Here is a 52,788-nt window from a genome sequence, read left to right as displayed (position 1 = left end):
TGCAGATGTGATTTAATAGACTGAGAAAATATTCACAAAAAGCAACACAAAAAACAAGCAGACACACAAGGGAGCGAGATACAGTCACAACAGTTGAATGAAGACCTAAATGTGAGATGTAAGACAGGTCACAAAGAAAATTCAGGATTAGAACAAAGAGACCTGCTTCTCTCAAACAGTCAGCATTGAAAACCTTAAAAACTACAAATCCCAGGTCCAAGTGTACAATGCCAGGGTTACGTTCAATCTGAAGACAGTGTGCAACGGGTTTTGTGGCACGTTTCCTCTCATTTGGTGGGTGTGTCAGAGGTGTTAACCGCTCAGCAGCAACGTGGATGCAAATCCCATCGTATTAAAAAAAGCAGTGCGCACAATGGTATCAACTGAATGCCTTAACGAATGCAAGATGAGAATAAAAGGTTTTGTTAGTAGGTTTGTATTTAATGACACATTAGCACGTACATGTTCATGTGTGGGCTCGTGCCCATTGTTCCCCCTCCCCTGTTAAATGGTTGAGTCGTCGCTGCCAAATGTGAGGACCCTGCCTGATGTGAGTCCGCCGCTGCCTGATGTGAGTCCGCATGCGCAAACACAAACGGTTTACGGCAGAAAGCTCAGGAGCAAACTATCCAAGACGTGCATGCTCATACATGGTTTAATATCAACGTATCTGGCTTCTCTTAACGCATAATGTAGGTTTATTTAACGTAGTGTTTTATAATTTTGTCAACGGTTTCCAGCCTAAGGCTCAGTGTCAACATATGGGGCTATGTTGTATTACTGTTACTAGTAGGCTAATTAATGCACTGCTTAACTAATAATTCAATAAACATGAAGCTTAACATCATAAACCTTGGTGGATTTCAAACGTAAACAAATGCGCTTGTCATTCCACTTCATGCTGTAGCCTACACCACCAGCAACCTGGTTCGTTGTACTACAACAGTGTCGCAAAGTTTGCGCATGCGGACTCACATCAGGCAGGTCCTCACATTTGGCAGAGTCCATGAGTCCGGTTTGCTCCGTGGTTGCCCATCTCTTGCTACATTCCAGTGAAAGAAAGAAACGGTTTGAAACCATTTGAGAAGCTTAAAACAAACTTGAGACAAGCCTACTGTAGTTTGTAGGCTTGCAGCGATAAAAGAATCTATAGTACTGCTGAATCGTGAATCAAGAAAATGTGATGGGTGGTCATATGTGATAGACAGTTCCGTTGTAATTTCAATCGTTTATTTAATTGCTAGCTTGCAAAAGTCGGTAGCATACATTAGCTAGCTCGCTATACAGCTTGCTTGTGTTAGTTAACCTTGAAGTAACCACTGTTAGCTCAGCTAACCAACGTCTTACTAATGTCTTTAGTAGACAACAGTAAAGTGGACTGACCGAAAATGTTATTGCAGTTTTTTCCCAGTTTTTATTTTCATTACGTATCTTTAAGAAATCAGATTTTAGATACCACCAACCGTTCTCTCACAAAAAGCCTTTTTTTTTTGCTGTTTTTAAGGTACTCCGTCATGTAGCTTACAGTAACCTCAGTAACAGTAAAATGTGTGTTCTTTTGTCCACCCTATCTTTCGCTATGTAGTTAGTATAGCTTTGGTATGAATTATTTTGTATCTGATAACCTAATACATACAGAACAAGCCATTATAAATTAAATTGGCCATTTAGAAACGTATTTGTCATTATGAAGGGAAATATGTCATGAACGTTTTTCTGCTGAATCTGTTTTTATATGTTATATTTAAGTGTTTTAAGACAAATATTTGTTCTGGCTTATATGTAACAATATATAGACTCTTGGCAAGACATTGCTGTTATCTGTTTTGTATAAATTATCTGATTTGTATAAATAAATACATATAGACACCAGGCATGTCTGTGACATTAGAGTAGAAAAAAAAAACGCACTCAAGCTTTTCTCATTGCTATTTCATTTAGACCAGTTTATTCACAGACGCATTTTGGCCTAAGCCATCGTCAGTGTGACAAAATGCGTTTGTGAATAAACTGGTCTAAATGTAATAGCAATGAGAAAAGCTTGAGAGCGGTTTTTCTTGCACCCAAAATCGCCTTTATTTTGGAAGTAGAGGGGCGTGGCCACGTGGTGGCCAGGGGGGGCCGCGGCCACCATTGCTCAGAGAGTGGCCACCCTGGCCCCCCTGACCAACCTCAAAGCACGGCAAAAAAAAAAAACCCTCATGAACAGAAAAGGTATAAAGCTGAAATAAATGCATTAGTAGTCTTTTATCAAGTCGTCTTATATTGTCATTTGTCTCTTACGCTACAAGCCCCATATTCGCAACATGTTGGGCCACGCCCCCATCAACAGCGCAAGAAACAAACCAACGTGTTGTGCCTGCATTCTGACAGCGTTTCAATGGAGACTAGCAGCTAACCACTGTATACCACTGTAACTAACAGGTGAGTAAGTTGGTAATACTTGAAAGGATCATTGAAATGATAAGATCATAAAGTGATATTCACACTCAATTAAATGTGTACGAATGTGTCGACGTTGGGGAATTGTGGCAGAGCGAGTTGTGTTAGGCTGCTACTGTTATTTTTGAAACTTTTAAGATTATGTCTGGCTAGCGAGCTAGCGCTAGCTAGTTAGCTTCAGTCCATTCCCAGGTGTCACTTAGTCATAGATAACACACTGTCGCTAGTTTACACTTGAAATTGAAATAAATCAGTCTATAGTTAAAGGCACCCAGTGCAACTTTATGTAAACATTCAATGAAAAATAAACGTTCAATTTCTAGTCTTTTTTGCACGTAGTAAGTTTCAATAACTCCATACCATTACATATCGACATTCAAGGAGCAAAGATGAGACGTCGTTGCGTGGTGACAACTGATAGAAAATCGTAAACAACAACAATCGCCGGTGGGGAGAAGCCATTTTTCCATTGACTGGAACCTGCTTTATTTATTGTAGGTTACCAAAAAATAAAGAAAATGGCGGCGATTGTTGTTGTTGTCGATTTTCTATCAGTTCTCACCACACAACGACGTCTCATCTTTGCTGCTTGAATGTCGGTATGTAATGGTATGGAGTTATTGAAACTTACTACGTGTAAAAAAGACTAGAAATTGAATGTTTATTTTTAAGCCTCGAAAGTTGCACTGGGTGCCTTTAATGTTGTGTAAAACTTTTCTCTAAATTGACACAATGAAAAAGTGCCTCAGGGGAAGACAGGAAAAGCACGACAGAGAATATCGCAGAAATATTTGTAAGGGAAACAGAAGGAGCTAGTGGAAAAAAGCAGAACAGGTGCAGAAAGGGAAGAAGCCAGTGGCAGTGAATGTTCAGGAGACTAGTTGTCAGAGACAGAGCAGGAGGAGGAGAGCGATTCTGGGAGAGGAGAACTGAATGATAAACAAGTCTGAGGTCACCAGGTGAGTGGTTATCAGTAGCTGAATGGGACAGGGTTGTTTGGGATATGGCAAACTAAAATAATTTTAAGGCTGGCCATATAATTAACATATATTTATTCAATCTGTAAAATGTAAATTATTGCATGTTTAGTCTTAAAAAAGCAATAAAAGAACAACATGTATTTCGAAGTCCAGGGGTAAAGCTCCAGCACAACCTCAACTAAATTTCCCCAAGACTCTCCAGGGAGAACGGAACAGGAGCTTCAAGGGTGAGTGGTAGGCAGTCCACCCATGGTTAAGATACTTCACAAGTGAAGACCCAACCTCTTACAAACATAAAAGACAATTGTAAAATAATTGCCATGGATCTACACTCACTCACTCACTCACTCACTCACTCAGTCATTCACTCACTCACTCACTCACTCACTCACTCACTCACCCACTCCCTCACTCACTCACTCACTCACTCACTCAATCACACACACACACAAGCAAACAGAGAGTGCCCCTTCTAGACCTGGCTTGTCAGTGCTCTGTTTTCATTCAGCACCACAATCTGTTTGATATAGTAAGCTAGTGATATTGTTCACTGTTTGTAGTGATACTGTTCAATGTACTTTGTACATATTGTTGATAATTATTTTTCTTTGTGTATTATGGAACATGTGTGTGTCTGATGTTATGTTTTTGCTTTTCTTTCTCTTTATATATTATATATTATTGCAAATGAATGGAATATTGCACTTAAAATGCTTCAGTTTACCCTTAATAAATTATCGCCTAAAATGACAATTGATATCGTGTCTGTCACTTTCACTAAAAACATCCCCGTCTCGTGTTAAGGTCCCGAACCAACTCCCATAATCATGACAAATCGCACTTGCACATTATCAAAGCACCCTTTCCAATAACATGGGATTATCAATAAAGCATATTAAGTGTCCATAAGAAGGTTCAATCCATTGTTTATGGCTAGGTGAGCCGTTAGAAATCTGCTGCTCTGAGTGATGCAGTGTGTGAGTTGTAAAACCGTAGTTTTTTATCAAGTGCCACCCCAAATAACAGGTTGGCCAGAGCCGGCCCCCCCAAAAATAATGTTCTGGCTACGCCCCTGAGTAGAGCGCACCTATCCCTACAAAAAAAAAAATGCGAAAAAATGTGATATGCCACCCTTGAATTTAACTTGCCACCCTTCTGCCAATCCCATGTCAAACGGTGTGCGCTCAATGAAAATGTAGACTGATATCTGTTCTTCGCATAAAATGAGCCAAAGCTAATGAGTTTGAGTTTGAAAAAATGATTAGAAGTATTATTTTTGTTTTGATCAAAAATGAAAACAGGTCCCACAGACCGGAATACCATACAAGGGTTAAGAGGTTTGAATCATCAAATTGCCCCTCCCCTTGACTGTTAGGAGGAAATGTGTGGGTAGTTCCTCTCAACACAGACATTTTCTGTGAGGATACGAGACATGTCCTGAACCTCGTGGTCTACAACACTGGAAACTAAAGTAAGACAACAAACATTTCAATCTTTTTGTTGTAAAAAAATATGTACTTTATTGCAAGCATATACAAGTGGCAGTGGTATAACTTACAAGATATTTAAAAAAGTTGTCAAACCTGTCATGCAAATCTTACCTGTTAATATATTAATGTATCTCATTTGAGAATGTACATAGTTGTGAGGGGTCAAACACTGTAAGAATTTAAGCAGTACATGCATACAATGACATGCAGGGTAATTTTACGTATGCCCGAAAGGCAAAAGACAAACTGTTGTCGCATGAACAGCGAGGACTTCCTGTAAAAAGGGTCTGTGGTCAGGTTACCATGGCTACGGGGCCTATGTGTAAACTGCTGTACACATTGAGCTTGCACAGTAACATGCAAAAGCTGTGCTGGGCTATGCTAGTCAAATCATTATTAAAGTTTCTACTTATTATTATTACAAAGTAACAATCCTTTTTCAAGAGGACAGCTTTTACCTACCCGCCTCAGCATTGCATAAAATATTTACCATATTATCCATATTTACTCGTCAGAAATGTATAAATTGCCTTTCAAAGGAACTAGCAGAGTTAACCTTAATGGAGGGTTATTGTCTTAGTTTGGCTACTTGGCCCATTACAGTCAGCACCAAAATAATAGCGGTTTAATTTCACAACAGTGTGACAAACTTGGGGGCTTAGGGTACAGTGTGGTTATCTTGCTGTCACCAATGATGGCAAGTTAGGAAGATGTGGATGCTGCTATGCAGAGTGCTTTATCTGCATGTGGTAACTACAGTTGTAGTCAAGATAGATCGAAGGGGGAGGAGCAAGGGCCCATGCGGTCTTACAGAATTAGAACCCAAATGTAGTTGTTGGGCATAGTTACAGAACGCTTTTAATTGAAATTTGGTGCCATGAATAAAAAAAACCTTAAATATTTAATTCAGAATAGATTGCAAGAAAAATGCCCTGCAAAAAGGGCTCTCATCAAGTTAGTGTACATAAAGGCAGGTGCTTGAGGACCACCTATGTGCACTGCTGACTTATTTCACTCCAGGGTGAAGAGACAAAGCAACTGTCCAGAGTTTGCCTGCCAATACAAAATTTTGTCACAGCCGTCAGCATTTGTGAGCAAAGGTAACACTATAAGAGAGAGACAATATGGTTAGTGAACATCAATTTTAAGAACAGATAAAAAGAAAAAAATAGGTAAACAATTAAAAGCTGCATGGCAAGGTGTATGGTTCGTCCATGTCTAGTTTTGATGAGATATGTTTGGTTATGGTTGGCAGACAAGGTCATGCTTATTTTATTTATAGAAGGATAGCAAGGGTGGCAGGAAACTCAAAAGTGCACAACTGGCTGGCTGCAGCCACAACACGGGCCGCATTCTGTACCCGGGATCTTTAAGAGCACTCATACACAGTTCAACGTGTGCTGTCTGTAGCCCAGTTTTATTGATATTGGGGATTGTATGTGTTTAGTTGTGATGAGATATGTTTAGTTATGTTGGCTGGCTTGATGCATGGTGATTTTAGTTTTACAAGTATAGTAAGGTTGGCAGGATACAACAACAGCACACAAGTGGCTGGCGACAGCTGCAACTCCTAAATAATAATATATTGCACCAAAACAATAACATGTCTCTAGGCGCTTTACAGAGCCCAGGTCCTGAACCCCCCTATATACATGTCATGTAAGTCTTAGGAAGGGGAGGATTTTCATCTTGATTGCATCATTCTCCTCTAACTTGTCAAGCCAGTGCTTCCCCTGCTTCTTTCAACTAGTCTGTTAATGGGGTAGCAGAAGTCAACCCACAGATCTGATTGGTCGATGCAGCTGCTAAACGTAAGGGCTTCATGAGATTCAGATCAGATAGACCGCCAATCACACTGCTTAATGTCTGTCTTTGTTTCTCTCTTTGTATATATCGGTCTGTCTGCCTGCTTGCCTGTCTGTTTATTCTTATTCCAGTGCCCTGCTGTGTGTCTATAAAGAGTGACTGGTGTGTGTATGAGAGTGCATGTGTGTGAGTGCATGTGTATGCATTAAAAAGAGAGAGAAAATGAGTGAGTTTACAGACATACTAACCTTACTAACTATTAGTAAGAATTGCTAGCTTAATCTATTATTATGTCAGGTTATGGTGGAGTTCTGAACACCTAGGGAGCTTAAGTAGAAGTACGAAGGTAAATCATGTAGCTGTGTAACACATATCCAGCATTCAATGTTCCAAATCCCAACATGAATAGGATATTCTTTAATAGGCTACACAATTTCAGCCAATCTTCAGAAACACATGCACATAATGCATAGGGAAACATGTAGCCTTTTGTGACAAAAAAAGATGAAGAAAGAGTTGAAATCACATGATGCCAGGATCAGCATGTTTCACTTCAAGTCACATGCTTTCCCACAGCAAGTGGGTTTGCGGTAAAAAAAAAAAACAGAGGAGAAAACTCGACAATAATAAGTTGAAATGAGTTCATGTATATGTTCATGTGAATCCACTGGTATGTAGTTTTCATTGATAGACAGTAACTTCATTAGAAGTGTGTTTTTTTTTGTGACTGGTGGTGAAATAGGGTTACACATCAGAGGAGATTCATACGCAAGAGTGAGGAATACACAGTATGATATGTAACCAATGAGATCTTGAGTATTGAACCAAATTTTCAGCATCTATCATTTCTGCCATTAGGAAGAGTATGGTGTGTTATTAGTCTATTAACATCAACCTTCTGTCACTGTGATACTTTGCTCTGATGGTTGTTTACCTTGCCTGCTGTTATAACATTGGGCTGCAGACAGAATTTAACAGAAGCAGGAGAGAGAGAGAGAGAGAGAGAGAGAGAGAGAGAGAGAGTGAGAGAGAGAGAGAGAGAGAGAGAGAGAGAGAGAGATAGAAGAGACAAAGCATATGTACGGATATGGTGATGAGGAACAATGTTTCCACAGCCGTCAGAATTTGTGAGCAAAGGTCATGCTATAAGACAGATACAATATGGTAAGTGAACGTCAATTTAATGAACATATCAAGAGAAAACTAGAATGCGTTTCATGAACGAACTGCGAGAGTGTGCTTGCTCTGTTGTGGCCATCAATCACAAGCAACTGCAGTGGCCGAGTGCGCAAATGTTGTTGAGGGGCCTCACAGATTGATATCTGAGAACAAAATCTGTATAGTACTGTGTTTTCTGTGTTCAGTACAACGTTGAATGCAGCTTGTAGGATGAATCTGCCAGCCTTCCAGTGTAACCATCTGCAGTGACACTGAATACACCTTTTTGTTTTCAACAAATATATTTTAGCAAGCAACCAAGCTCAACCATTATATTTTGGCTCCACTGACGTTTAGACATATGAGGGTATACTTGTTGTTCTGTTTTTGTTGTTTGTTTGCTTGTTTAAGAAAGGGTCTAGTGTGTTACATTTAGCTTGGAGAAGTCTTAAAATAGGCTCCAAGTGACATTATATCTTATGGGGTGTAATTATTCCTCCAAAGGTCGTGTTAATCAATGATTCTAGATTTTGAAAATTCAAATTATGTGATGGCACAATACAACTACTATGCCTAGCTGGCCTTAGAGTTAAATTAACCACATATCCTCCATATGAAATGCTGTGAAATCTCATAACCAACAGATTTAGCTAGACGGATAGTTTTGACAGTTGAAAGTGGTGTCAATGATAATAACAATTGCCCAAATAGACAAGGCTATTCAAACCAGTCACATATTCATTTATTTTTTGCTTGATTAATGTTGTGCGTAGCCTGTCCTATAGTCCATACTGCAATGAGTTTACTAGCTAGGTATCGACGCTTCAAATTTGGTTACATTACTCAGACTGTTAATACTTTTCTTCCTCATCTGACACGTGAAATTACCACGACAAAAACAAAGGACAAGCTTAGATAATCATAAGTATCGTAACGGTATTAATTATTGGAAGGCATGTGTTAACGGGCAAACGTACGCGTTGTCATGTTAACCCGTTATTTAAACTGAGGATATCCATTGTTAATCCAGCTAGTTTAGCATAATTGATAACATCCAATGGTATCTAATGCTACCGAGCTAGGTATGCAAAATGTCGGTATCGTTAACTCCACAATGTTATGTCACTTGCATTAATCTGAGAATGGCATGTTAGTAGTACATTTAATATCAGTACAGTGTTTAATTACCCCTGATACTTACATTTACGGACTTCTGCCTCCGCTGTAGCCACCTCGTGTATCTCGAACAGAAATAAAGTATCTTGACCGCTCACAAAATTGAACTGTGTTTTTGCAAAGCATCTGCCCCAACTTTCTTTTCCCGACATTGACATTTATTTTGTACATAATCCATCCCCATAAACCGGAGATTTCAAGCGTACAGGAACTCTCCTGAGCAGGCAAGAGTGCCAATATTGGCTAATGAGTTGTAGCCAAGCCCTGGGTGAAGGCTAAATAGCTTGCTAGCTATTATCACTCTAGCTTGCTCAGTAAAGTGCTAAGACACAGCAACTATTCACGATTGTATCAATTGTATATCTAGGTTTTCTTTGGTGACTGTTGTCGCATTCAACAGCACAACATATCCCGGCCCTTTTGAACTGTCTGTGGGTTGTGAACGTAAACAACTAGCTAGCTATTACTGCTAGCACTGTAGCTTGCTCAAGGTAGTAGCTATATAGCTTTGATAATACACAGCCATTACTACAACTGTATCAACGTGCTGCATTTCACTTAACAGGTCAGTCATTCCCTAAATCTTTAGTAATTGTATATCTACGTTGTCAAATTCAACAGCACAACATATCCCTTAGCGTTTTGAACTTTTTTTTGAGTTGTGACCGTAGGTTATGACCGTAATGTGTTTGCATCAGACACAAATATGGCGGTGCTTAAAAGACAGTGACGTAAAATGATATCCATGAATTCTGAAGAGCTCAAAAGGCGCTGAAAGCTGCGTTTTTTCTAAAAAAAGAAATCTAGTGTGAACCCTGCTTTATACAGTTGAATGGAGAGGGACAGAGACAAGAGGAGCCTTGGAACCTTGGCGCAGGTGTCAGTGAGAGTTGTCAGTGAAGCACAGGTGCAAGCCAGTTTAATGACCCCATTATGATGTCATAATGGCACAGAGTTCTGCCATGCAAGTCTATGGGGAAAAAAGTGATGAAAAAGAGGAATAAAAAAGGAGTGGCAAGGAGTACCGCCACAAAAAGATATAGCAGGTTGCACCGGATCGGGCCGGACGTTTCAGTGTTTAAACGGCGTCTCTATCTCAATCGGGCGAGGAGTAGTTAGCTGCAAGAAAAACGGGCAGAATAAAGAAAACTTATGAAGAACAATAGTGTGCTTCCCTTCGGGCAAGCACACTAAAAATAGGTAAACAATTAACAGAAGGTAATATGGCCACATCATCAGTTTCAGTATTAGTATAATATGATATAGAAGGAAAGGGTGAGGCTGCCTGGAGAGGTGTATGGGAATTTTGTTAAGGTTTAGTTTTGATGAGAAATGTTTAGTTATGGTTGGCAGACATGGTGCATGCTAATTGTATTTATACAAGGATAGCAAGGGAGGCAGAATACACTTAAGAGCACAACTGGCTGGCTAAAGCCACAACACGGGCCGCATGCTGTACCCGGGATCCGTAAGAGCACTAACTTACAGTTCAACGTGCGCTGTCTGTAGCCCAGTTGTATTGATATTGGGAATTGTATGTGTTTAGTTTGATGAGATATGTTTAGCTATGTTGGCTGGCTTGGTGCATGGGGACATGGGGAGTTTTACAAGCATAGTAAGGGTGGCAGGATATAACAACAGCACACAAGTGGCTGGCGACAGCTGCAACTCCTAAAAAATAATATATTGCACCAAAACAATAACATGTCTCTAGGCACTTTACAGAGCCCAGGTCCTGAACCCACCTAGAGCAAGCACAACGGCGACAGGGGCTAGAAAAAACTCCCTGATAACAGAAATTTAATTCAACTTTATGAAGGTACTCCACACATAAGGGAGGGCCCATCTGCTTGTAGCCTGGTGGGGAGATTGAGAGGGGTATACAAATGTCAAAGCATGTCAAACTACCTCAAGGTGCCTGACAGGCCTCAGTCTCAGAGGGTTAAAACCCCTTTAAAAAATTATATCCCAGAACCTATGACTACATCTTACAGACAATTATGACACACAAGAAATAACATTAATATATTTAAGCTAATGAACATATGCGAGTGAAACTGATCACAGAATCGGAAACATCATCCGAGCTCAGACAGCAACCTCTACTCAGTTATTACAGTAAATCCCATTGGTTATGTGTGTTTGTGATGTGTTATGATAGTCCTTTAAGATATGTACAGCTAGCAATTACATTACACAACATTGCTTGAACACAAGAGTAATTTGGGTACTATTAATGTTGAAAAGCAGCATTAAGCTTGACACAACATTACATCTTTACTCATCGTCAAATAAAGGTCAACGAGTAAGGATGTAATGTTGTGCCACCATGATTAAACGTTAAAAGTAGGCTACCCAAATTACTACGATGTCGATTGGTTAATACCAGGACCTTTATTTGCCTGCAAACACACACGCATACACAAACTGTAGATGTAGTGTGAGCACTGGGCATGTTCCTCCTCCTTCTCCTCACACACACGCACATGCACACACACGCACGCACTTGTCCCTCCTCCATCTACTCACACACAAACACATCTACTCACACACAAACACACACACGCGCACACAAACACACACACGCGCACACACACACACACGCGCACACACACACACACGCGCACACACACACACACACACACACACACACACACACACACACACACACACACACACACACACACACACACACACACACACACACACACACACACACACACACACACACACACACACACACACACACACACACACACACACACACACACACACACACACACACACACACACACAAGGATGAGAGAGAGGGGTGGACAGGACGTCTCAGTGGCACAGGCCAATCCCCGAGAGAACATCTTAGCTCCAGCACCAAGGCAGGAGCACAACTAATGTGTGAGGCCTCTACATCGTGTTCGTGTTCAGTCAATACATTTCAGCATCTGGATAGATTGTATTGTTTTCCCATCACAAAGGAGAAGCAAATGGGGCAATGACAAACAAACACAATTTCAATGACAGTTTTGAATTCAAAAGGCAATTTGACCCCAGTTTAGGGGAAAGGGTCATGACTCCAATCTGGGAGAATGCATGTGTGCACATGTGCACTTTGGTATGGATGACTGTGTGTGTGTGTGTGTGTCCGCCCAGGTTTTGTTCCCTTTTATTGCCAGATGACATGCACCTGGCCAGGTGATCAATCAGAAGAAAAAGCCTCCAGTTTCCTGCAGCAGGAGAGCTTTTGTGTTGTGGTGTTGGCAGTTCACTTCACTTGGGTCTTGTGTGTTGTTGGTATAACAGCAATTTTGTAGGTGGTCTACTTGTTTTGACCCTTGTTGGTTTGTGACTGATGCACTCCACTTTGTGTCAGTCACCTGTGGTGCTGTGTGTGGTTGTTGGTAAATGCAGTAACTTATGTGTGTGTGAGAGTGAGTGTGAGAGTGAGAGAGTGAGAGAGTGAGAGAGTGAGAGAGTGAGATAGTGAGAGAGTGAAGAGAGTGAAGAGAGTGAAGAGAGTGAGAGTGAGAGTGAGAGTGAGAGAGTGTGTGTGCACATGTGGGGTGCGTGGCAGAGAGACTGTCTATTGTGTTTTCCATATGTTCCATAGTTTTCATTAATGTATCAGCATAAGTGTCATTATTTGCTTTTGATCAATAATGGTTGTGTGTTGAGGAAATGGCATACAGCAGATGGCGTACGTGATCATAGCAAAGCCACACAGTTTCCACCATCTTCCAACCAACTCAATGAAGAGAATAACTGCATTCAATTTAAATCGATACTTTTGTTTTATGTAATGTTTTTCTAATGTATACAAGTTACCTTGGGTCTCACCAATGATTAGCTGCAGGTGCTATATGCCTTTAAGAACTGGCCACACCCTTCTCGCACTCTCCTGGCAGTAGGACATGCAGCTTACACTCCACCTGCACATTTTCCTTTATATAAAAATACATATCATTCTAAATTATCTTTTGGGTTTGTGTTCTCATTGTGTTACTTCCCTACGAGGCATGTGTGTATATCAGAGACAGTTGTCCACTAAATCCAAATGCTTACCATATAAGGACATCCAGTTGTAGATATATTTATTATTACTGGAACGGAAAGCTTACAGATAATTTTATCTCACATTTGATGGTAACATCAAAGGAGAGATGCCCAGGCCTTACAGACAAAACGTTCTTTGTTTTCTCCTAAATAGCTCACATTAGCCCCATAGCGATCATGCAGCCAGACTTCACATTTTGCCGTCAATGTGTCAGAATTTGTGTTTGCTTCTCAATATTCCATCAAATCACAAAGTGGTTGCTATCAAAAGCAACTAATATATTTCCTATTCCTTTCCTGGGCATTTGAAGTCTATCCAAAGCATTCTCTGATTGAAATGGATGACATGGGGATGTGTACGGCAGCTGTCATGGCAAAAAGTGACCGGGCGCCATAAAGAGCCCAGGTGAAGTAATATTGGCTTTCAAACGACTCTTGAGTGACAGTTGCTATACAAACTCTAGCATGACGTCACACAGGCTCTTTTTGGAAGTCAGACTGGCACTGCATTAAATACCTCAATAACCGATTTACCCCAGAGCACTGATTTACCTCAGAGCATCTCGCATTATACTTCACTACCTGAGACCAGCTTGCCTATATTTTACCTACATTAAACCTACAGTAATGTTAAGGTGCCCCAGGCTATCCAGATAACCAACTAATGTTACTCCTCAAGGCTCCTCAAGGCTGCTTTTCTTCTCAAAAATGTTACTAACACGGTGGCAACAGTGTTTCCTGTGACAACCAATGACAACACGCCTATTACAGTTACAAGTAAACCAAAGAGTGGCAAAACAAAAGGGCTTCTCTTCCCTTCAGAGTGGAAAACAGAATTGCATGACCCTTGTAATGTTTTTAGATTAACACTGGATCAGCCACATCTTACCGTTTCTTGAAAGCAAGATATGTTGCAAATCAGGATATATTTTATTTCATTATTGAAAGCTGCCAAACATCACTTGATACGATTATGCGCAATTGCAATAGTTTTTTGCACTTTTTCATATCAGAATTTACAGTTTAAAACTCCAAAATCAAGTTTTGAATAACAATTGCATTAAGCATTTCTGTGTAACAGTTTGCTGTTTTCAAGAGCAAGGCATACTCTTTACGTCTTTGCATTGAAGACAATTCCACCTCCATAATCATGCTTTGTGTGCTATCACCTCTTATTTAACACGTACATAGACATACACACACACACACACACACACAGACACACACACACACACACACACACACACACACACACACACACACACACACACACACACACACACACACACACACACACACACACACACACACACACACACACACACACACATACACACACAAACATGCAGAGAGACACATACAGACACAAAAAGTCAGAGGGAGAGTAGAATGTCATTGTTAACATTAAATTGTGCTTTTAACAATTGCTCATGAAAATAAAAATTGTTTTGAACATGAAATATCCCACCAACTTCTGGCCTTTTTGAAAGCTGGCCCAGCCTGACCCCAAGCATCCAGTTCATAATGGACTAATATCCAGACCCCACAATGACCGCAACTCTGAGGGAAGTGCTGAGGAACACTCTGGACAACCTCACAGGGACCGAATTTAAGAGGTTTAAGCACTACCTTCAGGACCATGGCCAAATCATATCGGTAAAGCTGGAAAAGGCCGACACAGATGACACTGTGGACTTGATGGTGCAGGTGTACAGTACGGGAGCTGGGGACGTCATGTTGACCATCTTGAAGAAGATGAACAACAACCAGTTGGCCAAGGACTTGGAGATGCAGCTGGAAGAATGTACGTGTGTTACTCACAGCCTATGATGAGGCGGTTGTTTTTTCATGTAGGAAAAATCATGTACAGTGCTGCTTGAAATTATGTGAACCCCTTGAGCAGTTTAGAGTTTTCTGTTGTTGTACCACGGTTTTCCTATTTTACCAAAACCAGTTTTCCATGTATGAAATGACAAGTTTATGTTTATCAATTGCAAGTACTTGTTTAGAGGGAATTGTGTGAGTAGCCAAAAAACGACATGAAACATGGAATTCGTGTGCAAAAATAAGTGAACCCCCGGTTGCATTAGTAAAGTCAAGTAGGTAACATATAAACTGCTCAAGGGGTTCACATAATTTCAAGCAGCACTGTATATTCTTAATTTCTGTTTCTCCTAACACTATTTCTCTCTCTTGCTCTGTCTTTCAATTTCTCTCTGCAAACTTTCTCTCTGCCAACTTTCTCTGTGACTCTTTTTGTTTCATTTGAAATTTCTACTTCATTTCTGTCTGGTCTTTATCTATCATTCCCTCTTTCCATCTCTCCCATTGAGTTTTTTCAATGTATCTCTGCCTTTCCCTCTCTCTTTCTTTCATCCCACTCTCCCTTACCCCTATCTCTCTATCGGTCCATCTCTCACTCTACCTTTCCATTTCTTTATATGCTCTCTCTCCTTGTCCCTCTTTCCTTCACTTTCCATCTTTCTCTTTGATATGCACCCCATTCTCCCTCTATCTGTCTTTCTCTCTCTCTCTCTCTCTCTCTCTCTCTCTTTAAGTCGGAGGCCAGCAGTGCTCCCCAGGTCTGGCCGGAGTGGGTGCAGGGGTCAACATGAATGCCACTGCTCACTCTGAAGGGATGGTGAATGCCACAGCAGTGACTGGCTGCACCATCAGAGGTCCTGTCACCTTCAACTTTGGACAAAGCCCCATGCCACAGCAAAAAGGGGGTAATGACCCACTCAGACATTTGGATATATTGGCATGTTAACTGCAGTACACACACACACACACACACACGCACACACACACACACACACACACACACACACACACACACACACACACACATACACACACACACACACACACACACACACACACACACACACACACACACAACCATTACATATTTGTAAGGTGAAACTTGAGATCTGGAAGAATGTAAGTGTACAGCTCACGGTCTCATGTATTTAGGAAGAACCACATGTATTCCTTGTATCTGTTTTTCTCTAACTTTCCCTCTGTCTTTCTGTTTCATTTAATCTTTCTCTCCTTTCTTTCTCACCATTTTTTCTCTCATTAATTCACTCTTTCTTTCTCTTCCCTTTGTCTGACTGGGCATATATCTGTCTCTTTGTTGTCTTTCATCTCCCTCTCTCTGACCCCTGCTCCCTCTCTCTTCAACTCTCAGGTCTGGGTGTAGTGGATGGTGGTGTCCAATTGGACATTCCTGCTGACTCTGGAGGCCAAAAACAAGTAGGGGGTAAGGACCCACTGTCTATGATTTCAAATTTGGATCCAGTGCATATTACTGCAGCTGTAATACACACACACACACACACACACACACACACACACACACACACACACACACACACACACACACACACACACACACACACACACACACAAACACACACACACACAAACACATACACACACCAAAAAATATTACACAAACCTTGGTCTATTTAAGATCTTAGTAAATGAGATTTGGGGATTCATAAGTGCTGAACAGGAAAAAGAAGAGAGATTTTATTGAAAGTTGAAGTGCAAAAGACGTTAGAGAAGAGTTGGGTCTTCAGCTGCTTTGGAAATTATGCTGAAGAGTGTGTGGAGCTCATCCCACCACAGTGTCACCACTGACAGCATTTTGGCTGACTGGTGTAGGGAGAGACCACCAGACTCTATGCTTATTGGCAGCATATACTGGTGAAGATAGACTGTAGACCTAGGTGAGGGTGTTCAGATATGAAGATGTTGTTGAGGGGGTGGCGTTAAGTCAGTGAAGAGAGATAAACAGAGGTGTGATGTGTCCTTTGTTGCTAATAAAATGGTACATATACAGTATGGTGTGCCGTTCAGGAAATATGTCAGTACTGTTTTTTTTATACAAATGTATTGGTCCCTTTGTTCACTATACAGTTTGTTGGTATTCATATTGTTTTACTTACATTTTTCTCATATTAATTGGTCATTATTCACTTTTATTGAAGCTTGACTGAAACAGTTAGTTATGCGTTTAACATATGAAAGAATGTGAACCTTGGTATATGTATTTGTGATCATTGGGGATTGATACAGACATGTAAAGTTAAGTATAGGAATACATAAAGAAGAGAAAGTGTATCCATGCATCATGTTTAAAACAATGTTATTATACGGCTCTTCAGAACGTTCCAAAAAGCCCCGTTGATTTAAATGGGCCATCCCCAACGTTCGCAGGTACTTATTTTCATATAATGACCTGCATATAATGACCGCTGTGCCATTGCCTCTGATTCACGTCTTTCGTAGTATTCCGGTGACTTATCAATGGAGTTTCAGCGGACGGTTGAGCAGCTGTGTTCTAAAGAATGTTCAACGTCTTTGAAGTTCAACGTCTTTGGCGAACTATTTCTCTGCTTTTTAACACTACGTATAGTAACAAATACATTGTAAAAAGACACACTGTGTTAAGTAATATTTTTTTTTTGGCAAGTACCCGTATAATAAGCGGGATAATGTATAGAACGCAGGTCCTTATCGGAAAATAAGTCCCTTCAGGGCGAAGCAAGACACCTCCGCTTCGCGTCGGTGTCCGGTTCACCCTGTCGGGACTTATTTTCCGATAAGGACCTGCGTTCTATACATTATCCCTTACATAATTGCTTAGAGAAATAAAAGAGGAAAGAAAGAAAATACAGCTAGAAAAATAACCACAGGAAAGGTGCAAGTAAAATGCACTGATGATGCATACAAAGCTAAAAAGTGAAAATCATATATTAAGATTAAGGTGTCATATGTCATATAGTTATATCCCGTTTCAACATAATACATCTGACTTTTGTTGTCTTCAGATGACAATGCAGCCAACGAGGTCAAAAAGAAGAAAGCATCACTAAAAAGGAGGCTTCAGAAACACCAGAAAAAAAGGTTTTCTGTTGTACACAAAGAGTCTGGAAATTACAAAGTACAAGATATCTACACTGAGCTTCACATCGTAGAGGGCCGCACAGGTGGGGTCAGCAATGAACATGAAGTGTCGACAATTTACATGACACACACACACACACACACACACACACACACACACACACACACACACATACACACACACACACACACACACACACACACACACACACACACATACACACACACACGACCATTGCATGAACATAGGAATGTTTATGAAATTTGTAAGTAGGTGAGACTGGAGATCTGGAAGTATGTACTGTAAGTGTGTAGCTCACAGTCTCTGATGAGGTGCCTGCGTATGTAGGAAGAACCACATGTATTCATCGTTTCTCTCTCTCTCTCTCTCTCTCTCTCTCTTTGACTTTCTCTCTGCTTACTTTCTCTGTGACTCTTTATGTTTAATTTAATCTCTTTCTCCTCTTTTACTTTCTCACTGCTTTTTCTCTCATCCATTCACTCTTTATGTCTGACTGGGTATCTATCTGTCTCTTCGGTCTCTCCGTATCTTTCTCTTTCATCTCCCTTACTCTCTCTATGTCCCCCCCTCCAACTCCAACTCTCAATTTCCATTTATTTTTCTGCTCTTTCTTTCTCACCGTCTCACTTTCCCTACCTCTCCATCTCTCTCTTTGCTATCCCGCCCCCCCCCCCCCCCCCCCCCCCCCCCCCCCCTCTAGTGGGAGGGGAACAGTGTTCCCCAGGTCTGGTCAGAGGGGATGGTGGGGTCAAAGTGGACGTCATTGCTCACTCTAGAGATATGTTGGACGCCCCAGCCTTGAGCAGAGGATCACCCAAGCCACAGCAAGGAGGGGGTAATGACCCAATGTCAAACATTTCACATTTGGATTCAGCGCCATATTAGCTGCAATACACACACACATTTTACACAAACCTTGTTATATTTATGATATTACTAAGGTCTTGGGGATTCATGAGTGGAGATTGATACACAGACATGTAAAGTTAAGTATAAGAATACATAATGAAGAAAACAGAAAGTTTATCTATTACATGTTTAAAACGATGATAGTTGCTTAGAAAAATAAATAGGTAAAATTGAAAATATAACTACAAAAATGAAAGGTGCAAGTAAAATGCTACACTGAAGATGCATACAAAGCTAAACAGTGAAAAACATATATTAAGATTACGGTGTCATTTGTATTATAAACAACTAGTCATTTCCCTGTTTCACCATATTACATCTGACTTTTGTTATCTTCAGATGACAATGCAGCAGAGGAGGTTAAAAAGTCGAAAGCATCACTAAAACTGAAGCTTCAGAAACACATGAAAAAAAGGGTTTCTGCTGTACATCATGAGTCTGGAGATTACAAAGTACAAGATATCTACACAGAGCTTCACATTGTAGAGGGCCGCACAGGTGGGGTCAGCAATGAACATGAAGTGGCGACAATTGACATGACACAGATCGGGACAAAACCAAGCTCTGAAGATAAGCAAGTCAAATTGGCAAACATTTTCAAAGACTCTGCCACAAATGTTTTGACTTTGGGAATTGCTGGGGTGGGGAAAACTATTGCAGTGCAGAAGTTTGTCATGGACTGGGTTGAGGAAAAAGCAAATCAAGACATAGACTTTGTGTTTGTTCTTCCATTCCATCAGTTAAACTTAAAGAAAGGGGAACACTGCAACCTACTTGATGTTCTTGAGCCTTTCTACCCTTATCGGAAAGATTTGGAATACATACTTGACTTGAGTGAATGTAAAATTCTTTTTGTCCTTGACGGTTTGGATGAAAGTAGACTGAAGCTGGACTTTGGGAAATGTATTTGTACACTGGAAGCAGAGTCATCAGTAGACATACTCATAACAAGTCTCATTAATGGTACACTAGTGCCCTCTGCACTCCACTGGGTTACAACCAGACCAGCAGCAGCCAGTATGATCCCAGGAGACTGCTTCAACTTAGTGACAGAGGTTCGAGGATTTAATGACGACCAGAAAGACGAGTTCTTTCAGAAGAACATAGGGAATCCAGAGAAGGCTAAGAGACTCATTGACCATATCAACATGAATAGAAGCCTCCACATCATGTGTCACATACCAGTATTCTGCCGTATTTTAGCCAATGTGGTGGACAAAATACTGGAAGATCAGAGCAAAGAAAAATCAACCAAAACTTTGACAGAATTGTACACATTGTATAGTGTCTCTCAGATAAAAATAATGGATGACAAATACTCGGAGGACAAGAAGATGAGTGCAGAGGAAAAAGGACAGTTACTTGTTAAACTTGGGAAGTTGGCATTCAAACACCTGGACAAAGGCACCCTGATCTTCTATGAAAAGGACCTGGCAGAGTGTGACACAAATGTTAATTGGGGAGCACTGCAGGCTGGAGTTTGTACACAGATCTTCAACGTGGAGAGTGCTACAACTGGAGAGAAAACTTTCAGCTTCGTGCATCTCAGTGTACAGGAATTCTTGGCAGCTCTTTATGTTCTTTATAAAGGTGTTCATTGGAGAAATCCCTTCCTCAAGACATGGAAAGAGAAGATCAGCTGGTGGTCCACAAACTCAAGGTTTGACCTTTACCGATTTGCTGTGGAAAAGGCCCTGCAGAGCCAGAATGGACATTTGGATCTTTTTGTCCGTTTCCTCCTCGGCCTGGCTCCAATCTTGGAGCCTGAAATCCGGTCCCCCCTGGATGTGGTGCTGCCACAGTTAGCTATCAGAGAAGTTAGCATCAAGAAAACAGTTAAATACATTAAAGAGAAAATCAGGGAAGATATCTCACCAGAACGGATCATCAACCTCTTCCACTGTTTGAATGAGTTAGGGGACAAGTCACTGGTTGAGGAGATTAACAGGTAATTCATATAGACCATTTCAGATTCAACGGAATTGATATATGGTACAGTTAGTAGAGCATGGTGTCAACAACACCAGTGTCATAGGTTTGATTCTGAAACAGTACAAACTATTTCAAACTATTTTGTGAACTTGTGTCAAAATGATTACTTAGGTGTCCACAAAATCATCAGAATGTATTAATTGCTATTTTTCCTTACTCGATTTACTGATGATCCTGATCATTTGTGTTGCTCTATTCTTCTGTTGCTCTATTCTTCTATTCTTTTTTAAGTAGAGAGGTGCATTCTATGTTTTAATAAGAGGCTAATAATAAGAGGCTTGTTAAGTATCACTAAGGTTATGAATATTGTGTTCAAAATGTTACCCAGGTACATACACTCAGCAGATGAGGATAAGAAGCTGACTCCAGCCCAGTGTTCAGCTGTGGCTTATCTGCTGCTGATGTCAGCTAAAGACATGAATGAGTTTGATCTGAAGAAATACCTGAGATCTGAAGAAGGGCTCTGCAGAATGCTTCCTGTAGTGAAAGTCTCTAGGAGAGTTTGGTGAGTACCGTTTTGGGTGGGTTCTGGGATTAAAGCCTTGTTTACAGCAATGATGTGGGACCATTCTGGAAATGAAGTCAACATACAGGCTGAGAGAGATGCTTATAAACACTGAGTGTGTTTAACTGTGTATGAACATGAATAAAAGTGTTATAATTGTCTGAGATACCTCCGCACTATATTGTTTAATCTTCATTTCTAAACAGGCTAAATCAGTGTCGACTCTCTAAAGCAAGCTGTACAATGATGGCATCAGTGCTGCGAGAGACACCTTCCCTTCTAAGAGAACTGGACATGAGTGACAATGACTTGCAGGATGAAGGAATTAAGCTGCTCTGGGTGGGACTAAGAAATCCACAATGCAAGCTGGAGACACTGAGGTCTTTTATATGGCATATTCTGTCTCTCACTGTTAAAATAGACCTACCATTACAGTTATAAATCACGCATTTCTTTCCAAGTGGCCAAACTTGCAATATCGGCAGGGGTTCAAATATGAATTTTCCCCACTGTATATTCTATTTACAAAGTGATTACTTATATATCAGTTTCAAACTGTACATATTTTAAAATAAATGGGTTGAAGGTTGCTGTGGGTGTCAGTTTATTGTTTTTTAGGACAAAAATTCACAGAGATTTTAAAATCTTTAAATAAAAATACCACCAACTGACCCATGGGGTAAGGGTTAGAGTTAGCTCCCCCCCAACACTTATCTGAACTGATCCACAGCACTTGGTATTTCAAGTGGCCAAACTTTCAAAGGCAGGGGGTCAAAAATGTATTATTCCCATTGTATGTATATTTATTTATTTAAAGTATTTTTTTCTTGTTGTCTTGTAGACTTAACGGCTGTAAACTCACACATACGTCCTGTATGGTTGTTGCCTCAATTCTGAAGTCAACAAACTCCCTGCTAGAGCTGGACCTGGGCCACAATGCCCTGAGAGATTCTGGAGTTCAGCTGCTCTGTAAGGGACTGTCTAGTCCTCACTGTAAATTGCAGTCTTTAAGGTTAGTCTTACAATAGCATGATTTCTGATACAGAACTAGCTAATATTGTTCATGGTATCACACATCACCACTTACGCATTCAAATGGTATAAACAGTGAGGCTGTATTGAGTGTATTGTGTTTTTTTCCCCAGGTTAACTAAGCAAGTGGCAGGATAATTAAAATATACTTAAATATGTTCTTTTTTATTTGAATTGTTTACACAATACATTTAGTACATTTAATGTTGTACTTTTCCCATTTGTACTGCAAACATTGAATAGCATCATGTAGGATACTGTTTTGCTGTGATGGATTGTCAGCTCGATGGTTATCTCTATGAGTCTGGATGCTTTTTGACAGTTAGCATTTTCCAATATTAGAACTTCAGGGATATATGGTTAGAAGACTCTCACTTCAGGCTCTAATATTAGAAGCCTCTGATGTCGTTGAGATGCTGAAAGTCTAGTGTGGAAGTACTCAGGTGAACATGGATGAGAGTTTGCTTTTCAATATGACTTTCACTGTGGCTCTGGAACGTTGGGAGTGTAGTTGTTGACTTCCTGACCTCTTTGGGTGTAATTACTGGGACTGTTGGTCAGTGATAATGTTTTTCTTGTTAATATTTCATATTTCATATAATGGAGCTTCAATACTACACTGAGATTGTGCTCTGACTGCCATGCCAACAAGCCTGGCTTTTCTTGATAGGCCCAAATATACACTATTGTCCAGTAGGACGGGGTTATTGATATACTCAATCATTGCCAGTGCTATCATGAATCAGAAGCGAATGTAAAATGATCCAGACTGTCCTGCAGGTTTACTGGGCTTGATATTCAAGATGACCATGTTTCAACAAAACTCTCTCTCTCTCTCTGCCTCCCTCTCTGTATGTGACTGAAATTGTGTGTGTTCTCTTTTCAGGCTCTCTGATAGTCATATCGCAGATGACGGTTATGTTTGTCTGGCTCTCACTCTGATGGCAAACCCCTTCTGTGTGAAAGAGTTGGATGTGAGCAACAATAATCCTGGAGAATCGGCAAAGAACCTGTTATTTGCTACACTGAAAGATCCTCATTTTAAAATTGAGGAACTCAGGTATGTTCTCTAGAGTTGTATTCACTTTAAAATTACTAATTGAATATAGATTTGCAGGCTGAAGATGTGATGGAATTTCCTGAAAGAACAGGAGACATTTTTTTTAAGAAGCATTCACAAAAGAGATGAAAGATGAAATAATAAAATCCATGAGAATTGCTCCTATGTTCCCCACACAGAATCATACTATTAAACTTTTTTATACGATTAGCAAATTCTGCACAGAAAATGAATATGCAGCGAAGGGACCAAGGAATAACTACACTTTTTTATTTTTGTGCTGTGTCCAATTAAAGTGATCTATACTGTTCTGTCCATGATATTGTCTTTCGGACTAGCTGATTATATACTCAGTGATACATCCTGTGAGATTGTGGCCTGTGCTTTGCAGTCACCAAACTGCCTGCTGCTGTCCTGAGTATGATCTGTTGTATGAGATTCTGGAGTTGTCTGTGTCATTCTGAACTTTCAAACCATATTGTTTTTAGTCATGCTACCATGTTCAACTCTCTGACTCTTTACCTCTCACTCTATGCAGACTTGCTGACTCTAAGCTAACAGAGGAATCCTATAAGGCTGTAGCCTCTGCTCTGCAGTCATTGGTTTCCCTGAGAGAATTGGACCTCACAAACAATGAACTGAAGGATTCTGATATTCAGCTTCTATCTGCAGGAATGAGTAGCCCTCACTGTAAACTAGAGACACTAAGGTTGGTGTTTGACTTTCTTTGTAGTATCTAGTATCACTCCTGTTTGGAGATTTTGATGCATTTGCTAAATGTGTGCTGTCTATGAACCGTTCACACTTCTGTCTATACAAAACCTTTTGCATTTTGGAGAAAGTGACAGAAAAGTCCTGACACCTACCAATGTCTCCTGGTACACTAAGTAGTTGTAAGGGTTTAATTAAGTTTTAACACAGATTCTCAAATGCTTGTGTGTACATGGTCAGTAAAGGGATTCAGAGTGTATTTTCAAAGAAAAATAACCAAAATTGTATTTCTTCAGGGGATTATTATTATTATTTTGCCCCATGTTGTTGATTGACCAGTCAGTTTAAGTCAGAATTGTTGTGGACTTGCATACCACACTTTTGCAATTGTATAAGCGCTGCCTATCAAGAGCCAGCCAGAAAACATGTATTCAGTTTTCATGATGTGTTTTCATTCATTACTGTGAAGTGTCAGGGTTTACTCGGGGATTGAACCCGAGATGCTGGATGTGGGGAACCAGCGCTTAACCCAGTGGGCCAGAGAGACCCAATGGCAGAATGTAGTTCTCAACTAGATTTCTTTATTATTTACAAAGAGAACTGGAAGCTCCAAAAACACATAGGATCAAACACAGGGCAAAAGGCTGTAAACTAAATAAGATACAAACAGTGTAGCTTTCAGGCAGTGAGACACTAGCCTGAAACTAGCTATGGAGAGCACTAAGAACTAAGGTGCTTGAGAGCACTACCAACTAATGTGCTTGAGAGCACCACAAACTACAGTGCTTGAGAGCACTTCTAGCAACCAAAGACAAACTAACACACAGTGGCACAAAGACAAACTAACGACCCAACAAAGGGCAGGGAAACTAGCCAGGTACTTAACTCCTGGCTAGTCAAGGAGAGTAGCAATACATCACAGGTGAGGACACACAGAGGGAAACCAGCGAGGGCACACAATTGGAAACAGGTGAGGGCACACAATAGGTAACAGGTGAGGGCACACAATGGGTTACAGGTGAGGGCACACAACCACAACAAAAGCACATATGGACACATAACAAACACAGAAAACGCCATGTCCATGAAAAGGTCCTTTTGCCACAAGAGGTCGCCAAATTGTGGCAATGGCTGCCACGATCGTGACAGTTGGAACATGTGTAGTGTTTAAATAGAACTGATACAAAGTGTCCCATTTTTATTGTTGGTTGTAAAAGTCTGTTAATCCGTTTCAAATAAATACAAATATCTCAGACAAAGATGCTCCCCAAGTGGGCCAAGATATGTTAGTAATTTTACACCACAGGAGTGGAGACCTCAGTCAGGCAATGGTAGAAACATCAGAAACAACGATGTCCATCAAGGGAGGGTGAGCATGGCTTTACATGAAGATTCACCAGTTTCTCTAACTAGAGCGGGGAAAAAACATGACTTTTTAAGTATTTCATCAGTTGAAAGGGGTGTACACTGTAAATCACAGAGCCTGGATCACATGGGTCACCCTGCATCCAGACTCAGGAGTTAGAGTGACCTTATGACCTCCAAGCAGGGTTTGGAGGGTTGCTTTAAAAGTGTATACTGTCATGAGTCTGGGCAGCGAATGGCACATTGGCGGCCTCTGGTGGCCAAATTACAAAAGAGTGAACTTATTTGTGTCCACATATGCCGTTGACGAATTGTGTGCCCTCACCTGTTTCCTTTTGTGTGTCCTCACCTGTTATGCATGTTGTGATAGCCACTTCCCTTAATTAGCCAGGACATAAATACCTGGCTAGTTTCTGTGACCCTTATCAGGTCGTTTTGTTTCTTGTAGTGAATGCAAGTAATGCTCTCAAGCACTTTGTTACCGCTAGCCTCCTGTTTCAGGGTTCTCAAGCACTTTGGTGCCACTAGCTTTAGCTAGTCTGCTGTTACAGGTTTGTGCATCGTTGCGGTTCTCAAGCCGCTGAAGCCTGCCTATTGTAGCTACTGTTCAGAAGCCTGAAAGCTACACGCTTGTATATTAATTAGTTTATGGCCTTTTGCCCTGTTCCTGATCCTCTGTGTTTTGGTCTTAAACGTATGTGGACGTATTCTCTGCGCTTTTAGAAGATCACCTGTGTTTTTGGAATACCTTCCATGTGTTGAAATAACCCTGTTTGGAAGTAAACCTGTTTAAAAAATAAAGAAATCAAGTCATAACATCCTTCAATTGGGTCCTCACTAGCACACTGGGCTAAGCGCTAGTTCCCCAGATCCAGCAACTCGGGTTCAATCACAGAGAAAAGCCTGACAGATACAATAACTGATTGCCTGTAAAAAATGTTATTCAGTAACCTAATCCAAGTATCACAATATTAAAGTAATTTAACTTGATTACTCTCCATTACTTTTGAATAACTCAATGCCAAATGTGCAAATAAAGACAACAGAAAAGAGACATCAATAAGACGGCTTTGACTTATAATTCACAAGTCAACAGCACAATATAACCTTGGAAAAATAAATAGGAAACCAAGTTTTAAGAATAAAACCTGCCCTCTGATCAGTGTTTTTTTTTAGGAAAAATCTGCTTTTCATTATGCAAATTCAGCCTACAGACCTACAATGAAAATGCACAACACCATAGTTTACAAAGCATAGGCATGTGTTAGATTAGTTTGCTGTCCATTAACTGTTTCAGTTCATTTTGCTCCTTATTTGATGGTTATAATGTAAATGTCTGTGTGATTCTAAACTTTGGAACAGTTTTGTTATTAGTCATGCTACCATGCCATGTTCTACTCACTGTCTCTTTACCTCTCACTCTGCGCAGACTTGCTCACTGTAAGCTAACAAAGGAAACATGTAAGGCTGTATCCTCTGCTCTGCAGTCATTGGTGTCCCTGACAGAACTGGACCTCACAAACACTGAAATGAAGGATTCTGGTGTTCAGCTTCTCTCTGCAGGACTTAGTAGTCCTCACTGTAAGCTACAGATATTAAGGTTGGTCTTTGACTTTCACTTAGTATCTAGTATCACTCTTGATTGGAGTTTTAATGCACGTGCTAGATAACTTTGCTGTCCATGAACTGTTCACACTTCTGTCTATACAAGACCATTTGCATTTTGGTGAAAGTGACAGAACACTCCTGACCAGTGGCGTCGTAGGGGGGGGATAAAGGGGACTGAGTTACCAGGGCCCTCTTTGGGGGAGGGTCCTTGAGGAGTGTGGAATTTTATTTTTCCTTTAAATATTAATATCATTTAAAGGGCCAAATTTTCTTGCTAACTAATATAATTTTAATGTTTTGGGTAAATAAATTGGTTGAATGATGGATTGAATTGTGTGTCCTAGTCTACATATAATGTCTGGAGACCCTCACCCCCCCGGCTCACGCACAAAATGGTTTAGTCCGCCTTCAGTGTGCTTTTTACCTATAGGCGCATTTGACGAATGTTAACGTTCATTCGACTGAGGCAATGGTGCGTATTGAAGATGTCCAAGAACGTTAAATCCGGGTTTCAGAAAAGAAAAGAAAGGCAGGCAAGAGAGAGAAAAAGAGACGAGGGAAAGCAACTACTAACAGACTTCTTTCCTAAGAAAGGTGAGCCCGAATGTGAAAGCAAACACCCTACATTAAATGAACTCATGATGTGGTAATAAAACGAATCAATACCACCGCGATTGTCATTGCTAAAAACGGCATAACACGAAATTAGAAATAACATGCCCTATCTGTAATCTGAGGTAAACTCTAAATACATGTTTGTTTGCATAGCCTTCCACAGTTGCAGAGTGTGTTGCACGCACATCCAATCCAGGTGCAGGGTAAAAAGAGATCCGTAAAAATGAAAGAATACCCACACTGTTGCTGCTGACACCTGACGAACACCTGACGAAGACCAACAATGGTCGAAACGTTGTGCCAATAAAATACACGGGAGCTGCAGCAACAGTGTGCGGGTATTCTTTCATTTTTATGCATAGCCTACCACACCATTGCAATAGTAGGTCTATACTAATTAGAACATTTGGCTAAATTAATATTTGTTAGGCCATAACATAATTAGGCTAATAGCCTTATTAAGTAGGGCTAGTCTAGGCTCAATAAGTTCATAAGGTTAGGCTGTCAAATTAGTTGGCTAGCAAAGTTAACTTGTGAAACATGGCACTCAGTTTCAGAAGCAGCTAGTGATGCAGACTCCTCATCCTCTGACACTGTGGTCTTGAGGCAAGGTGAGCAGTTTAAAATGAAAGTACATCATTTTAGCTATTTATACTGTAGGCTTAATGTGTTTAGCAAATAGCAACACAGGCTGTTCCATCCAAAGGTGACTTTTTTTTGTTGCAATCAGGGTGTGAAGGGGATTTTAAGCAATATAGTAAAAAGTGTTCCAGGAAAACATTCCATACTCTACCTTTAAACATGTTCAGTCACACAAATTAGGCTACATTGGAATTGCCTGTTACAGTAATATCTATCAGATGCTTCATGCTTGTAGAGGGTTCTGTCCAGGAAGATGGAGAAAATGTGGTAGAGGATGACACAAGTGAAGGAAGTGATAGCAGAGAAGATTCTGAGAAAAGTGAAAGGGATGAAGAGAGGTCAGAAAGTAGTCAGAGCAGCGCCAGGGAGTGTATGCCAGAAGATCCAGCACTATGGACAGAGAAATGAACTAATGAAGAGAGAGACACAATTGTTCACAGACTGGCAAGCAACATAAAAACAAATAAAATTACAGCAAAAGACAAGGAAGGGAAGCCATTTCCTAACTACCTTCAATTTGCAAAGTTTCACCGTCAGGGGGGAGGGGGCGTGGCACTCTTTTTTTGGGGGGGGGACCTATGAACCTACTGTGCATAGGGCCCAGAATCTGGTGCTACGCCCCTGCTCCTGACACCTATCAATGTCTCCTGGTGCACTTCATAGATGTAATGGTGTAAAGAAGGTTCAACACGTATTCTCTAATGCTTCGGTGAAGATTGTCAGTAAATGGATTCAGAGTATGCTTTCAAAGAAAAAGGAGTGAAGTGATATTTCTTCATGGGATAATTATAATTATTTTGACCCATGTTATGGATTGATCAGTAAATCAGTGTAGGCTGGAATTGCTGTGGACTTGTATACCACACTTTAACAATTGTATAATCGCTGCTATCAATTGCCAGCTAGTAAACATGTAATCAGTTTTAATGATGTGTTTTCATTCATTACTGTAAGAACATTTGTTTTGTTTAAGTAGAAATGATACAAAGTGTCGTATTGTATTGTTTGTAGTAAAAGTCTGTTAATATGTTTGGAATTAATGAAAATTTCTCAGAAAGAAGTCATAGAAAGGATCCCCAAGGAGGCCAAGATGTGTTAGTAATTGTATACCACAGGAATGGAGACCTCAGTCAGGCAATGGTAGAAAAATCATCAACATTAAGGCCCATCATGGGAGAGAGAGCATTCCTTCACATAAAGAGCCACCAGGTTCTCTAAATAGACAAACATGACTTTTTCAGTATTTTATCAGTTGATAGGGGAGGAGTATCCATCCGAGAGCTCGGATCACGTGGGCCACACTGATCCAGACTAAGGGCGACCCTGTGACCTTCAAGCAGGGTTGGGATGGTTGCTTTAAAAATGTATTCGGATACAAGTACTGATTACCTGTTAGAATTTGTATTCATTAACCTAATCCAAGTATCACAATATTAAAGTAATGTTACCTGATTACTTTCCATTACTTTTGGATTACCCCAATGCCAAATGTGCAAATGAAGACAACAGAAAAGAGACATGAATAAGATGGCTTTCATTAAAGCATAATGTGTAAGTCAACAGCACCATGAAAGAAAATGAGGAAACCAAGTTTAAAGAATCAAACCTGCCCTCTGCTCAGGGTCTGCTCTGTGTTAGGCATAGGTATGTGCTAGATATCGTTTGCTGTCCATGAACTGTTTCAGTTCATTTTGCTCCTTATTTGATGGTTAAAATGTCAATGTCTGTCATTCTAAACTTTATTGTTTTTAGTCATGCTACTATGCCATGTTCTAATCTCTGTCTCTTTACCTCTCACTCTACCCAGACTTGCTGGTTGCAAGCTAACAGAGGAATCCTGTAAGGCTGTAGCCTCTGCTCTGCAGTCATTGGTCTCCCTGACAGAACTGGACCTAACAAACAATGACCTGAAAGATTCTGGTATTCAGCTTTTCTCTGCAGGACTAAGTAGCCCTCACTGTAAGCTACAGACATTAAGGTTGGTGTTTGACTGTCATTCTAATATCTAGTATCACTCCTGATTGGACCTTTTGATGCATGTGCTAGATTAGTTTGCTGTCCATGAACTGTTCACACTTCTGTCTATACAAAACCATCTGCATTTTGGAGAAAGTGGCATAACTCTCCTGCCACCTAGCAATGTCTCCTGGTGCACTAAGTAGATGTAATGGTGTGATGAAGGTTCAACACAGATTCTCCAATGCTTGGGTGTATATGGTCAGTAAATTGATTCAGAGTGTTTCTCAAAGTGATATTTCTTCAGGGGATAATTATTATTACTGTGACCCATGGTATGTCCAGTCAATCAGTGTAGGTCAGAATTGTTGTGGACTTGGATATCACACTTTTTTAATTGTATAATCGCTGCCTATCAAGAGCTAGCCAGAAAACATGTAATATTTTTTCACATGTGTTTTTATTCATTACTGTAAGAACATCTGTAGTGTTTAAGTAGAATTGCTACAAAGTGATATAATCTAAATGAGCACGCCAAAGTTTAAGTTTGGACCAGAGGACGCAATCAGCATTATGTTGTTTCCAGCATGGAGACCCCTTCTCAGCTGGTGCTCAGAGAATGGCCTTCCTGATTTGTAGAATATGTTGCCATTCATACCATTCAGTCAGGTAGAATACAACCGGGGAGAGGGTGACCACAACCTATAGGTGATAAGGGGAGGGGAGACAGTGGTGTGAGGGGTTCACCTATGGGGGGAGGGAGGGACAACATAGGACAAAGGGTGATAGCATGAAGGAGGCTATATGGGGGGGGGGGGTGGTTCACATGCTAACATTTCAGGTCTTAGTGAGACAGACAGAGTATACATCCAAGATTACAAGTTACGGATACAAAATAATGCTACACTTAGTTCATGTCTTTTACAGCAAAAGAATAGCAATGTTTCTGGTTCCATCAGAAGTGTAGCTATTGTATTGTTTGTAGTAAAAGTCTATTAACCCATTTGGAATTGATGAAAATGTATTGGACAAAGAGGTTCCCTAAGGAGGCCAAGATATGTTAGTAATTATATACCACTGGAATGGAGACCTCAGGAGGTCAATGGTAGAAAAACCAGGAATAATGAGGTGCATTAAGGGAGAGACAGCATGGCTTCACATAAAGATTCACCAGCTTTTCTAATTAGACAGGGAACAAACATGATTTTTTTAAATATTTTATCAGTTGAAAGGGGAGGAGTATCCATCCGAGGGCCACCCTGCATCCAGACTCAGGAGTTAGAGCGACCCTGTGACCTCCAAGCAGGGTTGGGAGGGTTATTTTAAAAATGTATTCCGATACAAGTATTGATTACCTGATACATTTTTAAATCCAGTAACCTAATCCAAGTATCACAATACTAAAGTAATGCAATTTGATTAATTTCCATAACTTTTTGATTACCTCAATGCCAAATGTGCAAATGAAGACAGCAGAAAAGAGACATCAATAAGATTGGCTTTTACTTTGGCATAATGTGTAAGTCAACAGCACAATGTCACTTTGGAAAAGAAAATGAGGAAACCAAGTGTAAGAATAAACCCTCCCACTGCTCAGTGTTTTTTAAAGAAAAATCTCCTTTTAATTATGCAAATTCAGCCTACAATGAAAGTGCACAACACCACTGTTTACAAAGCAAAGGCATGTGCTAGATTCGTTTGCTCTCCATGATCTGTTTCAGTTAATTTTGCTCCTTATTTGATGGTTTAAATGTCAATGTCTGTGATTCTAAACTTTGGAACAGTATTGTTTTTAGTCATGCTACCATGCCATGTTCTACTCTCTATCTCTTTATCTCTCACTCTACCCAGACTTGCTGACTGTAAGCTAACAGAGGAATCCTGTAAGGCTGTAGCCTCTGCTCTGCAGTCATCAGTGTCCCTGACAGAACTAGATCTCAAAAACAATGACCTGAAGGATTCTGGTATACAGCTTCTCTCTGCAGGACTAAGTAGCCCTCACTGTAAACTACAGACATTACGGTTGGCATTTGACTTTCATTCTAATATCTAGTATTACTCCTGATTGGACCTTTTGATGCATATGCTAGATAAGTTTGCTGTCCATGAACTGTTCACACTTCTGTCTATACAAACCATTTGCATTTTGGAGAAATCAACAGAACTCTCCTGCCACCTTTCAATGGGCCTCATTCTCGAAAATTTTCTGAAGTTTCTTCTGAAATGTTTCTTACGGACTTCGGAAACACAACATAAGAAAAACATATCCGCCCGATTCATGAACGCCTGAAAATGTGTTCTTGCGCAGCAGAAGTTTTTTGAGCTCTGCACCCCTGGAAGATGTTTCTTACATTGAAAGCGCGTTCTCGTGCACCTGAATTTGCATACATACACGCCCTGACAGCTCCTTATGAGAGCACGCAACCACTGTGACGTGTGCTGACATGTCAAAGTGGAAAGTCATCATCGGTCGTGTAAACGCAGATCTTACTTCACCAGTGCAGAGGTGGAGGCACTGTTGCAGGATGTAGATGTGTCCATTCTATTCCACAATGGTTATATAAACACGATTGAGTTAAGTGCTTATTTATTTATTCACTTACATTTGCAGTGTTCGTGTAGTCCTTTTATTTATTGTAAGACATCACGATGCCTCGTAGAATCATTACTAAATGAAACGTAATTGTTAATGATACAAATATTTTCATATTTATTATTATTATAACTATTGTAGCAGGGCAAGAATGAACCGTAGGCAGAAGGGTAGTGAAAACCCGCCAAGGCAGGTATATTTATTTCTATAGTTGAAGCTGGGTGTGTGCAGGTGAGGGCCCCTCGATGTGTTCAGTGCTCAGGGGGTGAAGGTCTCGGGGAATCAGCCCAGTAGGCCAAGTGCAGCTGAGGGGCTCACCGGTGGTGGTAAGGAAGAGACTGGAGGCCGGGAAGTCAGGCCGGGTTCGGCCGGTCGCAGGCTCCAGTCGTCGGGTTGGATCATCGTTTAAGCGCTTTCTGTGCAAGGGAAAAAACACTGTGGTTAGCCAAACATCGAGCCCCCGTCCTTGATGGCGTGGCTCCTTTTGTGCTGAGTAAACGAGGGCAAACGAGAGACAGGTTTGGGTGGTGATGAGTGGCTGCCATCCGTGCCTCGTTGAAGCTGTCAAACTTGGCCATGTGCTTCTGTTGACCACAAGAGACAGGGTTCCACTGAAGCAGCCCTCTAGAGGGTACTAAAGAGACTTGTGATGGTGTGAGCCTGGCACGACACAGACATGAAGGCTGCCTGGCCACACTATTTTAATCCGAGAGTCTGAAGAGTTGATGTGAAAGCTATCACCAACGATTTCTCAAAAATTCAGCCCTTAACACTTCTCACACAGAGCGGCCAAGTGGGGCATCTTGTGTTTTTTTGAGGAATCGCATTTGAGAAATCTCTGGCCAATTTACAACTGCTATTTTGCATTCTGAAAAGTCTTCTGAAGTTCAGAACAAATCCCAGATGAAAAAACTTTCATGAATGCCAAATGTTTTCCTAAATCCACCGGAAGTGGAGTTCACAAGAAATTCCTTCTTAAATTCTTCTTAACTGCGTTCGAGAATGAGGCCCAATGTCTCCTGGTGCACTAAAAAGATGTAATGGTGTAAAGAAGGTTCAACAAAGATTTGCCAAAGCTTGGATGTAGATGGTCAGTAAATGGATTCATATTGTGTTTTAAAAGTGATATTTCTTCAGGGGATGATTATAATAACTTGGTAATGGTATGTCCATTTAATCAGTGTAGGTCAGAATTGTTGTGGACTTGGATACCGCACAATAGCACTTCTATAATCGCTGCCTATCAAGAGCCAGCCAGAAAATATGTATTCAGTTTTCATGATGTGTTTTCATTCATTACTGTAAGAACATTTGTAGCGTTTAAGCACAACTGATACAATGGGTCCCATTTGTAATGTTTGTAGTAAAAGTGTATTAACCCGTTTGAAAATAAATTCAATTATTTGACACAGAGGTTCCCCAAGGAGGCCAAGATATATTAGTCAATTCATAGCACAGGAATGGAGACCTCAGTCAGGGAATGGTAGAAAAATCAAGAACAGCAAGGCGCATCCAGGGAGAGAGAGCATGCTTTCACATACAAATTCACCAGCTTCTATAACTAGGCAGGCAACAAACATGACTAAGTATTTTATCAGTTGAAAGGACAGTGCATCACAGAGCTCGGATCACGTTGGCATCCCTGGGTTCAGACTCAGGAGTAAGAGCGCCTATATATAACCAAAACACTCCAATCACTTCGAAACACAGAGGCACACAGATAGAAATGGCACATTTAGGAACACACAGATATCTGCTTACCCTACTTCTAATTCTAAGACACACAAAGGCATCTGAGTAGAGTAATAGGACATTAATATAATAACTATAATTTAGTTCTGAATAGAATCTCTCAGATAAATGAAGAAAGAAAAATAAGGGATTCAAAAAATAGGTACATTTTGAGTTTTTCTTTCTAAAAAAACTAAAAATTGACCCCTTTTAGGATCCCTTAAGTTTTATTTTCTCAACCTCTTGGAATTATTCATCAGCTCGCTTTTGAAGCAGACCGAGTCAGTTTATGAATGTTGATAGTAATGTATTTATTTCAAGTAGTTTGCAAATGCGTTGCTTACCTTTAATGCATGTTTCATCTCTTATAATGAAGAAAAATTATATCTTGTTTCAGACTGTCTGGTTGTCGCATCACACACAAGGGCTGTTCTTTCTTGGCCTCTGCCCTCAAATCAAACCCCTCCTACCTGAAACAGCTGGATCTGAGCTACAATCACCCAGGAGACTCAGGTGTCAGAGAGCTCACAGACAGACTGAATGATCCCAACTGTAAACTAGAGACTTTCAGGTGAGTGCGGGGTGTTTATCTGGGTGTGTATAACATTTTAATCGGTTGCCTCAGTAACAGCATTCTGCAGCCAGGACTGATGGCAGTCAGTTCTGCCGTCAGACGTCAGTCTCATCCGAAGCTTCCCAGCAATGCTGTTGGTGGATCCAGTTGGCTCTGCTGCCCATAGCATCACTGTTGTTACACTCCTTCTGTTGGCACTGCGACCTCAATGTTGTACAGGTTCAGACCCTTCTGAGACACAAAACACCAGGCACACACACACACACACACACACACACACACACACACACACACACACACACACACACACACACACACTGAAGAAATTCAGAAACAAGCACAAAGCAAACAGAAACACACAGGTACATAACAGCATGGGATGGGTGGGGTCCTTTACTATGCCTCAGGCTTGCCTGCATACTCTCTGGTATTAAGTGAGCTCCAGGGTTGGGAGTGGAGCTCTTTTTCTGCTGTCTTGATGACTCTCTGGTGGTCCTGAACAGTGCTGTTGTCATACCACAATGTCAGCCTGTTTGTGAGCATACTCTCAATAGTGCACCTGTAGGAGTTTGTAAGGATACTGGGTGCCCCCCTCAATTTCCTGAGGAAGTACAGCTGCTGCTGTGTTTTCTTGATTAACTGGACTGTACTGTATGACCATGTGAGGTCCTCACTAGGAATGTAATGGTGACCACCTTCACCATTGTAGACCCGTCTATGTGAAGTAACTGATGATGTTGGTGCTGGTGTGAGGGAAAGATTGCTCATATGGCACCATGTCTTTCAGCTTGACCCCTCACTCCTGTACCCAGTCTCATCACCACCAATGATCAAGCCTATGACATGTGGTGTCATCAGCAAAACCTGTTGATGGAGTTGCTCTCATAGGAGGCGGTGCAGTCTTGTGTGAAGAGTGTGTAAAGTAGAGGGCTCAGCACACAACCTTGAGGGCAGCCAGTGTTCATGATTATTGTCTGTGTGGAGAGAGGCACAATGCTGCAGATTGTGTTCTGCTCATGAGGAAGTCCATGATCCAGCTGCAGAGGGAGGAGATAAGCCCCAGCATGAATAGTTTGTCTGTTAGTGTGGAGGGGAGGGTGGTGTGAAATACTGAGCTGTAGCTAATGAACTGCATTGTAACATGGCTGTCTTTGTTTGCTGTGGAGATCCGTGGTTGATATGATTTGTTGATATGGACAGAAGTGGGTCCAGTGTGTCTGTGTACAGCTATATGTCAGCTGTCCTGAAAAAAATATCCCAGGTGTATCCAGACTATGAAATATATTACTGTTTTTATATTGCATACTTATTTTTTTCCCCTTTTAATCTACAAAGCGGATATAGTTTTGATCGTTTGGATTGAAATGATACACTGATAACAAATCAGTTAACATGCTAAACTCACAGTTTTGGACCTCAACTGTATTTTCTTCTCCCCTTCTTTCTTGAGGTATGACCATGGAGGAGAGTGCAGGATTAAACCAGGGCCGAGAAAATGTGAGTGATTTGATTCATTTTTCCCTGAAAAAATAATATGCATGATTGTGTATGAACACATGTGAACATTGTGAATGTAAAAGAGAAAAAGGGTTTTGTATGTTTATAGGTTTAAAAGTGCCTGTGATCATGCGTGTGTCATCAGTGTTTATTTTTTCCCTGAAGAAATAGTATGCATGATTGTGTATGAACACATGGAAACATTGAGGTGTGTGCGTGAATGAAAAGAGAAAGGGGTTGTGTATGTTAATAGGTTTAGCAGTGCATGTGATTGTGTGTGTGTGTGTGTGTGATCAGTGTCCCTTCAGTACGGGAGGCTGCTGTTTCTTTGTTTTCATTTGGTCATTTTCTGATACCATTTGACTTGATAATTCTACAACATGAACATGAATGTGATCTAGTCGACTCCCAGCTCATACAGCTGGTGCTGAGCAACTGCAATGTCTGGCCCTGAAAACTGCTGCCAGTTTACTGCCATAAGACTATCATGACATGTGCCATCATGACAATGAAAGCTTCATATAATTGATATCTGATATTAAGTGTGTTTGTGTGTGTCCTTAGGTTTTTACTTGACTGCTAGTGTGTGTGTGTGTCTGTTTGTGTGTGTGAGACACAATTAACTTTGACTTTAACTTTGAGTATACTCGGTACTTCCTGAAAGGTCTCTCTCTCTCTCACTCACTCACTCACTCACTCACTCACTCACTCACTCACTCACTCACTCACTCACTCACTCACTCACTCACTCACTCACTCACTCACTCACTCACTCACTCACTCACTCACTCACTCACTCACACACTCACTCACTGACGCACGCACTCACTCACACACACACACACACTCACCAACTCCATGGCATGACAAAAGGACACACACACACACAAACACACACACACACACACACACACACACACACACACACACACACACACAAACCCACACAATTAGGAATGAGTCCAGGGTGACGAACACATACAGTATCACACACTAAACAAGGACACACACACACAAACGTAGACAGACAAGTATATTTAATCATACAATGACACACACAAAGATATACACATCTAACACGGACAGAATAGAATAGAATAGAATAGAAACTGTATCACATTTACAAGGTCACACACGCATACACACTCACAACCATACAGAGAGAGAGGTAGAGAAACTCACTCACAGACACACACAAACAGTGCCGCCGCTCCCATAGCGTGCACTACGCGCTGTGCGTAGGGCACCAAGTCCTGAGGGGGCACCAGAAATAGGCAACTGAAAAATCGTCAAAATTAAAATAATTATGATGCCATTATTATTCCAGTATAGACATATTAGGCACCTTTTAGGTATCTCAAAACAGTCAGAACAAGAGGTATATTTAATTGCTCAAAAAAAGTTACGATGGTGCCCCCCCCCTACAATCAATTCCTGAGCTCGCCGTGGCTGCACTTTCCTATCTCAGTGGCCTGACGACGGCTAGTTCAACTTTTCGAAAATGGCCTCAAAATGACAACTGGAGTCAGGCAGAAAAAAGAAAGAGAAAGAAACTGCGAGATGATGCCGTTCATCACTTTCAGATAAGTCCATGTTAAATCATTGTTAAATACGGAAAATGTGCTGCTAATTGAATGGTTAGCCTATGCATACACTTCGAACTGGCTGACGTTATAGCTAATGCTAGTACACTCAAATATATTATAACTGAGGTGCAAGAAGGGTTAAGTATTTCATATCAGCATTCTTTACCCATGAAGAACTGGTGTTAATATGTGTGAATATGAACTCATGAACATGAACTCGTTCATACGAAGGTTCACAGGCACCCATTATAATTGTAGAAGTTATCGAGGAGACTAACTAGCTATCATTTCATTTCCTTGGGTAAATCTGAGAAAATATGAGGTTAATAGCGCCCTTCTTCACCCATCTAAAACAATGTTAAAACTGTGGCCAGGCAGTGAACTGCAACCAGTCGTGGTCCATGGGCCCCAAATTGGGCAGCCTTGGTCTAATGCTTTTTCAAGAAAACAACATGAAATTTGAGAGAAAAAGTGTCTTGATTATTACTATGAACAATACATCCAAGCAAGTACAGTAGTGGTGTACACTTAAATTAATAGGTTTATTGATGGTATGGCTAATGAAACCTTGATTTCCATTATTGGCACGCACACGCACCTGGAAGAAAGTGTCACTCATTTGGGGTTGAGGAAGTTGGCAAATTGAGATTTTACTGTTAAACATTATGCATTTTACAAGGAGGCCTAACTGACGCCAGCTAGATGTTCCTTTACTTTACATTCTATTACTTTATATTAGATTAGATTTATCAAATAGTTGATCAAATAAAAAATAAAATAAAAAATAAGGGGCGAGAGCACCTTGGCTGCATGCTTTCAGTTTTAAAATGTTTCAAATTTTTTCGGTATAAGATTCTTTGTTTGAATATTTTGTCTCTTTCTATACTGATCCTTTTTCGTCGTATCTATTCTGAGCAAAGGAGAAGCACGGGACTAAGACGCAAAAAAAAAAATCTGGGGGGGCATCATAAAGATGTTATGCTTAGGGCACCAAAATGGCTAGCAGCGGCACTGCACACAAAAACAGACACAAAAGAGAGAGAGAAACACACTTAATTACACAAACTCCACTTCATTTACACACCTGTTTTCCTTACTGACTCACACACGCACTCACTCAAACACACAATCATGAATGAGTCTATGTGTGTGTGTGTGTGTGTGTGTGTGTGTGTGTGTGTGAGTGTGTGTGCGCGCAGGTGATGTGAACAGTCCCTTTCCTACCCCATATTCTGATGAGGATGTTCTCCCCTCTTGTCTGCAGATGCCTATGAGTTCACACTGGACCCAAACACAGCAAACACACGTCTCTTTCTCTCCGAGGGGAACAAAAAGGTGACACGTGGGAGTGAGCAGCAGCCATATCCTGACCACCCAGAGAGATTTGACTGGCCTCAGGTGCTGTGTAGAGAGGGTCAGTCTGGACGCTGCTACTGGGAGGCTGAGTGGAGTGGTAGTAGTCCTCAAATAACAGTGGCATATAAAAGCATCGAGAGGAAAGGGAAGAGTGATGACAGCCTGTTTGGACGTAATAACAAGTCCTGGAGTCTGAAACGCTGTGGTGACATTTACTCTGCCTGGCACAATAATAGGGAGACCGCCATTTGTGCCCCCTCCTCCAGCTCCAACAGAATAGGAGTGTACCTGGACTGGCCAGAAGGCACTCTGTCCTTCTACTGCGTCTCCTTTGACACACTCACCCACCTGCACATGTTTCATTCCACATTCACTGAGCCCCTCTATCCTGGGTTTGTAGTTTTTTCTGACTCCTCAGTGTCCTTGTGCCAGATCACATGACCTAATCCTGCAGGAACACCAGAGACTGCAGAAGAGTAACACACTTCGGTACCAACACCACGGTGTGCCACTTAGAGCGAAAATGTACATTACCATGTATACTGCATCTAATAAGCTGAAACGTTATTTGCTGCTATGAAGACCATAACAACAAGTAAACTATGTGTGTCTGCATGTGTATGCACCTGTCCTTGCGTTTGTGTGTTTGTGCGCACATGTGTGTGTTCTCGCACCCTCTCTCTTTTGTTGTAATGATGTATTTATTACAACAAATACAGTAAACTTGACCTGATTGTGCTTAAAAGTGCATACTTCATAAAACACTGGACATAGAGTGAGAAATGAATAAAGGAAATAAAGACATCCTCTCTCCCTTTCTATCTCTTTTCTATTCATTGAATGAGTGGTTTTCTAAAATCTGCTGTGTGGTCTTTGTTCATCACAGTGACTATTGTGTGTTCAGGTTCTTATATATATATATTGACAGGTTCAGGTTCAAACATATATACTTGTTTGTCTTCCTTGTGTGAGCCAAATATGTGATATGTGATGGGGAAAAGACAGAACGGAGAAGAAACAGCTGATGTGCGATACATCCTGACTGTGGTTGTCTGAGGGTGGAGTTTCTACAGCGGACTTAATAATCTGAATGTTTTCTGAAGATGAAAGACCTACTGAGTATGAAAGAGCACATGCCCTCTCACTGCAAAAAATGCTTTTCTAACCTAGTGTTATTACTCTTATATTGAGATGAAAAATCTAGTTGGTCTTGTTTCTAGCTAAATTGTACTTACCTAGTGCTTTCTTGGTAAGGTTATTTTTACCTATTTCAAGCAAATATTACTTATTTTAAGAAATCTTAACAAGCCAAATTTGCTTAACGCACTGGCAGCCAAATTTGCTTGTTTTAAGCAAAATCCTGCTTAAATATGTAATTATTTGTCTTAAATCTAGAGGGGCATTTTTTGCAGTGCTGGAAGCTGTGATGACCTCAGTGAGACCAGAGAGTGAGAGGATGAGGCTGTTGAAATTATGCACCACACAAATTCCTAGGGAAAGAAAACTCGTCTCCCTCTTGATTAGTCATTTAGTTCATCTTCCACTGGCAGCATGTTGTCATTTCTTTAACCAAATGACCTAGAGGTTTCAAATAACATCTCCTGCACCCATGGCCTGACATTTATAAAGATGTTGGTGGTCAATTTGGATGCTAACAAGCTGTTTCACACTGGCTGCATTGCGTGTTGATTTCCATAACTGTGCCCATGTTAACAGGTAAGAGCATGTATACTGCCTTCGAGAGACGCGCGTCTCAGGTGCGGCTGGAGTATGAAAACACACACGCAACCGAGACACAGCAGCACCGCAGCCCAGCCACCAGGCACATGAAACTAACCCTCCGTCTCCTGCCCCCCTGTTCCAAAGGAGAGTCTGATCACCCACTTTATTCTCTTGTGTCTGTTCGATAACCTGCAGTTGTGCCAACATATATAAGATACTGTAGTGTGTGTGTGTGTGTGTGTGTGTGTGTGTGTTAACATCCCTGCGATCTGTGATCTCACACCAGTAGGCTTTTTAAACTTGATCATGTGTAGTTCAATAAGATAAGGCAAGATCCCAGGCAGGAAAACCCTCAGGAGCCTTCCAGAGAGACAGGTGAGTTTGGAGCGCCCTCTAGTGGTGATTGGTCTGAACTCTCAGGAGAGGTGAGGCTTTAGGACACATTCACTGCTGTTGGGCCAACTTTGTGAGCTGTTGTGAAACACATGGACATGGTATTGAGACTACAGTGGATTCCCAGCTTATGGCCTTTTGCAGATGTGGGTCACACTTATTGGCCAGAACACATCAAATCAAATATCAATGGATGCCTCAATTAAATATGTATAGAAGATGCAGCCACGCTTTGAGTGCTCTATGAGTAGAAAAGCGCTATATTAAGGAAGTCCATTTACCATTGATCATTTATGGCAGTAATAGGCCTACACATTTAACTTTCAATGTGTCTGTGCATGTGTGTGTGAGCTGCTGTTGTGTGTGTGTGTGTATGTCTGAGAGAGAGCTGCTGTAATGTGTTTGTATATGTAAGTATATGTGTGTGTGTGTGTGTGTATAAAATGCTGTAGTGTATGAGTGTGTAAGCTGCTGTAGTGTTTGTGTGTGAGAGCTGCTGTATTGTATATGTGTGTATAAGCTGCTGTGGGGTGTGTGTCTGTGTGCGTGTGTATCTGTGTGTGGGACCGGACGGTCACCCTACGTTGTTTGGGGATGTGGCGACTGGACTGGGTGGTGAAGTGTGGAAGAACCGTGCAGGAGAGGGTGGTTTTCATATTTATATATATGTATAATGTATATATATATATACAGTATTTACACGGGGACTAACCCAACACAGTGCCCATGAAATAAAACAAACAAACAAATCAAACATACCTGCCGTTCTCACAGGTACTGCAGTACTCTGCACCCTGGGCTTGTCGTACTTAGGCCCAATCACAGGCATCTGTTCGGCCCAAGCCAGGCCCCAAATCTAGGCACAGAGACTAACCTGACACTGAGTACATCCACTGGCCATCGTACCAAAATACCTACATACACTTAACACAAAACACAAGGCACACAAACATGGAACAGAGACAAGGCACACAGAAAAGGCAAACCGAACAAGTCATACAAAACAAGGGAACAAAACAAAGCTAAAAGTGTCCATGCCTCTAGACAGGTACTGTTTCACCTCAATCCGGTATACAGGGAAAGCAGTACACCTGTTTCTCCCCAAAAACAGTGGTCTACCATAGTGATAAACGGTCATAATAAAAGATCAACCCGACATTAGTCTCATAAGCCTCATCAAATATACTGAAAGATAATCAATAGTAAAACAGACCATTTCTGATCTAATTAGATGTACCTTATTAAAGAACTAAGGGAGTGTGTGTGTGTGTGAGTGAGAGAGAGAGAGAGAGAGAGAGAGAGAGAGATAGAGAGAGAGAGAGAGCGAGAGCGTCTGTGTGCAAGTGTGTAATGTGCACATGTGGGGTATGTTTCTTTGTTCTGCCGTCATATGATCATACTCTTATGGTGGCATAAGTGTTATTATTGGCTTTTCTATCAAAGTACCGTATTGGTCGTGTGTTGAGTAAATCGCGTACAGCTTAGGGGCATCCAGAAGATGGCGTACGTGAGCAATCATCAGAGCAAAGCCATGCAGTTTCCACCATCTTCCAATCAAGTCAAGGAAGAGAATAACTGCAATAATTTTAAATCGATACTTTGGTTGTGTGTAATACCTTAACCTTAACATTACCATAATTGAGGGGGTAATTTGATCACACTGAAACTGATGTCATGGATGTTCATATAAATATAACCAGTGCCTTTTCATTTGCAGATTCCTTTTTGAACACAACCTTTAGATTTAAATAGGCCTGCTCCTCTGTTATTATCCTAATATTTCAAATAAGAGTTATGTGTGTCTAATATGTTACTCTGACTGACATGACTGAACCTGTTCTCCCAGAATGCTTTGGGTTGGGCCTTTCTTAGGAAAGGAATTCGGCCAAACCAAAATAATGTGTTGATGTAAAGTGTGTAGACATCATGAACACATCATAACAACACACAAACACAGAGAGAGACAGAGAGAGAGAGAAACATACACATATATGTTTTTGTGGTACACTTACATTTAAGGCATTTTGTAGTAATTACAATATAATTATGAGTTAAGCATGGTTTCAAAAGGCTGATCTAGAGCAAAAGAGGCTTACTGTCTCTTATCAGGAATGTTTAGACATAAGGCTGAAACCCGATACTGTGACACAATGACGTTTCTTTTTTTTTTACCTCTCAGCTGACATTAAATTCAAGTGATTGAACAAGCTCCACCAGTCTTGTGCTGGGGGTTTTCTGAGCAACGTTGGAATTAGCTTTGATTATAGCGTGAAGCCATCAGTAGGTAAGTTAGTGTTATGATGTGGTGAGAGTAAAGGGTGGTGGGTCTACAACTGCAGTCAGCAGTTCAGCTGTTTTAACCTTTTACCCATAGAGATCAAAATGATGGATCTGATGAGACTGGAGTTTGGAGTTTGATTGAATCAAACCATTCTTTACCTTTCATATTATTGATTGAATGACTTGATCATTCACAGACTCATGTTACTTCTTTCAAACCTGTTGTATTTTTTCATGACCTGAGACATTTACAAAGTAGCCCCTTCGTAGGAACAGCAGCTTAATTCACACTGCCAAATACTAGCAGGTTATTTGGTTTCCCCAAGCTGTCGGTTCCACTATGTGATCTGGGTTAAACTCGCAGATGTTAATTCTGTTAAGGGTAGGCCTGGTACTGGTGACTACATTTGCTGACTTTGGTTGATTGATATCGGTCATTCTGAGCATTGAGCATTGTTGTCAGATAGTCAGTTTCTAGGAAAATTGTCCTTTCTCTTTTGTCAAGATCAATTTGGTCTGTTTAGCTCTTGTATATTGGTGAGAGTGTGGTGGACAATAAGCAGTTTGAACAGGGTGGTTAAAGTCCATCTTTCTAATCTTAAACACCAGCATCTGCAGTCCCTCCCTCAGAATAAATAAGGACACTTGAACATTATGTGACTGACATGGCTGAACCTGTTCTCCCAGCTCTGGGTTGGGCCTTTCTTAGAAAAGGAATCCAGCCAAACCAACTGAATGAAACCACGTTTGTGGGTGTAAAGTAGTTAGGCATCATGAACACATCATAAACACACACACACTCACACACGCAGACAAACATACACATAATGTACAAACAGACATGGGAGTTATTGTAAATGTTATCTTTTTAACTTATTTTAATATTTTTTTGTTGTAAACTTACTGCTTTTCTTTGTAATTCGAATGTAATAATGATTCAAGCTAAGTTCCAAAAGGCTCATCTAGAGCAGTAGAGGCACGTTGTCAGGAATATTTAGACATGAAGCTGGAACCTGAGACTGACAAAATTACGTTCTTTTCTTGTTTTTTTCCTCCTTCAGCTTTCCAACATTTAACTCCAGTGATTGGATAGGAATTGTCAGGACATTTACATTTACATTTAGTCATTTAGCAGACGCTTTTGTCCAAAACGACGTACAAGGGAGAGAACAGTCAAGCTAAGAGCAATGCAAATCTGGTGTAACAATACATACTACTTTACATACGAAATAGAAAACGACAAAGAAAGCAAAAGAAGTGCGGGACTGTAACTGTTGAAGTGCAAGTTAAGCATTAGTCAAGGTGCCAGTTAGGAAGGGAGGTCTTCCCTGAAGAGTCTGAAGAGTTGGGTCTTCAAGAGCTTCTTGAAGGTAGAGAGGGACGCCCCTGCTCTGGTAGTACTAGGCAGTGGAACTACAAATGAGAATAGTCTGGATTTCCGTGCTTGCAAAGGTGGCAGAGCCAGACGACGCTCACTAGACGAGTGCAGCAGTGTAGTGTAACATTTGCCCTTACAATAGCATTTAGGTAGGTGGGAGCAGAACCAGCAAGCACTCTCTAGGCAAGCATAAGTGACTTGAACTTAATGCGAGCAGCTACCGGCAGCCAGTGGAGCTCAATGAGTAGCGGGGTGACGTGTGCCTTCTTTGGTTGGTTGAACACCAGACGCGCCGCTGCGTTCTGGATCATCTGTAGTGGATGTGTGTGTGGAGGAATGTTTAGACATGAAGCTGGAACCTGAGACTGACACAATGACGTTCTATTTCTTGTTTTTGTCCTTCTTCTGCTTTCCAACATTTAACTTCAGTGATTGAATAAGAATGGCTTGCTCTAATATCTTCCTCTTTTTCTCTGTTCCACACACACACACACACACACACACACACACACACACACACACACACACACACACACACACACACACACACACACACACACACACACACAATCTCCAATGCCATATCCATATATATCATCTCTCTCTCTCTTTCCCCACACACACACACAAACACACGCATTCTGCCATGCCATGTCTATCCTCTCTCGCTCTCTCTTTGCACACACACACACACACACACACACACACACACACACACACACACACACACACACACACAAACACACACACACAAACACACACATTCTGCCATGCCATGTCTATCCTCTCTCTCTCTCTCTCTCTCTCTCTCTCTTTCTGAAATACCGAATTGCATGACCCTTGTAATAGCCAATGAAACACTGCCACCTACTGGATGCTTGTGTTAGAACACCCACAACTCACGGTTTCTTTAAAGCAAGTTGTATGTAGCAAATTGTTTTTAATTTTTGACTCACAGACATGTGAAAGAAAGCTGCCAAAAATCACGTGATAAGATTATGCTTTGGAGCACTAAGAGCAAACGTTTTTTTGCACTTTTGTAGATCAGAATTGACAGTTGAAAACTCCAAAATATGTTCCTGCTGTTGTGAATAACAATTGTGATTAGTGTTTCTGGGTTACAGGTTATCATTTACAAGAGCAAATCATACTCTGCAATTCTTTGTATTTCAGACAATTCTACCTTCATAATCACCTCTTATTTAAAATGTATATGCACATAAACACACACACACACACAAACACACATACAGACAAACACACAAACAGAGAGAGGGAGAATATAATTGAATTGTGAAAATTAAATTATGTTTGTATTTTTTTTCGTTTTGAACATGAACTATCCATGGACGCCCCTACATTCTGCCTTTTTGAAACATGGCCCAGCCTGACCACAAGCATCCAGTTTCTTTGAGGACTAATATCCAGACCCCACAATGACCGCAGAGCTGACGGAAGTGCTGCAGAAAACTCTGGACAGCCTCACAGGGGCTGATTTAAAGAGGTTTAAGCGCTCCCTTCGGGACCAGGGCAAAATCCCATGGGGAAAGCTGGAGAAGGCCGACACAGACGAAACTGTGGACTTGGTGGTGCAGGTGCACAGCGCAGGAGCTGGGGACGTCATGTTGACCATCTTGAAGAAAATGAACCACAATCAGTTGGCCATAGACTTGGAGAAAGATCTGGGGAAATGTAAGTGTATAGCTTAGTCTCTGATGAGGTACCTGTTTTTGTATGTAGGAAGAATCACATATAGGCCTATACATCTCTTTCTCTCTGCTTATTTTCTCTGTGAATTTTTCATTTGATATATTTTTCATTTGACCTCTTTTATCCCCTCCTTCTTTCTTGTCCTCTTTCTCTCTCAACCATTCCCTCTTTTTGTCTCTTCCCTTGGTCTGGCTTTTCCCCCAATATATAAATGTATCTCTCCCCATTCCTCGCTTTTTTTCATCTCTTTGCCTCTCTCTCCTCACTCTCTTTTTTCTGCTATTTTTCTTTCCCCGTCTCTCTTTCCCTCTCTCTTCACTTGGCATGTAAATATATGTATTAGAATAAACAAGAATTTAACTGTCATTTCCTGATTGTTAAAGGTGGTTTATAGATTGATTTTGTACATTTCTGCAGCCCTGGGGTCAAATCTTTCACATACCAATCCCATGAACCTATCAGGTAAAAAGAATATGGGACACATTTCCACCCGCACTCAGTAACATTCAGTCCACTATAAAGGAACAGTGTTGTATCTTCCCCCCCGACTGTATTTAACATGTAGCAGGCAGGAGGGAAGGGAGGAGAGAGGGAGGAGAGAGGATCAGAAACATGGCAGATTAATTCATACACGTATCAGGATAAGCATGCTGGCCTACATGTGGCAACTACAGGTAAAGTACAGGTTAATAGGCTAGCACAGAGTATGAGTGGGGTAGAATATGTGCAGACGATGTGGTGGGGATGGGTAGGTGTGGGCAGAGGGTTTCTGCAAGTAGATCAGGTGGAGTGACTACAGCAGCATCCCACAGCGGAGACAGTCTAGACTAGGTGGGGAAGAAAAGAAAACAGACATAGAGAGTGGCAGGGATCAGTTGCCCTAATATGTGTATATGTGAATGGATATGGTGATGAGGAACAATGTTTTCACAGCCAGTGGCATTTGAGAGCAAAGGTCACGCTATAAGAGAAAAACAATTCTCTATGTCTGTTTTTGACTCCTTCTCTCACTCTCACTTTCAATTTCTTTATATGCTCTTCCTCTCTCCCTGTCTCTCTGTCCTTCACTCTCCATCTTTCTCTGTGCTATCTCCCCCTCTCCATCTCTCTTTCCTTCTCTCTCTCTCTCTTTCTCTAAGTGGGAGGCCAGCAGTGTTCCCCAGGTCTGACCGGAGGGGGTGGAGGGGGTGGAGGGGGTGGAGGTGTCAATGTGAACGCCACTGCTCACTCTGGAGGGAAGGTAACCACCCAACCCATGTCCGGCTGCACCTTCAGTGGTCCAGTCACCTTCAACCAATGAAGAAGGCCTGTGCCACAGCAAGAAGGGGGTAATGGCCTACTGTCAGACATTTGGATCCAGTGGCATATTAACTACAGTACACATACACATACACAGACACTACTATTACTGAACATAAATATAGGGAATGTTAGTTATACAAGGATAGCAAGGGTGGCAGGATAAAATAATAGGGCAAAACTGGCTGATGGCAGCCGCAACACACACCACATGTTGTACCCAGGATCCATGAAGGCTCTTCCTACACAGCTCTACATAGTCTGCAAACTGGTTTTATACATGTTGGGATTTTATATATGTTTAGGTTTTAATGAATTATGTTGGCTGACTAGACCATAGCAACCAGGAAACACAGTTTGCTGCAAAGCCTGAAGCAAAGTTTCATTTCTCAAAATCAACTCACCAATAAATGGCAGTCTTGGGTTCAAAGTGATCACAACCACTTGTGAATTATGTTAAATGGCTTCACATAGACTAAATTAAATAATCCTAAGAGAAATTAAAGTTCAGCATGTTCCGGAAAGTAAATTCTTCAGAAAGAATGGGACATTGATGGAGCAAGGACTCACACTGATATCGATGTAGTGAACGAAGGGGGAGAGGCCTCTCCTTGCCCTTACCCTTCTCGAACACATTAAATCAATGGTTGCGACTCCCACTGCAAGAATGTCAGAAGATCATCGCTCGTGGTACTAGATTGCCAGGGGATCAATTAATGAATGATTCAACTTAAATATTTAGTGTCCATTTCTACATGATATCATAACGCTACATAAACCCTTTATAAACAGTTTTCACTATAAGTGGGAATGAGGTATTTCTGTGTGTGTGTGTGTGTGTGTGTGTGTGTGTGTGTGTGTGTGTGTGTGTGTGTGTGTGTGTGTGTGTGTGTGTGTGTGTGTGTGTGTGTGTGTGTGTGCAGTGTTGGAAAAGTTCACTTTCTACATGAAGTAGTTCAGTTTATAGTTCACAAATTTTAAAATGAACTAGTTCAGTTCATAGTTCATAATTCAAAATGTTGAACTAAGTTCACAGCTCCAAAAGATGAACTAGTTCAGTTATTTTTTTCAATATGTTGCGAGCTAAAAAAAATCTAAATCTCTATATGTCTGCAATACCGCTTTCGGCCTCTATTCAACTTCAGCGCTCTCACACTTGCCAGGCATTGAAAGCACACGCAGCGATTGGAAACAGGACTGTTAAATATATGTTTTTCGCCTGGAAGTCTCTAGAAATCTGGCCCCTTATTGAACGAAATTCAGACACCAGAATGAACACGTTCACAGTATCGTTCATCAGGCAATAATACAGAACGTTCAGTTCACGTTCACCAAAATTATGAACGAGTTCATGACCTTTCGTTCAATGAACGCGTTCAGGTACAACCCTGTGTGTGTGTGTGTGTGTGTGTGTGTGTGTGTGTGTGTGTGTGTGTGTCTGTGTGTCTGTGTGTGTGTTTACCCTTCCCTCCTTCACAGTGGCGGCTCCTGAAAAAATTATCAGGGTAATGATTAAGGCGACCTATTCAGTAGGTACATTAAGTTATCCGATTTACTCATACAGAAAAAACCTTTTTGTCCACTATTGGCAGCAACCAACAGTAATATCTCCCCTCTTTCTACATAGCTAGAGTAGCAAGATACAAGTGGAACGCTATGGAAGAAAGTTACATTCAGGAGCCTTCATAAGCAAACATGATGTGGCTCCACATTAAATGATCCCACTTTTTCATTATCCACATGTCTCAAATGTTGTATGATGTAACATAGCTGAACAGGACACATGATATGTCCACTAACAACATAAAGAAGGGGGCAACATACGTCAAAACCAACGATATTTATTGACTGATCTTGAAAGTATTGGCTTACAAAAGCAAAATAAGTCATCACATTAAAAATTATTTAAAGTTAGTTCACACTGTGAAACCTATGAAAAGTGACATAAAGATACAGACCGCGTTAGCCACTTCACGACCGCGATTTTCTTTTGTTCCAATTTCCCTCCGTTTGTAGAAAACTGTTGAATGGATACTATTGGTCTTGGAAGTCCTAATTGTTTTTTGGTCAATTTATCTTCAATATTACGCTGACTAAAAAGAAGTTTCTGTCAAAGAGCGGATGGAGTTGTTGTGCTGAACAGGTGCCATCTTGACATGCCTTTGTCGAAGCTGTGTGACGTCCTCATTGCGTTTTACCATAGGCTTTTGCGTTGCTTACTTATGACTAGACTTGGAGGGGCTCGCCCTCCCGGAAGCCATAGAGAATGCATTGAGAGTCTGTTTTGTGAAAAAAACGCATTTAACATGGGAGTCAATGGGAGAGGTCTGGGGCGATTTTCATTTCGCACAAGATCGCCCTGAAGGGGCGGGGCCATTTGAATCACGACTCTAGGCTGACTGAATGACTGTTACCTGATTCGACAAAGACATACAGAGGCATATCAGACGGTCTAGTGGTAGAATCCGACAGAAAAAAATATGAAATTTACATTAAGATGTAGTCGTGCAATTGAATGTATGCATCAGGAATTATCATTTTTTATTTTTTTATTTTCTTCCTTTTCACATAGGCAGTGCGTCGCCCCAATCACCCTTATGGACGAGCCGCCACTGCTCCTTCATATAACTTTAAAATGGCTAGTAGTAGTATTTTTTTCTGATCTTTTACTTTCCCCGTCTCTATCCCTCGCTCTCCATTTCTGTCTTTGCCCTCTATCATCTCTCTCTTCTCCAGGGTCTGGCCTGAGGGGGTGCTGGGATACCAAAGTTGGAATCACCGCTTACTCACAGATCACCAAACTTCATTATACATCTTGTGTGGTGTTTTCAGCTGTGCTTCTCTCTTGTCTGCCAAGACATGAGTAAGCCCAATATGGATATTGAATAAAAAGATACTTATACAAAACTCTGGAGTCTAAGGTCTTGAGTTTGAACCTTTATGTTGATTTGTATGCTATCTTTCTTTATTAGTACATGCATGTGTGTGTATGTAAGAATAAATGAGTGACACTATTGCGTAGTTTTTTTTTACCCCTGAACTTGACCTGAGAGGCTGAAGGTGGAGCCCAAGGGGAAAGGCCTTAAGAGCCAGCAGCCAAAGCATCTGGGCGTAGCTGAGGAAGGCAACAGTGTTTTGATTGTGCGCAGTGAAGTTTGCCATGAGAACTGTGCTGTATGAAAGACTCTTTAGTTTAATATATTTTACTTTATATCCATTGCAATCCACCTTTCTGCATTAAACAGTCAAATGGACCAACTGGACTCACCTCTACACCTCATGTTTTATACACGTGTCAGAACCAACTCAGTCCAACTCAGCCACCAGTGGTAGTACAATAGAAATTGCTGCTACAGTGAACCTCTCCTGTAACTACAACCTGACATCACTCATCACTGGACAAAGGCCACGTATCCACTGACATTCTCTCTCTCTATCTATCTCTCTCTCTCTCTCTCTCTCTCTCTCTCTCTCTCTCTCTCTCTCTCTCTCTCTCTCTACCGGTGCATTAGACTAGATGCACACTCTCTACCCACACGTTTAATATATTTTATGAGACTGATTTGTGGGTGATCTTTATTTTGGCCACTGTGAAGGACACTACACTTTGTGTGGCGCCCCCTAGGTGTTCAACTTAATTGATCTGCCTTTGTGCTGAGGTTGATGCCTGTCCAATCGAGTGAGGTAAGCAATGTATCTTGGTGGACCCCCTGAAGACGGTATTACTTTGTATACCCAACTGCACCTACTTTTATCCGGCGCCTGCTCACAAGGTCAGGTACCTATATTATTTTGGTGCTCCCATATGAGGCTGGTACCAATGTACCTACAACATCATTTATAAAGCCTTTAACAAGCGCAAAATCAAAGGTCAAATAAATAGGCAAACATTAGGCCATTGAAGGTTTAAGTATTTGTAGCCTCTTTGAAACTACATGAGGGTCTAACCAGGCAACGCACCAACTCATACAGAAGATCCACACTAACATTGACAGAAGAGGGGAAGCAAAAATCCATTCTAAATATGAACATTACACAAATATTTGAACATTACTACGGACCAGTTCCACAGGATTATGGGACACATCAAGGAACTCAGTCACTCAGAACTGAACCAATTAGAGCATGCACCCCCCCCCCCCACCCACATAGTCATATATCTTAAAAAAAAATGCTTGAAATAGAACATGAGGCCAAATCTATACTTGCAAGTTATCTGGTGAAAATTGCGTC

The 52,788-nt window shown here is 41.0% G+C and overlaps 1 protein-coding gene across 1 annotated transcript; it reads left to right on the top strand.

Moving 5' to 3' along the window:
* Window positions 1-14,650: 14,650 nt before the first annotated feature.
* On the top strand, window positions 14,651-40,214 carry LOC308382609 (NLR family CARD domain-containing protein 3-like; the record flags this gene model as incomplete). Its single annotated transcript, XM_080861003.1, has 9 exons — window positions 14,651-14,906; window positions 15,661-15,831; window positions 18,742-18,876; window positions 19,290-20,898; window positions 21,271-21,447; window positions 21,654-21,827; window positions 35,158-35,331; window positions 36,785-36,831; window positions 39,682-40,214. The coding sequence occupies 9 exons, from the start codon at window positions 14,651-14,653 to the stop codon at window positions 40,212-40,214; spliced, it is 3,276 nt and encodes a 1,091-aa protein (XP_080717129.1).
* Window positions 40,215-52,788: the final 12,574 nt, after the last annotated feature.

The sequence above is a fragment of the Sprattus sprattus genome (assembly GCF_963457725.1).
Source record: "Sprattus sprattus genome assembly, contig: scaffold_52, whole genome shotgun sequence".
Classification (NCBI taxonomy): Eukaryota; Metazoa; Chordata; class Actinopteri; order Clupeiformes; family Clupeidae; genus Sprattus; species Sprattus sprattus.
This window is presented reverse-complemented; position numbering and strand designations above follow the sequence as displayed.